Source organism: Eucalyptus grandis, chromosome 1, assembly GCF_016545825.1.
Source record: "Eucalyptus grandis isolate ANBG69807.140 chromosome 1, ASM1654582v1, whole genome shotgun sequence".
NCBI classification, from domain to species: domain Eukaryota; kingdom Viridiplantae; phylum Streptophyta; class Magnoliopsida; order Myrtales; family Myrtaceae; genus Eucalyptus; species Eucalyptus grandis.
This window is the reverse complement of record NC_052612.1, coordinates 14,310,786-14,382,874: the sequence shown is the minus strand read 5'-3', so window position 1 is coordinate 14,382,874 and position 72,089 is coordinate 14,310,786. Positions and strand designations below refer to the sequence as shown.

The following is a 72,089-nucleotide window of genomic DNA, read 5'->3' as shown; positions in this document are numbered from 1 at the left end:
CCAACAACTCCACCGAAGCCCAACGTCCAAGCCTCCTCCTTTGGGCCACCGAATTCAATAACTCAGTCAGCCCACTTTCCTCTTCAGTTCGGCCATTTGAAGCTCAACCCAATCTTGAAGCCCAGATCAAGCCCAACCCAAGAATTTCAGCAGGCCCAAGCCCAAGTCTAAGCCCAGAAATTTCTGTGGGCTTGCAAAGTTTCTTGGCCCGGCCCGAGTGTCCGTTGACGCCGCCGAAAATTCGGAATTTGGCCGCCATCGCGTCGTCATCGTAGTGTTCCGGTCTTCGCTTTGCACAAGTGAGTTTTGCTCATTAATCCCTTATTAGTAGGCCAATGATGCTTAGGGGTTGATTAGATTTAATTAAGTGCAATTAGGTGGTTAGATTATAGTAGAATAATTAAATTAGGAATTTAGCTATGCATGTTAGGAGAATGGTTAGTGTACTTAGCAAGTAAACAAGTCCTATTATTTATTGAACGAGTCTCAGTAATTTTCTGGGCTGGTCTCGGCCTCCATTTAGGCATTACGGGCCTAAATTGGATTTAATGCTATTTAATAATTAATTATTTTCCTAAAATTAGGTAGGGATAGCCGACGACAGAATTTTATGTTGATTATCGTGGTGCAGTTCGTTTATTTATTTGAGTATTAATTTGTGCTGAATTGAATTATTGATGATTTTATGATTATTTTCCTAAATTAAATAATTTTGGAAATTAATTGAAAAATAACCGGACATCGGTCAACAGTGCCAACAATATTTTGTAGACTATAGAAAATGGTGGGATTTATGGAAAGGAAATTGTTATATTTTGGTTAAGGCCGACCGTGTACCCACACACGACATTTTATCAGAAATGATAAAAATGGTAAATTGATTGTTTGCTTGGAATGGCATGTATAGCGGCTCGATGACTCTACAGATCATCTTGAGACAGGACGGTATGATATACCGACTCGGTGATTCTATAGATTATCTTGAGATAGTACGATATGATATACCGGCTCGATAATTCTATAGATTATCTTGAGACAGTACGATATGATATTGATATACCGGCTCGAGGACTTTCTTTGTCATCTTGAGACAATACGGTATGATATGACAGCTCAATGACTCTATATGTCATCTGGAGATAGGATAACATACTATCTATATATCACCTAGGGTGAGTAGTCTTAGATGTTGATCAGACTTATAGATAGTATGGAAGGGGCCGACCAAGAAATGGTCTAGATGACATGTAATCGATTAGGTTGATTGATCGATGATTCAATCTGATTGGGTATTTGGGTGATGTGATGTGATCGTGTATATGTGATATATATATATATATATATATATATATATTGACTTGCAAGAGAGAACTGAGGTCAGGTAAGTCCTCTGACTCATGTTGTGCTTAGGCAGCCTAAGGTGTATTGGCTTCCTAATTGGGTCTTAGGGGGTAGAACTTGCTGAGATGTAGTCTCATCCCGGTTGTGGGACAACATTTCATGACCCTAATGAGGAACCTGAGGAGAAGGAACCCGAAGAGGAGGAGTCCGAGGAGGATCCCAAGGATGAGCCGGAGTATGATCCGGATGAGGACTGAGACCTCACCCCGTTTTGCAAACCGTGAGTGCGAAGTGTTATGAGATAGATCAGACTCTTGTTAATAGTATTGTAATATATACTATGAGGTTTGCCTTGTATAAAAGTGTGATTGTGGTTTTTCAGTTGAAAAAAATATATCCCTACTTTTCTATCACATTATTTTATTGTCTGGGGATTTTTATCTGCTTCCGCATGCGTATTGAAATGAAAAGGTCGGCGATGCGTCTTGGGACGTCGCTATTAATCGACAAAGGTGAGGGATGGATGCGTGCCTGAGGATCGGGGTATGACAATGTTGGGCCTTAATTACCTCCCGACTGGGTTGTTGACGCTCTCCTCATTGGAGTCCTTGAAACAAACATAGGCGTTGGTCAGGAACTGCAAGAACTCGTCAGACTCGGCGCTCATCGATCCAGATAGGGTATTGCTGGACGACCTGAGGACGCTGACAATAAGATCTTCCGCAAACAAGTGCTGCCCTGTGTTATTGCCAGCTTGAGAGTGAGTGTCAAAGAGATGTCTGAGCTTCTTCGTGGGATTATGGCCATGGAGGAGATCCTAGATCGCGCACTTGCGGCTTGACGAGAGGTTCTTCGGGTAAGCAGAACGCTCCATCGATAAGAGAGGTCTTGTGCTTTGCTTTGTGATGAGGGAGGGAAAGCGAAGAGAGAGCGAGAGAGAGAGAGAAGGGACAAGAGAGCTCAGGGTCATATGTAGAAGAAGGCAAAGAATATAAGAAGGAGGTGGGGCGAAAGCTCATCGTCTTGTGGGAGCTAGCCCTCTTGACGCGCTAAGTGGGAGGTGGTGCGAAGGTTCCACATCTTGCGGGATCGCAAATGATATTATGATGCATAGTAATTTTTTTATATAAAAAATGAATATCTTGTCCCATTAGTATTATTATCATCGAGGAAAATTTTAAATAAATATCTAAAGTGAAAGTGTTTTGTCAAAAAATAGTCTGAAGTGAACCTTATCTCAAATAATAGTTTGAAGTCACAAACTTAATCTCAAATAAGACCCCAAACTTACTAATAAAATTTTAATATAGCCAAGGACATTTTCATCCAAAAGCCTTTTTCTTTATTTGATTTTTTTTTCTTTCCCTTTCTTAATTTGATGGAAACTAATGAAGGGTAACTGTGTCACGTGTGTACCAACATGGGGTTTTTGTCGACCCAAAATTAATTTCAAATTAATTTATCTTAAGTATACTAATTTGGGATTTTTCGTGATATTAACCATTAAAAATATTATTTTTTATAATTATTTGACATTAAAAGTTAATAAATATGTGATTGACGATGTATGTTTGTAAATAAATGTTCTATTTAAATTACATCATTCTCAAATTAAATCATAAATTATTTTTGAAAACACAATACTTTGATTGTACAATCTTATTAAAGTATAGTATAGCATTGTAAATTGATCTATAGTTTCAACGCTAAAACTTTCTTGTGCACACTTTCTACGAAAATCGTGAGCTCAATTAATTTTCAGATATATCTATATATGCATGGATATCGTAATAACAATTCTTCTATAAATTATTTTGTGGTTCTGAATATCTTTGGGGAAATTTGCATCATTCTTCTAAAAAGGAAGTTATTTAGTTTTGTGGTCTACCTTCTTGAGCAAATACTATTTGTTCAATGTTAAAATAGCATCTTCACTATAATATCTTGTCAATGTTATTTCCTTAATCAAAATAGTATGTTTAGCTTCTACCCATATTATTCAAAATAATGACATTTATATGTGCATCGCTTTTCACATAAATAATGTAGATTAACCCACCCGTGGGCAGTGCAGTTGGTTGAGATCTCTCCTCCAGCGAAAGAGATCAAGGGTTCGAAACCCTGCATTGTTAGCGATTAAAGCGAGGGAGCCCCGGTAGTAGGTTGCTGGGCCAGTTTCCCCCGAGGTATAGTCGCTGTTGGGCCTCCATCGCGGAGGCCTGTGAGACCCCAAATCGGTGTAAGCCGACAAGGGCAAGCTCCAACGGATCCTTGATAAAAAGAAAAAAAGAAAAAAAAAACAAAGCTTCTATCCATATTATTCAAAATAGTGGTAGTTAAATATGCATCACTTTTCACATTTCTATTGAAAAGTCAGACTCTATTGATTTTATATACATGTCCGTTACACTACTAACGATTTTCTTCTTTTTCGAATTCAAAGCAAAAAATACCCCATCAATTAGTGTCATTTACTTTGCTATTGCACGAAAAGACGTACATTCAACCAATAGTAAGCATAAAGAGACACTCCTCTCATTTTGAGTGGCGTATTTTCTAGATTAATTTTTATTTTATTTTATTTTTTTGGTCTATGACCTTCGGTATCCGGTATCCCCTATAAAATTCGGAATCAATCTGCCGTCGACCTAGGGGTCGCATCGGTCCAGGGTCAACCCTGGACCAACCCTAGACCGGCCCAACCTTACCGGTCCTGGTTCGGTTCTCAGGCAGATTGGGTCGGTCCTTGATCCTAAGATTCCTGGACTAGCACCGTGCGGGTTGGTCCTCGATTTTGGGAGTTCGAGTTGGTCCAACCTGCACCAGCCCCGACTATATATATATTATTTATAATTTTTTTATATAGAGAAAACCTTAAAATAAAAGGCGTCAACAACATTAAAAAATTATTTAGTGAGTAGTTCAAGTAATTTTACATTATTCTTTAATAACTTAGATTTTTAATATCTTTTACGACGTCAACAGTCATAATTTACAAAGGAGGAAATTTTTTTATGAGCAATCCTCACGGCATCCAAAAAGGCATAAACAACTTCTTACGCCATCCTCCCGTAGTACTCATTTTCTTTTTTTCTTATTTGTCTTCGTAGTCTTCAATTTGCCAAAATCAAGAGAAACAATTTCTCCACTCGCCTCGCTCGCTTTGGGTCACTTGTGGTGCTCGCCACTTGATGCTCACTTGACTTTCTCCCGCTCAACACTCGATACTCACTCTATTCGATGCTCACCCAACTCAACTCTCACCACTTGCCTTTCTTAGTTGACCTCGCTCGTTATCGAACCCATTGGGTCAGTCCAGTCCTCGGTTGCCCTTTCAAGGAGTACAAAAAATGAAATAAAAAATTATTAGTTGGTCCTGGGTTGATCTTGGAATCGAACCGAACCCATTGGGTCAATCCAGTCCTTAATCACTTTTTCAATGAGTATTAAAAAATTAAATAAAAATTATTAGTTGGTCCCAGTTAACCCTAGAACCGGACCGAATCCACTGGGTCGGTCCAATCCTCGGTCCCAAGCTCAATAGGGTCAGTCATCGGTCCCAAAAATTGAGGACCAGTACTGTACGGGTTGGTCCTAGAGTTAGGGAGTGGACCGGCCTAATCCAAACCATGCTCACCCTTAGTCAGACTCACAAAGGGGGTGGCTCTCCTAGCACCATTTGCTCCATACACAAGACTTGAACTTGAGACCTTGTTTAAGGGAACCCAGGCTCCTTACCACCTAGGCCAACAAACTTTGGTCTAGATGACTCTTTTTGACAATACATATATTATGTTTTCCTTTCTTTCTTCACTCTTAGTGATATCAATCAATATTATCTACTTCTACTATGTTTACTAAATAGACACTTCGTTTTGGAAAAATACATTTGAATACGCACATTTCTTCGTAATTTTTAGTGACAAAGAAGGTGTCTGTTTTCGAAATAGTATTTATGCTTTAGTCACCAATTATTACATCAACCATTTGGCTTGTGTCCAGTTCATTCCTCAAACCAATCCGCAGACAAAATGGGAAGAGTCATAGAAATATGGATCAAGAGTGACAAAGCATCAATTCATATTTCGTAGGGTTCCCAAAAAGTTGTTTAGTCTGGGAAAGTATTTTAAGTGTTAAAAATCTAAGTAAAATACATATGGCTTTATTAGTCCTGTCTATAGTAAAATATGAAACTTTTTCTTCTAATGTCTTATTTTAATCCAAAGATCTTCCCACATAACATATGTCATTTGGTTCATAATACATAAGGATCAATATTTCCACTAAGATATAGGTGGAGCATTGATAGATTGTGAGATGTTGCTACTCGTCATAAAGTGAATAAACTCGTCAAAAGGCTTCTTCTCACAATTCCAACATGACTCTTGTAGATAACATTGCTCAGACATGTACTAGTTCATAAGTTTCTTTGGATTACACATATGGTTATCCTCTGAAATTCTGAAGTTTGGCTCTATTCGCAGTTCCTACATCATGAAGAACAAGATCATTAGAAATTTAGAGAGAAGCTGGAGACATACTTGCATACTGGAAAGTCGAAACAGATCATCGCTAGAACAAAATCCTCATTGGTGTAACGAACATTAGAATTGATATGGCTAGTATAAGTACCTAGAGGGGGGGTGAATAGGTATAAAGAGTAATTTCTTACGATAATCGCACAATACTAGACAGTTGATAGAAATGAGACAATTTTTTCTCTTCAATAAACAAACAACGATCAAAGTAAGACTGAGAGTAGGGAAGAGAAAATTGAACACAAGGTTTATAGTGGTTCGGCTTATTTCAAGCCTACGTCCACTCTTCCGCACCGACAGCCCACCGGATGGATTCCACTATTAACAAAGAAATATTACAAGATCGTTTCTTCCTTGATTTCTCGGTGTAGAAGATCTACCACACTTCCTCAAGGTATCACTAAGTATAGACTCTCTTTGCGTGTACAGTTTCGCTCAATATGAATCGACTAATAATCAAGGAGCTTCAGACTCTGGAATTTCTCTATCGAGCACGCACTAGAACAATTGGAACGTCTTCCTTTTATACTCCTTTATGCCATCATACTCGTTGGCACTTACCAAAGGAATTCTTCCAATCTTCCCGTTGGACAGAATCAATTAAGAAGATCATTCGAGCTATTAAAGGAACATATCGATAGCCCATCAATCATGTTCGCCCATACAATCAGGATCTTGGTTTCTAAGAATAGAACCTTCCAAGAATATTTCGTCAATCATTGGATCTTCAAACAATCTTGATTTCGAATAAATAATCCATTATATCAAATCCAGCCAAGAGATCTTCTACAGTCGATAAGACCAAATCCTTAACCAAACACTTTAGCTCTGGATCGCCTTCGTCGCTGGATTAGAAACTGTCAATGAGAATAGTCTTGAGTCTTGAGTCTTGTGTGCTGATTCTAGTGATCCGAAAGTCTTCGGACTCTAAGTACAAGGGTCTCCGACAGCTTCCGGACTAGATCGATATAAACGTTTTGTCGTTCAAAACACTTTAGAGATTTCTCCAACAATCTCCCCTTTTTGATGGTGAGAAAACTTTCCCTGTAGATTTGAACAACTTTGACCTGCAAAAACATTACTCAAGCAATATAGATATCTCATAAAGATTAATAACTCAACTAGACTCGCATCCACGTAAAATAGGTTAGTCTTTCATGAGTAAAGCCATACAATAACACTTGATATAAATGCAACAGTCAATTTCAAATCCACACTCAAGTCAGTCAAATTCACCAAGACCACCACACCCAAGTCATACTCAAAATAAATATTCAAACTAAAATTAAAAACAAATTCAAAGTCAAAGTTCAGTTCAGTTCAATTCAGTTCAAAGCTGGCAATTCTCCCCATTTTTGTCATCATTAAAAAGGTGAGAAAGAGTCAAGTCTGCTTGGGAACGCGCACAAGCTGGAAATCTCCCATCGACTGTACGACGCCTTCCAGCCTCTTCAAGTCTTCCCATAGACGTGCCACCTCTACTCCTTTGGCATTTGCTTGAATTTGAAGAGCGAGGTCTTGCATTTGATCCGACAGGGTAACGGAAGACGCTTGTCCAGCATTCTTCAGGACTTGAAGTTCACATTCCAAAGCATATATTTGACCCTGCATTTCGAGTAAGAAGATCGAGGATACGACGAAAATCTGCGGTATTGTCCGTCTCGCATGCCGGCATTTGCTCTATCGATGGAGTAAAGGCAAACGATGGAACTTCGTGTAATCGCGCGCCGATTTGGCATTGAGGTGTCATGTCCTTCCTCGGGCATTTGAGAAGCCTGAATATCTTCCGGGATTTGCTTGCGGCGACTCACACCTTCACTATGAACAGGATATGGTGTAGTCCTTCCTTGCTCGCCATCTCCCCCGTTTCTAAGGCCTTAATTGGGGAAGAGTGATGGTCATGCTCGGCAAAGATCTTGATTGCCTTTCTCTCTAGCTTCATCTGCGTACTTTTCTTTGATTGCTTCTTCTTCTTCTTCTTCAACTTCTTTCTCCTCTTCTTCTTTTTCTTTCTCTTCTTTCTCCTCTCGCTTCTCTCTCGCTCTTGTTCCTCTGCTTCTTTTCCTTTCTCCTGTCGTTTCGTTGATTTGGATACATAACAACTGAGTCTTTTCAATGCCAAGGCAGAGATAGTGAGTTCATCCTCTTCATCTTCATCCTCTAAGTTTAGAGCTCTTTTCTTTTTGGATGGAGTATCCATGGGCTCCTTCCCTTTCCTTTTCGACGCGAAGAGACTGGATGAGATTTAAGGGAGTTTTCACTTTGAACTTCTCCATTGCCTTATCAAGCTCTTTCGTACGCATTTTTGTCAGATTTTCAAACCCACCACCATTTTGTCGCATGGTCGAACACAAAGAGTCTGTGGAGGTTCAATGTTCAAGTGTCTGAAAATCTTGGTCACAAGACCTGAGTAAGGCAACTGGCCCTTGTCTTTCACCATCGCTCTGTACATGTGGAAGAGAATGGTGTGAGAGAACTTCTTCCCTGAATTGATCGCGTACATCAATTTCGCCTCAGAGTTAGACACGTCTGTCTTGGACGTTGATTTTGGCCTGAGACAGTTGATCACGATTTTGTGCAGTAAGATATTGATGGCATGCATTCTTGTGTAGGTGATTCTCCCTTCTGTACTCCTGTCTTTGACGAGTTCCAGTGTGGTACGAGCGATTGAAACCTTGATCGGTTGATATCGTCCTCTTTCAACTCCAATTATGTCTGCCAACATGTCCACATCTACCACATAGACTTGGTCTCGAACATCGAAGGATATTCTATTCGCATCTAAAAGCTTAGATTCGAATAGAAATATGCTATCAATTGTGCATAGCCGTGGTGTTAGAGCAAAATTGCTCTAATTGAAGCAGATTGAACTTCTCCTTCAAGTTCACATTGATGGCATCCAGAAAGTCAAAATCAACGCTCCTGGGGTTTATCACCCCACGTTTCAACAATTTGAAGAACAAATCCTCCTGTTCCTTCGATTTGAACAACTCCGTTCTTTTTCCCTTCACCTTCGCAGCAACATCCATCCTGGGTTGGAATTCACTAAACAGTTTATCATCGTCATTCCCGTCGCCGGATTCAATCCCCTACACGAGGGTCACTTGAATGTTCGCAAGTGCTTCCTCAGCCTTTCCTTTGGAAGCAATTCCCAAATCCTCCATCCGTCGCAAAAAGACATACTCATTTCCATACCCTTTGTCTTTAAGGAAGTCATCTACATAGTTCAGCGGTGTACCTATGCTTTTCAAAGCACGATAGAGCTTGTAAATAAAAGAGGGTTTTTGGACTCTTACAGGGTCTGCTTCCTCGATTATTTCTTCCTGCGGTTGTTGTCCCACACCCTGTGGGGTAGATGATGGAGATTGACGTGGTTGAGAGTGAATAGGGCTCTGTCGCTGTCTCGGTAACTCTTCCTCCTCGGTGAGATCGAAATGGGTAGGACCCTCCCTCATTCTCTCGTGGTCCCCGCTCGCGATTCTTGAAGACTTTCTCGAAGAGGACATCGTTTCTTGTCGTTGAAAGATTCCTTGACTCGCTTTCCCAAGAAAAGATGACAACTTTCTCGAAGATGAACATGAAGTCAAGACAGGATTGGGAGGAGAATGCCTTTTTAGGGTTTTGGAGTTAAGCGAAGAAAACAACTGACTGTATATATATAACCCAGTTAAAAAAGGAAAAAAAAAACCAATCGACATAAAGAAAAGTAAACAGTCATCCCTTTTAAAAACAATAACTGCCTTTTTAAATAGAGGTTATCTTTTTGAAAGGACAAGATTCCTTTTTCTCGGAAATTAAAGATAAATCAAATATAACTGAACGAATGATCGTACCTTTTCGAGATTGAATATTAAAACAACTTACAATCTATAGCCGTGAATGTTTGAGTCTGAGAGTCTAAGAGTCTCTAGACTTTGATTTCCTCAAGCTTCAAAATGTTGAGTCTGGAACGGATGATATCAAATTGATTCTTCTCCAAAGGCTTTGTGAATATATCCGCTAGTTGGCTCTTTGACTCAACAAATTGAATCGAGATTTCTCCATTTTGAACATGATCTCTAATGAAGTGATGTCGAATCTCTATATGCTTTGCCCTTGAGTGAAGGATTGATTTTTAGTAAGATTGATTGCGCTGGTGTTGTCACATCTAATCTCACCGCATGAGTCTTCAATTCCAAAGTCTTGTAGCTGTTGTTTTATCCACAGAATTTGCGAACAACAACTTCCAAGAGCTACATACTCGCTTCGTTGTAGAGAGCCACAATGTTTTGTTTCCTTGAAAACCAAGACACTTTGCCCTGTTCCCAAGCAATTGGCAAGTTCCCGAGGTGCTCTTTCTATCAACTCTGCAACCGGCTAGATCTACGTCTAAATATCCAAGAAGATTAAAGTCTCCCTTCTTAGGATACCAAAGACCGATGCTTGAAGATGAAGCAACGTATTTAATAATACGTTTCGCAGACTGCAGATGAGATTCTCTAGGGTCCGATTGAAACCTAGCACAGATGCAAACACTCAACAAAATGTCAGGTCTAGAGGCAGTAAGATAAAGAAGTGAACCGATGATACTCCTGTACAGCTTTTGATCAACTTTCTTCCTTTCTTCATCTTTGTCTACCTTCAAAGAACTTGACATCGGTATGTCGGTCTTTTTGCACTTTTCCAGTCCAAACCTTTTGACAAGATCATTAGCATATTTTTCTTGATGAATAAAAGTTCATTCCTTCAATTGTTTTACTTGGAAGTCCAAGAAAGAAGGTTAACTCTCCCATCATACTCATTTCAAACTCATCCCGCATAGACTTAGAGAATTTCTTGCCGTAGACTTTCATTAGAGGATCCAAAAATAATATCATCCACATATATTTGAACAAGTAAAAAGCTTTTGTTTTCCTTTTTGATAAATAGAGTAGTATCTACTTTACCTTTGACAAAACCATTATGTATTAAAAACTTACTTAGTCTACGTCGTACCAAGCTCGAGGTGCTTGCTTTAAACCATACAAGGCCTTTTTCAAATCAAGACCGAGTCCGGCTTCTTTAGTTCTTCAAACCCCGGTGGTTGTTCCACATAAACTTCCTCATGGATAAATCCATTTAGGAAGGCACTTTTGACGTCCATTTGGAATAACCTGAAATTTTTATAACAAGCAAAAGCAAGCAATAATCGAATAGCTTCTAACCTTGCTACTGGTGCGTAAGTCTCATCATAGTCTATCCCTTCTTCTTGCGTATATCCCTTGGCCACGAGTCTTGCTTTGTTTCTTATGACTTTTCCTTTCTCATTCATCTTGTTCCCGAACACCCATTTAGCTCCAATAACAGTTTTACCTTTTGGTTTAGATGTCAATTCCCGACATCATTAATGTTGAACTGCCCGAGCTCTTCTTGCATAGCTTCAATCTAGCTTTCATCGATAAAGCTTCTTCTATGCTTTTTGGTTCAATTTCAAAGATGAGAGCCACAGCACTAGACTCTTCGCGCCTTTTGGATCTGGTGCAAATTCCTTCATTAATTTCACCGATAATGAGATCTTTGGGATGACTGGACTTATGCTTCCAGTTACTGGTTGATTTGTCTAGTTGATGATCTCTTTCTTTACTTGAATCTTCACGAACAACTTGATGCTGGTCTTCCAGAGTCTGAGATGCTTCTTGAGTTGTAAGCTTTGGAGAGTCTGGAGCAGGTTCAGACTCTTCATGTTGAGTCTGACTGGATTCATTTTGCATTGAATCTTGAAATTTGACATTCATTGATTCCTCCACTGATTGACTCTTCTTGTTATAGACTCTATAGGCTTTGCTTGATGTAGAATATCCAAGGAAGATGCCTTCATCTGATCTTTCTTCAAACTTACCAACTCGATATTTTGCATTTTTCAATATAAAGCATTTGCAACCAAACACATGAAAGTACGAAACAATAGGCTTCTTACCTTTAAATAACTCATAAGGGGTTTTCTCTAGAATAGGTCTTAAAAGACTATTTATGATATAACACGCCTGAAACAAACTTCAGCCCAAAATCGTGAAGAAATCTAGCTTTCAATTAAAAGAGTTCTAGTCATTTCTTGAAGAGATCTATTCTTTCTTTCCACAACTCCATTTTGCTGAGGAGTGTATGGAGAGGAGAACACATGCTTAAAGCCAGATTCATCACAAAATTTTGTAAAATCTTGATTTTCAAATTCACCTCCATGGTCTGTTCTTATACTTGAAATAACACATCATTTTTCATTTTGAACCTTTTTAGCAAATTTTTCCAAATACGAGAAGGTTTCGGACTTACTTGCAAGGAAATATACCCAAGTAAATCGGGAGTAATCGTCCACGATTACTAGGCAATATTTCTTACCTCCAATGCTCGGGTTCCTGGTTGGTCCGAAGAGATCCATATGCAAAGAATGTAGTACATGATTAGTAGAGACATGATTTATTGGCTTAACTGAATTTCTTACCTGCTTTCCCAATATACATGGAGTGCATAGATCAAACTTTTGGTATGATAAATTGGGTAGACCACGAACAAGCTGCTTTGATGAGATTTTGGCTAATCTTTTCATATTGATGTGACCAAGCTTTCGTGCCACGAGCTTGCTTCGTCTTGAATTGAAATTAAGCATTGCGATTCATCCGGTTTCACATCCAAGAGATAGATATTTCCATGCCTTCGACCCATGAAAGACGAGTAGAGTCTTTACCGGTTCCGTAACATATTCCTTCTTGAAAGAAGATCTTAAAACCAAAAGATCACATAGTTGGCTGATGCTGAGAAGATTGTAATTGAGTCCTTCTACTAGGGAAACATTACTTATTGTGAGATTTCCAATTTTCACAGTTCCAAATCCCACAATTCTTCCTTTGATGTTTCCTCCAAATGAGACTTTTCCACCATTTACTTGAACGAGCTTTATAAAGCAATTTGAGTCTCTTGTCATATGTCTTGAGTATCCACTGTATAGATACCACTTTACCTTTTTCTTGATGGAGACCTGCATTTAAAAGAGAGTCTCAAGCTTTCTTTGGTACCCATATTTTCTTGGGTCCATTAGTGTTAGTAAGATAAACAGTATTAGCCCATGTTTTCTTAACAGGTTTCCAAACCATAGGACACTCTTTTTCAAAGTGATCCGGGCTATTGCACTTTGAACACCTGAGGGCATTTCGACCTATAGACTTTACAAAAACCTTCTTGAAATGATTTTTGTAGGCCTCTCTTGAGGGTCTTTGCTTAATTCTTTCTTTTACTTTAGGAAAATCAATCAAGGGAATAGTTTCCGCTGTCATACCTAAACCAGACTTATTGAAATAAGGTCTTTGAGCTGAAAGAATTTTTTCAAGTTTCTCGGACCCTATTGAAAATTTCTTTGAAATATTTGATGAGTCAATTTTTAAAAGAGCATTTTCTTTCAAAAGATTTTCTTCACTTTCTTTAAGAGTAGAAACATTCATGTCTAAACATTTAACTTTTTCTTTCAAAACGTTTTCCCGTTGTTTTAGAACAGAGTTTTCCTTTTTAAGTTCGAAATCCTTTTAAGAGAAGTCTTAAGACTAAAACACAGCTCATCAATATACTTAGAAACCTTGACAGGAATTTTAAAATTACTTACCTCAAATTCACTGTTTGAGTCTGATTCAGAGTTTGAGTCTGAGTCTGATTGCGCCATCAGACACAAATTGGCATATTCATCATCACTTTCTTCACACTCTGTATCACTCCAGGTTTCGGCTTTGAGAGCCTTTCGAGACTTTTCAGCTTTTCCTTTCTTCTTCTTTAGAAGACGACAGTTGGGTCTGATGTGTCCCTTTTTCTTACATTCAAAGCAAACTACATCTTTGTTTAATTCATCATCATCAATGACTTGATGGTCTGTCTTTGAAAGCTTTGTTTCTTTGAGTTGAATCTTCTTCCTTTTCTATTCAGCTTTCTAAATCTTCTTATCATGAGAGCAAGCTCCTCATCGTCCATATCATCTTCGAGTCTGTAACATCATAATCATCATTTGATTTTAATGCAATGGATTTCTTACCTTTTGGATCTTCGTCTTCGTTAATTCGTTCCACTTCATAAGATCAAGAGTTCCAACTAGCTCGTCGACGATAGTGGCATGATTCTTTGCGTCTCTCTTATTGAAGTCTTTATGTGATTACAATCCTTGGAGAGTCCACGCAGTAGCTTGTTTACCTTCATGGGATCAGAAATTGATTGTCCTTGATTTTCAAGACCATTTACAATTTCTGTAAAATGGCTTAACATGTCAATTATAGATTCTCCAGGTCTCATTTTGAAGGCTTCATATTGACCGAGAAGGATGTTGATTCTGGTCTCTTTTACTCGATCAGTTCCTTCATAGGTGATATGTAACCTATTCCAGACTTCTTTTGCTGTAACACAAGAAGATATTCTGTTATATTCAGTAGGTGACAAGGCACAATATACAGAATATATAGCTTTTGCATCAAGAGTTTGTCTCTTGATTATCTCTTCCTGAGACATTCCGCTGGTCTCAACAGTTTCTTTCCCTCTTTCTGAGACAGATGCCACTTTAGGAGTGATTCATTTTTCTACAACGTCCCATTCCAGAGGATCCTTTGATCGAAGAAATGTTTTCATTTTGTTTTTCCAGATGTTGTAGTCCTTTCCATCAAAGTAAGGAGGTCCGGTATTGCTTTGTCCTTCCACCAGCCCTGGAGCTAGCATACTAGCCATGGATCTTTTACTCTGAAGTAAAACACTTCAAATAAAGTGAGTACACGAGCTCTGATACCAATTGATATGGCTAGTATAAGTACCTAGAGGGGGTGAATAGGTATAAAGAGTAATTTCTTACGATAATCGCACAATACTAGACAGTTGATAGAAATGAGACAATTTTTTCTCGTCAATAAACAAACAACGATCAAAGTAAGACTGAGAATAGGGAAGAGAAAATTGAACACAAGGTTTATAGTGGTTCGGCTTATTTCAAGCCTACGTCCACTCTTCGCACCGACAGCCCCACCGGCTGGATTCCACTATGAACAAAGAGATATTACAAGATCGTTCTTCCTTGATTTCTCGGTGTAGAAGATCTACCACACTTCCTCAAGGTATCACTAAGTATAGACTCTCTTTGCGTGTACGGTTTCGCTCAATATGAATCGACTAATAATCAAGGAGCTTCGGACTCGGAATTTCTCTATCGAGCACGCACTAGAACAACTGGAACGTCTTCCTTTTATACTCCTTTATGCCATCATACCCGTTGGCACTTACCAAAGGAATTCTTCCAATCTTCCCGTTGGGCGAATCAATTAAGAAGATCATTCGAGCTATTAAAGGAACATGTCGATAGCCCATCAATCCTGTTCGCCCATACAATCAGGATCTTGGTTTCCAAGAATAGAACCTTCCAAGAATATTTCATCAATCATCGGATCTTCAAACAATCTTGATTTCGAATAAATAATCCGTTATATCAAATCCAGCGAAGAGATCTTCTCCAAATGATAAGACCAAATCCTTAACCAAACACTTTAGCTCTGATCGCCTTCGTCGCTAGATTAGAAATTGTCAATGAGAATAGTCTTGAGTCTTGAGTCTTGTGTGCTGAGTCTGGTGATCTGAAAGTCTTCAGACTCTAAGTACAAGGGTCTGCACAGCTTCCAGACTAGACTGATAAAAACGTTTTCTTAGCTTCAAAACACTCTAGAGAGATTTCTCCAACAAGAATAACCGATGAGGAGAAGATAAACCGTGTGATGACAGCATAAACGGTGTGAATCTTGTTACTATCAAACTCAACACACTGATAACTCATTATTGACATCTAAATTTTGACTATTACATAGAAAATTAGCGATTGATTTTTAACTTCTAAATAAAAATAGTGAATTTATATTTTGTATAGTACATTTGCATTGGACCAACGGATGAGTTTTAGCAAGTTAGATTAACCACGCATAAAGTGAGAAGAACTGTTATAAGAGAAAAAGTGGAGAGCTTGTCCTCACTCTCCCTTTGACGTATGAATAAAAGTCAAGAAAGGAAGCCACACTACATTGAATACACGGCCACAATTGAGAGAAAAAGGAGCCGTAGCCAGAGAGAGAGAGACAGAGTCAAAGAAAGAGGAGAAGAAAAGACAATGGGAGAGGGAAAAGAAGCTCTTGGCTAAGCCTTGGCTGAGACGCCTCTCCTTCTGCACAACCGTCACCGTGCCCTCTACCGATGTGTGCCGAGCGCTGCTGTCTTGTTCCACCATGGCACCTGACGATGCCCACTCACTGTCCGTCACTGCCGTTTTGCCCGAGCCAAACCACAGCGAGGAGATGTAGCCTCCATTTGCCCCTGTGCTGCCGACTGCCGAGCCCAACGTGTGCAATGACCAGCACCACTCGTGCCACAAACCTGTCGTTGCACTGACAACTGCTACACCACATGTGCTTCAACAAAAAACTCGACGCTACTGATGTTGGCCTGCCATGACCCCCAACCATGACGACTTACTGCCCCGTCGTGTCCGGACTACCCACAAAGCTGTTGTTTTTGCTGTGACCGCCAGCCACGAGGATCGCTGCTACACTTGCCATGGCTGTCGATCGAGTCTCTACTATTCCATAAAGCGAAACCAATGACTAGCTGAGAACCTAAAGTTGTCGCCGTTGGCCGTCAAAGCGACATTCCAGGATCAATATAGCTAGAAACTTGAATATATTGGAGAATAAAACAAAAATTTGCATACCTGATTTGAAATCTATTGTTCTTCATACAGAATGACGATGATTTGATGCTCAAGTTCTTCTCATTTATGACCCTCAGATCCTAGCACAATGAGATCGCCCCTCACGGCTTCCTTACGTGAGGTGAGAGATTGTTCGTGGAAGAATAAGGGTTAGAAGAGAGATCTTAGCACTATATATAGAGTTTTTAGCTACGCCCTCTCATCCTAAGCAGCACCGACACTGACACGCGACACGTGACACGACACGACACGCCGACACATCATTTCTCAAAAAACAGAGAATTCCGACACGTTAGGACACATTATATATTAAATATATGTTTTTATATATACATAATAAATTATCATTTTTATGATTATTTCAATCAAATTAATTTGAATCAACTTCATAAATAAGTAATTAAAAAAAGCATATGATGAATATACACTAAAAACATTAATCCGCCATTGATTAATATTATTCATTGTTTCAATTTGACAAATTCAACTCTATATCAGTAATATATAAAACTTGGAGTAAAAACAAGTGATCCATATTCTAGGCTTGTATGTTAGATATGTTGGAAGAGGAGAAAAAAAACTTAAGGGGTAAATTGTGTATCATGAGAAGTGGGAGTAAAAAAAAAAAAAGATAATAATAGATTTTTCTTCTTTCACCATTTATTATTTTTATAATTGTGTTTTTTTTTTTACACAGAGAGAGAGAGAGAGAGAGAGAGAGAGAGAGATATATTGACCTCTCATTTATTGAATTTTTAAAATTGACGTCAATATTGGAATCACATATCAGAAACTCGTATATCAAAATTCCGACTCGAGTGTCGGAGAGTGTTGAATAAGTTGACCAGGTGTCGGATTTTCCGACACGTGTTGACCAAGTGTCGGAGAGTGTCCGAGAGTGTTGGACACGAGTCAAAGTGTCGAACACGACACGAAGGCTTTTGGAGAGTGTCGGTGCTTCATAGCTCTCATCACAGGGTCTGGTCCAATTCGGCCCACACAAACCAAGCCCATATTCGACTATTAAGAAACCTTATGTCTTACCTTATTAGAGTAATCCTGTAAAACGGTAAATTACAATCTCAATTAATGTAGCTCACATTAAGAAAATTCTTACATTTTCTCACTTGGGCTTACCGTACTGTATGTGAGCACATTTATATTGGTCTAAAGAAAATTCTTAATAGTCAATCATATCCCATAAAATCTCAAACACCGAATCATGACAGTAACTGCATATACTCATACAGAGCCTTCCATAGTCGCGAGTGCTTTCAACTTTACTGATATGAATTCAATATGGTTGTTTGGCAAATGGATAACACCTCATAAAAAGTAATACTTGATGTGTTATTCCCTTTGTCGGTCAGTACTCTCTTACCTTAAGTGCCATAGAAAACTAGATATGCCACTAGAGAATATCTTTATTGTTCTAATGAACTCACATATATCTTCATGTGTAATTAAGATATATGTACAAGGCTAATAAATGAATGCCCCTAACATTCATTCAAGGTTCACACAGTACCTTGAGATTTCTACTACATGCAATCTATTCAATATGGTGACAACACATTCATGGCCACTTTACTGAATGTGAAAGAGTTTATACATGTCAAAATGTTACTGAATGTAACAAAACATAAATGTAAGCTTTATTAGAGCAAAATCAAAATAGCTCCCACTAAATAACAGCATCCAATGATGCTTCTCAACCCATATTTATGACATGTCATTCAAGTACACAAGGGTAAAGGTCTTTAGATAGTAGATCTGTAACCATATTATCTGTAAAAGTATGCTCTATTGTAACGTCACTCTTCTATATCGTTTCTTTATGGTCAAAAACTTGACCGCCATATATCTTACCCCTGGAGACATTTATTGTTATTAATAAATAATACTGAAAAATTATTGTCTTGATACAATTGTATGGGTCTATTCACAAGATCAAATATAGTCAACTCCTCAATGAGGTTTTGGAGCCAAATATGTTACTGAAAAGCATGCTACAAATTTCGTTTATACGATAGAGAATGACATAGATTTTTGTTTATTATTTTTTCATAATACTGGACCTTCTACTAATATAAAGATATATTCTATTGTCAACTTCTTGTCATCCTAACAGTTAGCAAACTCTGCATTCGAATATCCTACTAGCTCCAAATCCTAAACATATTTGTCAACATACAGTTTTCTTGTCCTTCTAAGTATCTCAAAACCTTATTGGAAGCAATCCAATAATCATGTTCTAGACTTGACTGATATCTGCCTAGAAATCTTATCGCAAAAGCAATATCCAACCTAGTGCAAAATTGAGCATACATGACATTTCTAAATGCACTAGCATAAAATATATCTTACATTTGGGTTTTCTCAAAATCTGAATGAGTACAATATCATAGGCTCAATCTATTAGCCTTAACGACAGGAGCAACTTCAGCTTGTTGAATCTTTTCAAAGGACAATCAATATATGCAGTATGAGATAAATCTAACATATGACGAGAACGATTCCTATGGATCTCAATACCAAGGACAAAAGATACCTGACCAAACTCTTTCAAGTCAAAATTTCTTGACAACTTCTGCTCTATTTCATGCAGTAATCCAATGTCACTACTCGCAAGCAAAATGTCATTTACATAAAATGTGAGAAAACTAAATTTTCTCCCATTGACCTTGCAGTATATACATTGGTCTACTTTATTCTCAACAAAACTGAATGAAGTGACAACACTATGAAACCTTAAGCATCATTGTCTACAGACTTGCTTAAGGCCATCAATAAGGCTTTTAAATTTACACACAAGTTTACCTAAATCATCTATTGCGAAACCTTTGAGTTAAACCATATAAACTTATTTATCAAAGTATCCATTGAGAAACGCAATTTTAACATTCATCTAACGTAGCTCTATGTCAAAAATGAGCTATTAATATCATATTCATTCTAAAAGAATCTTTAGAAAAGATTAGGCTTCCCTCTGAGTGAAATCTTTCACTACTAGTCTAAGTTTAAACTTTAAACTTCTCAATATTCCTTTAGAATTTATTTTCATCTTGTACACACATTTGCAGCGAATGAGCTTGTGACCTTCAGCCACTTCAATAGGCTTCCAGATACTATCACATTTAATAGATTGTATATCGTCTTTCAACGCATCTAACCTCATATTTGATTGAGGACAAGAAACAGTATTCATATAAGTCACTAGATCGATCACGTAGTAGATATCTAGTCATGCTCTCACAGATAGACTATATAGTCTAGTGGTATAAAAGAACATCCTTCCCTAATAGATCTCTTAAGTGGAGCTACTGCAACCACTTCATCCTGCACCTGAAAGGCTTGACAAACTTATCAGGAATTATATCGATAACAGTATCCTAAACTTCAACAGGCTTAATCTGTTGTGTAAAAGACACCACAGTTGTCTGTCTAGGCAAAGACAAAGATACAATGATCCCCACCATACTATTATCTTAAATAGTCTAAGAGCAGCTATCCTCTACAGATACGTCAAATTCCATAAACTTCATTGTCTATGATTCCATAATTCTTGTACCTCCATTGAGATCATAAAATCGATATCCCTTCGCACGACCTAGGTAAGATACGAAATAACATGGAGTGGTTCTACAGTCCAACTTTCTTAATGTTGGATTATATAACCTCACTTCTGTAGGACACTCTAAACCTTAAGATGGTTCAAGTTAGGTTTACGTCCAGCCCACAACTCAAAACGAGTCAAAGTAACATATTTGGTAGAAATATGGTTTAATACATATTGAGCTATTTCGCCCCACACAAAACCTAACAAATTGTCCTAATAATCATACTCATTATCATGTTAATTATGGTGCAATTACACTTTCGGCCACACCAATTTATTCAAAATTTTCGAGCATAGTAAACTAAGTTACCATCCCATAATCTTCCAAGTATTTGACAAATGGCATTTTTAGCTATCCAGCATTACCATACTTGTTAAAATACTCACCACTGCGGTCATATCTAACAATCTTTAAGACTTGTCCTAACTGTTTCTTGACTTAGTCCGAAAGAACTTGAATCTATCCAAAGATTCAGACTTTTCTTCAATCAATTATAAAAGAAATAGCCATCGATGACTGTGTTGAAATGAAAATTTCTATATAACGTTATCATATAAGGTCAAATAATATTAGTGTGAATGACTTCCAATAGATCAAGACTTTAGAATACAATTTTCCTTTTTTTTAAAGGCTATGTACTACAATATCTAGACTGTAGTTTTCTATTATTTTCTAGATATATGATCAAGACGTTTATGTCACAATACATTAAAGCATTCCTTAGGTAAAGGTTTATTGGAAATAATCTTTTGAACTATAAAAACGACGTCCATATCATTAGGAGATCAGCATAATTAGTATAATCCATCTGACATATTACAATCTCCAACTTTATTTGAATTGGAAAACATAAAAATAACATTGTTCTTTACTTCAAAAGAATAACCACACACTTTCAGACATGATACGGAAACTAAGTTCCGTCCAAATAAAGGTATATAAAAGTAATTCTCAACATCAAATGCAAACCAGAATCCGGAATCCAGAATCAAAACAACATCTCCCACTAACTCGATGTTAAATGTTGTTTCACATGATGAGTTATGATTCATCCTGATTTGGCTTCCTTAGATTTATGAATCCCCTTATGATAAACAACATACTTTGTTTCACTGCTATTTAGCCACCAAGAACCGAATGAGGCTTTCAATAAGAATTGGGTTCATAAATGAGTGCCAATAAATGATTAACTACAAGCTCGCGCTTGGACAACTAAGCTTTATATTAATTATAGTGTTCCTTATGTGTCATTTCTTTCCACAAAAGTAGTAAATGACACCATTTCTCTCAAAGGGTGCTATCCTGAGACCAGATTGTTAGAATGACTTGTGGTTTCATGAGTTCCTTTATGAGTATATTTTTGGAGTTCAAATCTACTATCCTTATGACGTAATTCTTAACTTCATCGAAATCATCACACCTCATGTTGGAAAATCCTTGTATTTATCCCAATCTCGGCATTAGACAAGATATGATTTCAAATTACCAAGGTTTCCATCATCTTTTTAGCAGCGTAGTTAGTTGGTAAACCATTTTCAAGTGTTCCTAAATGAAACGCTCATAGATACTCTTTTCCCAAGCAGCCAAAAAAAGCTTTCTAGTTCTATATCATTAATAGTGAGATTGCTAGCTTATTTTTAGTAAGATCAATATGAACATCTACTTGTTTCATTCCAAATAGAAAAGTTCTATTTTCCTTACTTCAAATTTAACCAAGAATCTCAATCATAATAGAGTTGCCATTACAGAGAAGGTGATTGAATAACAAGTAATGTATGCAATTGGCATCATATGAATACTGTGTAACTTGAAAACCTTATAAGTACACATCGCGAGAGCTACACGCATTATTATATAAATATCTTTAGGCATAATACATGACATGTAATTGTACACTCTCCACAAGACAGTGACCATGAAACCTTTTGTGAGTTCACACCTTTTGATGTATAAACAACTAGAGTCAATCACTCATCAACCATATCCCTCCACAAATAAACACACAATCACCTCCTTTGGGAGTATGACCACGCATTAGAACAGGAAACATCTCATCACAATATGAGACCGATATTTCTCAAATCCAATCAAGTGTACTACTTTGACAGTCATAACCTAATTGAACCATTGAAACTCTCTCATACTAAGGATATAAACTTTATGACTCACATTTACCTTATACATTTGATTTTAAACCTAATGACAAGGACAATTTGTCGCTAAAATCACATGTCATGCCAATCACATTGCTTCATTTATTAATATATGATGAACCTTATCTATGTTATTGATGACCCAATACTCTACACAATCTTTGTGATGATATACATGTGAGCTCGCAACGTATTTTCAAAACCATAGAAAAATACATGAAAAATACCCCCAAAATCCACATATTTATGGTTCCGCATGCATTTTCATATCCTTAAAAGTATCAAACATGTAAAATAAATACATCACAGTATAGAAAATCTACATACGAGCATGATCCACATGCCCTCACGCACTGCTAGAATGCACAGCGCATGAGTTGCACGCGTGGGCATATTGAATTAGCCTGGAACGCCAGTTCAACCAGGATTGACTAGTCCGACCGATCAACAATCAAACCGAGTCAATCAACTCCGCCCGCCCTGGTCAGGTTAGCCCGGTCAGCCCGGGTCAAGTCACCCTTCGGGAATGACATCATCACCATGAATGATGTCAGCCATGACATCAGCGCGATAAAGTGGTGGGCCAAGTCGATAGGTGACATCATCAATGACGTCGCCCACCGCCTTCGGGGGTCACGTGGCCATGCCTGCAAGTGCGTGAATGCACTCACCAGCGCGTAGCACCACTCGTCGAAGCTGGCACCTCATCTGGAGGTTCGCCACCCATCAAAATGCTCGTCTCGATGAGAAGAAGCCAAATATGTAATCAAAATTCACTTTCACCGAACCAAAAATGACGAAAATGGGCAAAACCTTCCAAAGCTTGCTCAAATCCGAAATGCTCATGTGCGGCGTGTTTGGCCTCCACCAGAGGCATGCCACCCATCAAAACACTCGGTTCGACAAGACAAGTCCGAATATGTGCTCAAAATCAAATTTCAACTAACAAAATTTCTAAAAACAGGCCAAATGCAACTATTCGAGTTCTAGGCTCTTTAATACCAAATGTTAGCCATTGAAGCGATATTCCAGAATCAACATAGCTAGAAACTCAAACATATTTGAGGAGAAGACGAAGATTTGCCTACTTGATTTGAAATACATCGTTCTTTATGTGGAATAACGACGATTCGACACTCAGGTTCTTCTTATTTATGACTCTCGGATCCCTGTACGATGAGACCGTCCCTCACAGCTTCTTTATGTGAGGTGAGAAACTGTTCGTGGAAGAATGAGGGTTAGAAGAGAGAACTTAGCGCTATTTATAGAGTTTTCAACCGAGCCCTCTCATCACGAGCTGGGCCCAACTCAGCCCACATAAGCTAGATCCATATTCAACTATTAAGAAACCTTATGTTTTGTCTTATTAGATCAACCCCGTAAAACGGTAAATTACAATCTCAATTAATGTAGTTCACATCAGGAAAACTCTTACAGTCGCTGCCAGGCCTATGCTGAACGTCTACCAAGCTCCTCCACCACTTAGGAGTCTTTTTTTTCTGTTTCGCAAGTTTTCACCAATCTCCCAGTGTTGCCAAGCCGAGAAACCATCGGTGGCCCCTCCTTGACCGAGAGTCATCACCAAGACCCTCTGCGAGCTTGTCTTAATCTAACCAATCACTTGGACAAATTCTAATTGCGTGTGGCTGTGCTAGAGATCCCCGGATGTTGTTGAAAGGGGGGGTGAATAGATGTTAAAAGAAATTGTTGCAAGACTTAACGGATTAACTAAATTAACTCGTCTTTTGAGGATAATAGACTAAAGATGCAAAAGACTATAAACAATTAATTAAAGTAAAGAGTTCAGGGAAAGAGAATTGAAACACAAGGTTTATAGTGGTTCAGCTTAGACTAAGCCTACATCCACTCTCCCGCACTGACAGCCTATTGGCTGGATTCTACTATGAACCAAAAGAGATTTTACAGTCTCACGTCCTTAATTCCACAGTGTAGAAACTCCACTACACTTCCTCAAGGTCTCACAAGTATTTGATCTCTCTTTTGAGTACAACTTAACCTCAACGATAGAAATAGCAAAGAACTAGGAGCTTCAGACTTTGGAATTTTTTTTTCACGCACACACTCGAATAACTTGAGCGTCTTCCTTATATATTCATCCATGCCTTTATAACCGTTGGCACTTTCCAAAAGAGTTCTTCAAATCTACCCGTTGGACAGAATCAATCAAGGAGATCTCGAGTTATTTAAGGAATGTGATGATAGCCCACCAATCCTGCTCACCCATACAATTAGAATCTAGGTTTCCATAAGTAGAACCTTCCAAGTTTACTTCGCATTTCAAAAAATCTAATTACCTGAATTGATTCCAATAAGAATAATTGATCGCGAGGTACTATCTCCAGCCATAAGATCTTCTTCAAACCATACGAACCGAATCCTTCAAGATTAACTCACATCTGGATAAGTCTTCTCTTCACCGGTCTAAAGTCTATCAGTGAGAGTAGACTTTAAATCTTGAGTTTGGAGGTCTTCAGACTTTGACAGATGAGTCTGCAAGTCTTCAGACTAGACTAATGGAAACGTTTTGTCACCTTCAAAACAATAATGAAGTTTTCTCCAACAATCTCCCCCTTTTTTATTGTGACAAAACTTTCTTGCAGATTTGAAAACCTTTGTCCTGCAAAACAACACTTAAGCAAAACAAAATATCTCATAAAGGATAAGTAGATTAGGACATGGATAGCATTGATTTTGCAACCACAGAAAACATGTTAGTCCTGCAAAATAACTATCCTTCCATAATCATTATCACTGCCTAAGTTACAGCAGGCATCAAAGGATAAAATCAAGCAATCCAAAGTCAAAAAGTCCAGCCCACAACCAAACAAAAGATAAGTCCAAAATAAACCAAACAAACCAAAGTCAAATAAAAGATAAGTCAAATCTACATCAAACTTCTCCCCCTTTTTGTCAACAGCAAAAAGTGGAGAACAAAAAGAGTTGATTGAAAATAGTGGGGTCAGAGTCAAGGCTGTTTAGGCAGACAAATAAGCTGGAATTCTCCCATAGAATTCACTGTCTTCTCAAGCTATGCGATGGTCTCTTTCAGCGGCTATAGATCTTCACCCTTCACGTTAGTCTACACTTGAGTCTTCAAGGCGAGTAGCTGTTCTTGCAATGACACTGAAGTTGCCATGAAAGCTTTCTTGAGATCCTTCATCTCCTACTCCAAACCGTATTGCTGTCTCCTTAAATCCAACATGATGTCTAGCAGTCTCAAAAAGTCTGTTGTTTGTTCTGGTGTAACACTAGGTCCAGTCAATTCTAATCCAGGAGTTTTGATAATGGATGGATCTTTAGCAATTTGTCCACCATGACTAGGAGTGGATGCTTCTAGATAATGAGAGGCATATACATCCTTTGGATCTCGCCGCGAACGACTCACATCGATAGTAAAGATAGGTGAAGAAATACCTTGTTTTTCAACAGCTCCCCGTTTGTTTGCCTTCGAGTGGAGTAGAGAATACTTCTTCTTGTTCAGCATCAACTTCAGAGTGATGTTTTTCTTTGTCTTGCGCTTCAGCAGTTCCATCTCCTATCTTCTCAGAGTGACTCAACAAGGATACAGCCAAAGTTGGCTCAAACGAGTCATCTTGAGCCTCTTCTTCCTCTTATGCCCCTTCTCTTCGTCCTTCCTCTTCCTCTTCTTCTCTTCTTCCTTTCTCTTCCTCTGTCCTCCTCTGTTCTTCATCTTCCTTCGTTGTCTCCTCTCTTCCTTCTGGCTCTTCTCTTGTCTCTTGAAAGCTGACAAAACTCTTCAAGTTTCTTAAGGCAGAAAGAGCCATCTCATCCTCATCCTCTTCATCCTGCAAGATGAGAGTTCGCTTCCTCTTCACTGGAGCATCCATGGGCTCATTGCCTTTCTTTTTTGCTGCTACAGAGTCTTGTTTTGCCTTGACAGGAGACTTCTCCTTCATGCACTCTAACACCTTGTTCAGCTCTTTCAGACGCATCTTGGTGACCATTTTAAATCCAATCACCATAGGAGTAATGTTTGTCAAACATAAAGATGTAGGAATGTAGATTTGAAAATGTCTAAAAAGGCGCGTGATAAGAGTATAATAAGGGAGTTGTCTCTTGTTTTTCACCACTGTCCTGTACATGTGAAACAGGATGGTGTGAGGCAGAGAGAATTTGTAGCCAGCGTTGATAGCATACATCAGCTTTGCTTCGAAACAAGAGACATCGGTCTTTGATGTAGATTTTGGACGGATGCAATTGATCACAATTTTGTGCAACAAAATGTTTGAGGCATTCATCCTAGAGTAGGATATCTTGCTTTCAACATCCCTGTCTCGTACCAATTCCAGAGTGGCATGAGCAACAAAAACACTAATTGGTTGGAAACCCGCTCTTTCCACCCCAATTATGTCAGCCAAAGTGTCCACATCCACCAAAAACTCTTTATCCCTGCCTGTGAAAGAGAAACTGTTTGCATCCAAAAACGATAGGTTCGAGTAGAAGTATGCTATGAGTTCCGGATAAGCAGTAGTAGACTCTGAACAAAAACGCTCTAATTGAAGAAGAGCAAGTTTCTCTCACAGATTTACTTTTACTGAATCGAGAAAATCAAAGTCAACGCTCCTAGAGTTCATCACCCCTCTTTTCATCAAATTCGAGTAAACTTTATTGTGCTCTTTAGAGCGGAAAATGCTTGCTCCATCACCACTAGCATTAACAGCCACTCCCATCCTAGGCTGAAAATGTGCAAACATTCGTTCATCATCATCTTGTCCTTGCGGTTGATTAGCAGTACCAAAACGTGGGTCACTTGGCAAATTCACAAAGGTTGTTTCAGCCGACCCTTCTTCTGCGACTCCTAACCTTTCCATCTCCCGCAAGAATAAAGTTTCATTATTGAATCCCCTTTCTCTCAAAAATGCGTCTATCAAAGACACCGCAGTACCCCCTTCTTTCAACTTAGAATAAAGCGAGTAAGTAACATTAGGTCTCAGTGTTCTTACAGGTTCGATATCTTCCACTATTTCTTCTTCTAGTTGAGGCGGTGGAGGAGTTTGACGCTGTTGAGAATGTTGTTGCTCACTTGGTTGCTACTGATGAGAAGAATCTTCTTCCTTGGTCAAGTCGAAGTGAGTAGGACCCTCAGGCATAAGTCATGGTCCCCTACTTACGATTCTCGACGACTTTCTCGAAGACATTGTCGCTTTGAGGGAGAAATTCTCAAACTTGCTCAAAAAGGTGAAAACTTTTTGGGTTAATCGAGAGTGAAAGTAAAAGTAAGTGGGAGTTTAGTATTTTAGGGTTTGAGAATGAGGACGAAGAAGACGAATTTGCACAGGATATAAGGCAAGTGAAACAAGGTAAACGAATCAACATAAAAATGCCTTTTTGAAAATGAAAAACTGCCTTTTTGAAAAGCAAAACTGTTATAAATTCAAAAACTCGGAAAGATAATTTCAATCAATTGGCAATTAAAGAGTAAACATACATTTTCAAGTTTTTATCTAAAAATTAAATTACTAGTACCAAAATAACTTACAGTCGTAACTCTTGTTCTTCTGAGTCTGAACACCTTCAGACTTTACCTCTAAGTCCGAACACCTTCAGACTTTAAACGATAATAGATGTGATGTTCAGTCTAGTGCGAATAGACTCAAATAAGCTTTTCTCCAGCAGCTTTGTAAATATGTCTGCTGGTTGATTCTTTGAGTCAATGAATTGAATCATAACTTCTCCATTTTGAACATGATCTCTAATAAAGTGATGTCGAATCTGTATGTGATTTGCCCTTGAATGAATAATTGGATTCTTTGTGAGATTGATGGCGCTGGTGTTGTCACATTTGATCTCAGTGCATGAGTCTTCGATTCCAAAGTCTCTCAGTTGTTGCTTTATCCATAAGATTTGAGAACAACAACTTCCAAGAGCCACATATTCTCGCTTACCGCTATTGAAAGGGCTACGTATTTTGCTTTCTTGAGAACCGTGATACCGTCCCGTTTCCTGAAGAATTGACAAGTACCGGAAGTACTCTTTCTATCAACTCTGCAACCTGCTAGATCTACGTCTGAATATCCAAGGAGAGTAAAGTCTCCCTCTTTGGGATACCACAGACCTAACTTTGAAGTAGTTGCAACATATTTGATGATGCGTTTTGCAGCACTTAGATGAGATTCTCTAGTATCGGATTGAAATCTAGCACATATGCAAACACTAAACAAAATGTTAGGTCTAGAAGCAGTAAGATAAAGAAGTGAACCAATAATACTCATGTAGAGCTTCTGGTCAACTTTCTTTCCTCCTTCGTCCTTGTCCAGCTTCGAAGAACTTGACATTGGTATCTCCGTCTTTTTGCAATTCTCCAATCCGAACTTTTTAACGAGATCTTTTGCATATTTTTCTTGGTGAATGAAAATTCCTTCCTTCAATTGTTTCACTTGTAATCCAAGAAAGAAAGATAGTTCACCCATCATGCTCATCTCAAATTCATCCTGCATAGACTTTGAAAATTTCTTGCACAGGTTTTCGTTAGGTGATCCGAATATAATATCATCAACATATATTTGAACAAGTAAAAAAATTTTATCTTCTCTTTTAATAAACAAGGTAGTATCCACTTTACCTTTAACAAAACCATTTTGAATTAGAAACTTACTTAACATGTCGTACCAAGCTCGAGGTGCTTACTTTAATCCATATAGGGCCTTTTTCGACCAAGACTCGAGTCCGATCTCTTTGGGTCTTCAAATCCGGGAGGTTGTTCCACACGACTTCTTCTTGGATAAATCCATTTAAGAATGCATTGTTGACATCCATTTGGAATAACCTGAAATTTTTATAACAGCAAAAGCAAGTAATTAACCTTGCTACTGGTGCATAGTTCTCATCATAGTCTATCCCTTCTTCTTGTGTATATCTTTTGGCCACGAGTCTTACTTTGTTGCTGACCACTTTTCCTTTTTCGTCCATCTTGTTCCTGAAAACCCATTTAGCTCCAATAATGGATTTACCTTTTGGTTTAAGGGTTAATTCCCAAACATCATTGATGTTGAACTGTCGAGTTCTTCTTGTATTGTTTCAATCCAGCTTTCGTCGCCTAAAGCTTCTTCAATACTTTTGGGTTCTAATTCAAAATAAGTGCCATGGCGCTAGACTCTTTTTGCTTTTTGGATCTGGTGCGAATTCCTTCATCAATGTTGCTGATGATGAGTTCTTTTGGATGACTAGACTTGTGCTTCCAGTTGCTGGTTGGTGTGACAGTTTGCTAATCTTCTACTTCAGTTGATTCTTCAACTTCCGTTCGTTGTTGTTCTTCAGAAGTCTATGCCGCTTCAGGGGAGGAAGAATTTGTAAAGTCTAGAGCAGATTCAGATTCTTCAGGTTGAGTCTGATTCAGTTGATTCTCCATAGAGTCTTGGAATTTGACGTTCATAGATTCTTCCACAGACTGAGTCTTCTTGTTGAATACTCTGTAAGCTTTGCTTGTGGTTGAATATCCAAGGAAAATTCCTTTGTCTAACTTTTCTTCAAACTTATTAGTTCGATCATTTGTATTCTTCAAAATAAAACATTTACAACCAAACACATGAAAATAAGAGACAATTGGCTTCTTTCCTTTGAATAACTCATAGGGAGTTTTCTCCAGAATAGGCCTTAAAAATACTTTGTTAATTATATAACAAGATGTAGAAACTGCTTCAGCCCAAAAATGAGAAGATATATTACTTTCAATTAAAAGAGTTATTGCCATTTCATGCAATGATCTATTCTTTCTTTCCACAACTCCATTTTGTTCTGGAGTGTATGGAGAGGAGAAAACATGCTGAAAACGAGATTCATCACAAAATTTGACAAAGTCTTGATTTTCAAACTCATCTCCATGGTCTGTCCGTATGCTTGTAATATCATATCCTTTCTCATTCTGAACTTTCTTGGCAAACTTTGAAAAGTAAGAAAATGTTTCAGACTTACTTGCCAGAAAGTAGACCCAAGTAAACCGAGAATAATCATCCATGATTACTAGGCAGTATCTCTTTCCACCAATGCTTTGAGTTCCGATTGGTCCAAAGAGATCCATATGTAGAAGCTACAAAACACGATTAGTAGAAACCTGATTTATTGGTTTAAATGAACTTCTAACCTATTTTCCCAACACACACGGTGTGCATAAGTCAGATTTTTGATACTTCAGGTTAGGTAGTCCTCAAACAAGCTTCTTGGATGAGATTTTGGCAATTTGATTCATGTTGACATAGCCAAGCTTTCGATGCCAAAGATTTGCTTCATCTTGAATTGATATTAGACATTGAGACTTTTCTGGTTTGAAATCTAGAAGATAAATGTTCCCATGTCTTCGTCCAATAAAAGATTGTGAAAGATCTTTACTAGTTCCCGAACATATTCCTTTTTGGAAATTGATTTTGAATCTAGTGTCACACAGTTGGCTAATGCTAAGTAGATTGTAATTTAGACCTTCCACCAAGGAGACATTGTTGATTGTGAGACTTCCAATCTTTACGCCCACATCCAACAATTCTTCCTTTGTTGTTTCCACCAAAAGATACTTTTCCACCATTTATTTGCATAAGTTTTATAAAATAACTTGAATCTCCAATCATGTGTCTCAAACAACTACTGTCCAAATACCATTTAATCTTTTTCTTGATAGTGACCTGCAAATACAAAAAGAACTCAAGCTTTCTTTGGTACCCAAATTTTCTTAGGTCCAGTGACATTAGTTTTAAACACGGTCTCTCCCCAATCCTTCTTAACAGGTCTGCAAACCATAGGGCATTCTTTCTCAAAGTGTTCTGAGCTGTTGCAATTTTAACATTTGAGAGCACTTCGGCCAACAGGTTTTACAAAGACTTTTTGAAAATGATTTATATAAAAAGTTTTTGTGGGTCTTTATTTGATTCTTTCTTTTACTTTTGAAAAATTAATTAGAGAATAGTTTCTAAAGTCATTCACAAACCCGATTTGTTGAAATAAGGTCTTTGTACTGAAAGAATCTTTTCAAACTTCTCATATCCTATTGAAAACCTTTTTGAGATATTTGAAATATCCTTTTTCAAAAATGTATTTTCTTTTGAAAGAAAGTCTGCATTTTCTTTTTAAATAACAAAACTTTTGTCTAGATTTTCAAACTTTTCTTTCCAAGAAATTTCATGTTGCTTAAGTGTAGAATTCTCCCTTTTTAGCTCAGAAATCCTTTTAAGAGAGGTTTTGAGACTGAGACAAAATCCATCAATGTATTTCGAGACTTTAGTGTGAATTTTTAAATTGCTTACCTCAATCTCGCTGTCTGAGTCTGAGTCTGAATCTATCTCAGAATCTAAGTCTGATTCTGATTTTGCCATTAGACATATATTGGCATAACTTTCATCACTTTCTTCGCATTTAGTATCACTCCATGTCTCTGCTTTAAGAGCCTTTCTGTATTTCTCAGCTCTTCCCTTCTTCTTTTTCAACAAATGACAATTGGGTCTGATGTGTCCCTTTTTCTTGCATCCAAAACAGATCACATCTTTGTTGGTTTCATCATCCTCAGTTGATTTGTTTTGAAACTTTTGAGTGCTTTGCTTCCTTCAGTTGAATCTTCTGTCTTTTCTATTCAACTTTCTTAATTTCCTTATCATGAGTGCTAGTTCTTCATCATCCATTTCGTCTTCAGAATCTGTAACATCATAATCATCGTTAGATTTTAAAGTAATTGACTTCTTACATTTAGGATCTTCTTCCTCATTGATTTGCTCCACTTCATATGACTGAAGTGTGCCAACCAGTTCGTCTACAGAAAGCGGCATGATCCTTTGAGTTTCCCTTATCGAAGTCTTCACATGATTCTAGTCTTTGAAGAGTCCACGCAGCAATTTGTTAACCTTCATTGGTACTGAGATTGACTATCCCTAATACTCTAGGCCATTTATAATTTCTGTAAAACGACTGAACATGTCAGTGATAGATTCTCCTAACTTCATCTTAAAAGCTTCATACTGTCCGAGTAAGATATTGATCTTTGTTTCTTTCACTCAATCAGTTCCTTCATAAGTAATGTGCAGCCTATCCCAAACTTCTTTGGCTGTTTCACAAGAAGAAATTCTGTTATACTCAGTAGGAGATAAAACACAATATAAAGAGTAGATTGATTTAGCATCAAGAGCTTGTCTCTTGGTTATTTCTTCTTGTGCCATCTCGCTAGCGTCTACAACTTCTTTTCCTCTTTTTGAAACAGATACAACTTTAGGAATGATTCCTTTTTCTACTACATCCGATTCCAGAGGATCTTTTGATCTTAGAAATGCCTTCATCTTGTTTTTCTATACGCTGTATTTCTTCCCATCAAAGTAAGGAGGTCTGGTATTACTCTGGCCTTCAACCAAACCTGGAGCCAACATACTAGCCATAGATCTTTAACTCAGAAGTAAAAACACTTCAATAAAATGAGTGCACAAGCTCTAATACCAATTGAAATAGCTAGTAAGAACACCCAGAGGGGGGTGAATAGGTGTTAAAAGAAATTGTTGCAAAACTTAACAGATTAACTAAATTAACTCGTCTTTTGAGGATAATAGACTGAAAATGCAAAAAGACTATAAACAATTAATTAAAGTAAAGAGTTCAGGGAAAGAGAATTGAAACACAAGGTTTATAGTGGTTTGGCTTAGACCAAGCCTACGTCCACTCTCCCGCACTAACATCCTATTGGATGGATTCCACTATGAACCAAAAGAGATTTTACAATATCACGTCCTTGATTCCACAGTGTAGAAACTCCACTACACTTCATCAAGGTCTCACAAGTATTTGAAATCTCTTTTGAGTACAACTTAAGCTCAACGATAGAAATAGCAAAGAACTAGGAGCTTCAGACTTTGGAATTTTTCTTTCATGCACACACTCGAATAACTTGAGCGTCTTCCTTTTATACTCCTCCATGCCTTTAGAACCGTTGGCACTTTCCAAATGCGTTCTTCCAATCTACTCGTTGGACAAAATCAATCGAGGAGATCTCGAGTTTTATAAGGAATGTGATGATAGCCCACCAATCATGCTCGCCCATACAATCAGGATCTAGGTTTCCATAAGTAGAACCTTCCAAGTATACTTCGCATTTCAAAAGATCTAATTACCCGAATTGATTCCAATAAGAATAATTGATCACGAGGTACTATCTCCAGCCATAAGATCTTCTTCAAACCATACGAACCGAATCCTTCAAGATTAACTCACATCTGGATAAGTCTTCTCTTCGTCGGTCCAAAGTCTGTCAATGAGAGTAGACTTTAAATCTTGAGTCTGGAGGTCTTCAGACTTTGACAGATGAGTCTGCAAGTCTTCAGACTAGACTAATGGAAACGTTTTTTCAACTTCAAAACAATAAGGAAGTTTTCTCCAACAGTTGTGTCCACCGGAGGTTGTTGCTAAAATAGAAAAGGAAAGAATTATTTTTATGTGGGCAGGTGTGATTCGTGAAGTGGTGAAAAGTTCTGGAATAATGCACTTGTATCATTAATGAACAAGAAGACACGTTCAAGAAAAGGACGAGAGTAATTCTTCATAAAATTCTCTCTTTATACTCCATTAATATATTCTCATTTTCTGAGGATTCATGCAAAAAGTCATCCCATGCGCAAATGTGTTCTTTGGACGGTACATCTAACGTCATCAATCCATCCACTTTTACCCGAGAGGCAATAGATGGAGAGGCAACGACATTAGTGATCTGTGAAGCCATATCCGGTCTGCCACACTGCGAGCTGTACCACGCAACATTTTTGAGACACTGTCACGGCTAGTCTTGCCGCGAGCTCGCCGGACACTACGCCGATCGCAAATTAGGTAATAACCATTATCCGATTCCACTGAATGTCATATTGCCTGATTTGATTATTACTTCTAACCAATATGGTTGAGTGATAGGCACATCCCCAAATTAGGATATATTTCTTAGGGGTGAGTATGGTCCGGATGGACGGTTCCCAACTTAGAACCAAGAACCACCCTGTCACGCCCCGAACCTCGAGTGCGCACACATCCCTCGGTGGTCGATACGAATTGCGACATCCCAAAACGCGTCGCCAACCTATACATTTTATTACACATACGAAAGCAGACAAATACCCCTAAAAACCAAAAGCTATGGATAGAAAAGCAAGCAATCAATCACAATCAAAACAAGCCTTTTATAAATCAACGGAGTTTACAAACAGAGGTCTACAACCAAACGTCTACAAAAGACCAGCTCTTAAAAAGGAATTGTCCTACGACCTACTAGTCGGACCTATTCACCAATCCTTCGGACTTCACCTCTACAACTCTTCAAGGCCAACCAAAACGAACTGGCTGCTCCGTCCTCTAGAGACCTGAAAATTTAAGCCCACGACGGGGTGAGACTATATCTTAGCAAGTTCACCCCTAAACTCTTATTAGGAAGAAAATACGCCTAGAGGCCTAGCCACACAAATCAAAGGACTTACCTCGCCTCAGTCCTTCCTGCACGTCAGTACAATTCAAATTCAAACAACACTCACACAAGCTGAAACTACCGACACACACATCGGTCTATCAATTCAATAAATCTAATTGATATCATACAATCCACACATCTATCAATTCATACCATATATTAAATCATACCATCTATTTATCCATCAATACAATCACGACTCACACAAGCTGAAATGGATGCAATGCTCTCACAAGCTGATATATATATAAATGGTAGCTCACACAAGCTGATAAATAGATGATAGCTTGCATAAGCTGATAAATGGATCGTTGCTCTCGCAAGCTGATAAACAATCATGGCTCTCACAAGCTGACATACAAATGCTCACACAAGCTGATAATGATGCTCACATAAGCTGACAATGATGCTCACACAAGCTGACAATAATGCTTACACAAGCTGCAAATTCAAGGCTCACACAAGCTACTATGGTACTTAAAAACCACATACAGTGCCAAAACTCGACACCCGGTATTTTCGAGTTAAATACCAAAACTTCACCAACATCACTCAATTTCACAATTTAACGATCAATTTGTACAAACCGACCACACCACCGTGATCGCACGAAATTCTAACGAACGACTTTCCCAGTATAATTTCCGAAAAATATTAATTAATTAAATTCCGAAAATTATTTTAATTTAAATAATAAATAATATAATTTAAATAACATTTAATAATATTTAATTTAAATAAATAATCAAATTAATTAATTAAAGTCTAAACATGTTTAACACTAATCTAATTACATTATTAGACTAATTAATCCATCCATTAAACTAATCAATCATCTAATCTAATTACCATTTAAATAAACTAATCTAACCACCTAAACATGCTTAGACTAATCTAAACACCCTTTAAGCATAATTAACTCCCTGAGCGAAGATTAGTGAGTAAACTCACCAGTTTTGCATTTCGGTGAGTCAACGGCGAGGCGGGCGACAATCAAGCTTGTGGCGACACCAAGCGAGGCCGAGAAGGGCTCAGAAATGAGCCACAAAGACCTCATGGCTTGCTGGAACTTCAGCTTCTATTCTTGGACTGCAGAGGCTGAACCGGTGGCTGAAATAACGAAGGAAGGGGCTAATCGGAGCTCCAGCGAGAGGATGGTCGACAACCGGTGGCTCCCAGGGGTCAATAGGGACTTGCTGGTGGTTGGTATGGGTAGAGGTAGGGTCGAAATGGGGAGAAAATGGCTGAAAGTCGCGAAACAGGCAAAACAGTGCAGGCGGGTGGCTTCCAGACGGTCCGGTGACCGGTTTCTTCTTGCCAGCGTACAAGACGGCCGACGGCTCCATTCGATGCGAGGTCAGGCTCATTTGAATGGTTTGGATGTGCTGAAGACAACGGTGGGTGGCACGAAGGCTAATTCGTCCAGGAAGACCACTTTTAACTCAGATCTTTGACGAAAGGTCAGCTGGAACAGAAACCGGCATAAGAGAAAATAGAGGGGGAAAATGGGGTCTATGGGCAAGCGACGGTGGAGGGGCTGGTGTGCTCAATTTCTCTGGTTTCTTGAAGCTCTTCAAAAGGCTCAGCAATGGAGAAAGCCAAGATTCAAGGGGGAAGAAGGGCTGCTAAAGAGAGGGACCCCAAATGGCCTCTTAAGGCCTCAACACTTGTCATCTCCTCCCTTGGCTTGCCCCCACCACCCATCAGCTGTCCACAGCCACTTCTCTCTCTTCAATCTTCCTCAAAAAGCTTCCCAACTAGTCCAAAATGTTGTGTCCCCATGGCCTACGAATTTTGTGACATTTGGCCATTAACTTCATTCAATTCCTCTTCAATTCTCTTCAATTCAATTCAATTGAAGTCCCACAAATTCATCCCATGTGTCCACACTTGAATCCACATTTTTCCATGCCAATAAATCCATCTTGGATGCCAAAAGTGCGCTCGAGAACGGTCCTCCAACTTTCCCGATCCAATTCCGTCAATTCTTGATTTTTCGCCGAATTTGTAGAAAAATCTTCGAAGAATGAGTCGATATTCCTAAAATGATTTGTGACATGACAGAACTTCCAATTTCTGAATTCGGTTTCAATTTCTCGGTTAATTTCAATTCGGCGCGATTCTAGCACGTCCTAATCTACCGGGTAGTTTTTAGGAACTTTTGTGCATTTGAGACGTGCGGACCCCTCAAGTGCCATAACTTTGGCCAAAGGGACACTTAAGTGCCATAACTTACGAAAGGTACACTTAAGTGCCAAAATCGGCGTAAAATGGATCACTTGAGTGCCAATCCGACCAAAGTCCGGCCAAAATGCCGACATGGTATTTTTCTGGCGAAGTGCACCCAAAACGACGCCGTTTTGCACGTTGACGTGGCCAAATAATGCAAAAACGGCGTCGTTTTAGGTTGACGTGGTAAAAATAATACAAAATTAATTAAATTAATTTTAAAATTAAATTTAGTTAAAATATTAAAAAATAATAATTAAAAAAAAAAAAAAAAAAGGGAGCGTGGGGGAGGCGGGCGAGGATCGCCCTCGGCCGCCGCCGCCGCCGCCGAAGGGCGGGGATGGCGGGGGAGGGTCAGCCGGGTCGCTGGCTTGGCCAGGGGTCGGCGACCCCGGCCGATCGGCAGCGAGGGTTCGCGAGCCGTCGCCCGATCTAGGGCAAGGGCCACCGACCCTCACCGGATGCGGGCGAGGGCCGCGAGCCCTCGCTGCCTGGATCTCGGCGAGGGCCGCGAGCCTCGCCGCTAGATGGGGGGCTCGCGGCCTCGCCGGATCTGTGAGGGTCGGCGGCCCTCGCCCGGCCGAGCCAAGGGCCGCCGCCTGCCGGGCGACCCCGTGAGCCAAGTGCCGCCGCCGGGCGGGCGACCCCCGGCGGGCGACGACCCTTGGCCCCGGCCCGAGCGAGGGCCGCCGACCTCGCCGGATCTAGGCGAGGCTCGCCACCCTCACCGCCCGGTTGGCCGGGGTCGCGACCCCGGCCAAGGCCCGACGACCCCGGCCGACCCTCCCCCCCGCCGTCGACGGCCCTTCCGGCGGCGGCGGGGCGGCGGCGGCGACGACGAGGGCCGATCCTCGGCCCTCCCCCCATTCCCTTTTTTTTTTTTTTTAAAATTTTTAAAAAATTTTAATTATTATTTTTTAATATTTTAACTAAATTTAATTTTAAAATTATTATTTTTTAATATTATAACTAAATTTAATTTTAAATTTAATTTAATTAATTTTTTACCACGTCGGCCAAAACGTCGCCGTTTTTGCATTATTTAGCCACGTCGATGCAAAACGGCGTCGTTTTGGGCGCGCTTCGCCGGAAAAATGCCACGTCGATGTTTTGACCGGACTTTGGCCGGAGTGGCACTCAAGTGATCCATTTTTCTTCGAATGTGGCACTTAAGTGTACTTTTCGTAAATTATGGCACTTAAGTGTCCCTTTGGTCAAAGTTGTGGCACTTGAAACATTCTTTTGCCGTGCATTTGACCTGTGGTCGATCATTTTCGATCCACAATGTGCATCTTCGACTCATAGGCGACTCTCGGTTGTCGTATAAATCTCAAGATCAAAAGTACGAACACAGGGTACAAAATTGACAGAAAGTCGATCTAGTGCCGTTCAACATGAATTTTGCAATTAGGTAGTATCACCCACTCTTAGTTACATATCTCTGTCGAATCGACCTATCTCCGGTCTCTAATCGAATTTAATTGTGTCGTATTTACCCTTGTAAATTAATACGATCGAGCGGTCGTTTTCTGGTCGAATTCTCTAGTCAGTCACATTTAGATTCCTTAACGACTTCAGCTGATAGACAAGTTAACTCGTGAGTGGCCAACTTAGAGAAAAAGGCTATAGGCGCATTGATGAAAATCTCATTTCTTTTCATCGAAAACAGACTTGAAATTCATGATGTCACACACCCACTAAAAACCGGTTCCAAAAAATCGAAACCAGGATCCATCCGTTGATTCCGTGGATCCATCTAGGAAACAGACCGCCGGTCCGATCCCACTCCTACATGGATCCATGGCATCGGTCTCCCCAAATATCAACCAAAGATCTCCATTCTATTAACCATAAAGGCCATACCACAAACAACCCATCAAGCATTGAGTACGCATAATAGTAGCCCTGTCCATTTATCATTACAACATATAACAAGCCAAATCAGAAACTTTATCTATTTTATGACAAAATTAGAAAGTAAAGCAAAAAAAGTATGTGGAACCGATCTCACTATAAGCCAAAATTAGAAACCACAAGCAAACATTCTTAATAAATAATAATAATAATAATAATAATAATAATAATAAATAATAATAAAATAATACCAATACCAATACCAATACCAATACAACAAATCAAAAAGAAGCCACAATGGCCATCAAGTTAGAAAGTATCTAAGGGCCTGAGGCGAACAGGAGTAATTTTTAGATCTAGGTTTTTAAAATTTTTATTTTTATATTAAAAATTAATATATTATTATAATATACGTCCAATATGGGTGAACAGGTGAGCGGGTCCCGCCCATGGAACTAGGAGACGAACCGCTACCCACTGGTTCCAACAAATTGGAATCGAGAACAAGACCGGTTCCCTTAAGAACCACCGATTGTAGGCTGATCTGGTCCGATTCCGAACGATCCGAGCGAGTCCCGATTTTTTTGCACACCCCTAATATTTCCTAATTTGCCACATCAATAATTTTATTTATGAAGTTTTGGATGGAATTATTAATTCCGGGGGTATCTTTAAAATTAATATTTTAATCTTTAAGGCTTAAGATCAATTTATCAATTTTATTCACGAAATTTCAAGTTGATTGAATACTGTTTCATTATTTGAATTGATTGGATGATATCTTTGATGATCTCAAATGATTCAATGCTTATCTTACTTTGATTGCTTTCTTTATTTTGAAAATATAAAAAAGATTGCATTGCAAATCATGTAGATTAGAATTGATTTCCTAGATTTGCATGACAGAATAGTTTAGATACTTTAAAAATAGAATGCATATTAGATAATATCTAAGTTAGGTACCATCTTTCAATTTTATTTTATTTTTGGTCGAAACAAAATTATATTTATTACTCAAAAGGAAGTAGGCAAATCGAAACGGAGTATGAATACTAAAAACAAAGTCAAATGCAAAACACGAGGATTGATGAAACGATTGCACAAACTCATTCTACATCAACAAATCTATCAAACAAAATCGGCAGCCAATCACTGGATCTCATGTCTTCATCAGTAATGAGCACACGGCGAAAATTCCTTCTTTATTAATTATGCAGTTGCAAGTTGGTAGTAGGTGCCTAGATTTGGCTTCCTTTACACTATCGTCGTACGGAAACAACCATAATATGTTAAATAAACACAAATATAACATGTGGAGGAGCAAATCTTCATAATTCAACGAGAAGCCAAAACTCTTATGATCATCACTGAGACTAGAAGTAGAGAACTTGTACTCGAACAAAGCAGAGGGGCATGGAATCCCCCAAAGCATATTTATCAAACTCCCAAATCTAGATCAGAAGAGGAGAGCATATAAATCTAGAACAAGATCAAGAGAGTTCAAACTCTCAAATTGATAACTAGATCGGGAGAAGAGACCTCCCAAATCCAAATTAAGAGAAAAAAAAAAGTAAGAAATGAACAATAAACGTAAACAAAATCAACAAAAGAGGGGGAGGTGAGACTAGCTCAAACCCTCCCCCATGGTTGAAGTGGTTGAAGGTTGAAGAAGACGATGGGAAAAGAAAGAAAAGAGGGGGAAAAAAAGACATTTGAGCTCCCTCTAAAGTTGCCTTTGAATTGAATTGCTTGTTGACATAAGTTTCTAAGTTGAGATAAGATTTAGGTTAGTCTATTTCCTAGCTTAAAGTAGATATCTAAAAAAAAAACTTCAAGTAGATAATATATCACCTTTTAATCATGAATTTTGATGAAAAACACAAAAAATGTCATGTGCGTGTCATATAGATTGATTGCATCACATCCATGTCATTTGCCATGTCACAGAGTTTGAGTCATGTAATTAATGCATGTCCTAGGCAGGTCTCATTTAGTAATTGCATGATAGGCTTGTTAAATCAGGTCGCATGTCATGTAGAGTTAATAAAGGCGCATGTCATGTAGAGTAGTTGTTTATAAATTATTGTCCGTCATTATAATTAGGCCACTAGTTAAATTGCATGAAATGACTAGGGTCAAAGAATTTTTCTCAAAAAGTTGCTTGTTCTTCCAACGTCTTGTAATTTTCACCTTATCAACATCGAGTATAAACCAGAATGCCTAGTATTATAAGAATCAAACAGAAGATAAAAGTTTAACACGCTATGTAAACAAAACAAACACGTTAGTAGACGACCTGCGAGCAACCACAACCTTCAAATACAGAACTTGCAAAACAATTATTAATCTAAAAGTATAATTCTTGATATCATGTTGAGGATGAAGAATCACAGGATTCGACACCATCAAGCCAAGATATTAGGGCATTCTCGTATACGTAAGTTACGGAGATTGTAAACATTGTAGACCGGTGACTTCCATTAGCTCATAGCACTTCTCAAGATACAATTCAAATAAGTGCTTCAAGTTCGACAAATCCGTCACCGCTTTCAATTTTCCACAACGTGTAATAGAAAGCATTGATAGCCCAATGGGAAGCTCTAGAAGATATTCAAGCCAAGGGCAATCAGAAAGAGTGAGTTTCTTGAGAAGGGTTAGTTGGGAAAAGTTGTGGCAACGCTGGACCCTGGCAAGTGATACGTAGAGCAGTTATGCCAAAGGGCAGTTCTGACAGTCCTCGAAGCTTTTGGCAATATCGAACACTCAGGTTTTGGACAGAAGACAGCTTAGAAATGCTTTCTGGCAAGCTTGTAATGCCCGACTTCTCTAAATTAAGCTTGTTTAGCGAAACCAGTTCGCCCATATTTTTAGGTAGTCCTTCCAGATTTTTGCATCCTAAAGCTCTCAAATCTAGGAGTTTCGTCAACATTCCGATGGCACCAGGCAATTCTGTTATGTGACTTCGACAAATGTCCAAGATCCTTAAGTTCTGCAGATTCCCAATGCTTCTAGGTAATTCCGCAACTGCTGTCCTTGTTAAATGTAGTTCGGCCAATGATTCCAACTTTCCGATAGAATCGGGAATTTCTCTCAGCGAGGAGCATCCCCATAATAACAAGCACTGCAAAGATGCTAGGTGGCCTATGGAGCTGGGTATGCAGGCTAAGGATGCACAATTAGAGGCATCAAGAGTCTTGAGCTCCTTCAAAGAACAAATGGATTTAGGTAAGCCTTCAATCGGTGTCCCAGATATGTCCAACAGAGTTAACGACACAAGAGAGCCCATGGATTCTGGAAGTTGAGCTAGTCGTCTACAAGATGAGGCACTTAGGGTCCGTTCGTTTTGCGGAAAATGGACCAATTCCGGAAAATATTTTCCCGAAAGTCATTTTTCAGGAAAATGACAATATTTTCCGGTGTTCGGCTAAAACCTAAAAATGTTTTGGAAAATATTTTCCGGTGTTCGGGTAAAATCTGAAAATGTTTCGGAAAATGTTTTCCAGTGTACTTGGACTCGTCACTCCCTAGATACATAGCAGTCTTTGCCACATCTTCTTCCTGTAGACTCACCCCCATCCAAGTTAGAATACACTCGGACTCCTGCACTCTCGTCGATTTTGAAGAACTCCTTCGTCAATGGCGCTAAAATGAAATGAGGCGAGACACAGTTCACACGAATTCCATATCGCCCGAGCTCTGTGGCCACGTTCCTCATGAGCCCCATTACGGCGTGCTTGGAGCTGGTGTACGCGTGGGACGCGACCCCGCCCACGCTCGAGCTGACGCTATCGACATTGATGATGCTTTCGCTCCGCGATGGCATCATGGCTCGAGCAGCGTGCTTGGTCCCTAAGAAGACGCTCGTCAAGTTCACGCTGATCCCCAACTCTTTCTCACTAAAATTGTTAAATTGCGTGAGTAGTGGACGAATTCTTAGAAGACTTTCCGGTATGTTCAAAATGAGGTGTGCCCAGTAATCCAGAGCAAACCAAGAAAGAGAAATCTGAGTAAAAGCTCCACTGAACTCCTCTAATCAAACAAGAGGAAATAAAAAAGAGGGGAAAACCTCACATTATGTCCAATGATATGACAAAATACCATAACTTGCTCCATAATAGAAACATTTACAGTAGAACGCAATAAGTTACTTGCACCAAGTACCTTACAAAAACATCTTATACCAGATCCTGAGAGAAATGCGACAGCTACAAACTACCCATTATCCCACAAAAACAAACAAATGCAGCTGAAAATGTTCTTACATCTTGAGAAGAAATCTTGAGCCAGCTCAGAGGAGTCCTCTTGTAGGGCAGAGCAGAAGCTGAAATACCCTTACTGCCAAGTATTAAGAAAACCCACAAAGGAGGGACAACCAGAAACAAAAACAAAATTAGCAAAACTTGCTAATGGAATGCAAACACAAGAGCACGTACTGAAAATAAAGGCAAAAAGTAAGCATTCAAAAATCCTACAAACCAAATGGGACTGAAAACAAAAAGTCGAAAAGTAAGTCGAGAAAGTGACTCGGTGGATGTCTTTTCTTTTGTCAACAAGGAATGTGATCAATATCACCAGATTTCAGTCTCTTCGACAATAAAAACAGCAACCAGGCCACTCATATGGCTAATAGTCGAAAAGTTGATATTCCAAATGCTATAATCACCTTTCGTTGGTTAAAAAAGAGCTACGCTCAACTTCCAGTGGGCAGCCATAGTGAAAAGAATGATCAAACAATACTAAACAAAGGTGTAGAAGAAGTGTTTATGAGTATAGAATCATGGAGCTGTAATCTCATTAAACAGCATGTGATTCCTATAACTGGCACACGCTCCGTAACTCTTATCACTCCCTAGACACACACAGAACACCGCTGGACCACCAGCACAGCACCTATTTTTAAAGGCGAAATTTTTCGGGCCGATTGCCAAATTGCCTGAAACAAGGGCATGTAATGATAATTGCAGCACATAAAGAAGCTATTTCTTCTCAGAGAGCATCGAATCGATTTCCAGGGGAAAGGTGACTGCCCCAGAAGTAAACCTCCGGGACGTGCATCGCCACGCTTAGGTAACCGACCACGAGTCCCATCATCAAGCAGCCCAAACGGCACAAAGAGAACAAGGGAGAACTAGAACTTCAAAGCTACAAAAATCAACATGATACGACAACGAGGTCCACAATGAAGAAAGGATCATCACCAAAAAAAAAACAACGCATATTCACTGAAGCTCCAAGCGAATGACGAAAAGGTTGATGATCCTAGACAAAATTAGCGGACACCCGCGAACGAGAGGCATATGCATCCCGAAGACACAATCTCCTCCTGTCCAGACACCATCATCTCTACACCTCCCGACAACACAATCTCGAAAATCCAGAAAAAACAGAACGCATCACTGTCCAGAGATGTTCCGCGCATTTAGGAAACACCTGGGCGGGCGCGGCTCAGACCACAATCACCACCGAGATCAAAGAACAGCACAACAGCAAAATCACATCCGCAAACAATTTCTGCAACACGAGTAAATCGAGAATCCGAAACATCCGAGCAAAGGAAAGAAGTGAAAACAGAGTAGAGACACGAAATCAAACGCCGGCGATTCACGCGGCCGGCCGGGGGAAAACCATCCGGCAGTCGAAGCGAGAGGCGCGTACCTGGATCGCGGATATTCTTTGCTTCCAGCGAGGGAAAACCGTCCGAGGCGAGTGTGCGACTCAGCAGAGTCCGTTGATCGTGCGATGAGGGGATGCTCCGAAGGAGGAGGAGATGAGATCAGAGAAACCCTAGGGAAAGAAGCGCGCCAGAGTCCATGCGTAAGGGAAAATGATTTCCTCCGCGCGAGAGGCCGTGCGTAAGGGAAAATGATTTCCTCTTTTGAAAAGGGGAAATCATTTTCCACAGTGTTACGAAGGAATTTTCCGTTGACCGGAAAATGTTTTCTTTGACCGTCTATTTTCCGCCCACCCGAACACCGGAAATTCCGAAAAATATTTTCCCAGAAGTTATTTTCCGCGAAACGAACGGACCCTTAGTTTCTCCAGCTTCATCAAACAACCTCTCGAAATAGGAATCTCTTTTATATTAGTATGATCTAAGATAAGCTCACTCAATTCTTCCATTCTACCTACTCCAACCGGTAGCTCCTCCAATCTCTTACAACTCTTGACATTCAAGGAGACGAGGGTCTTGATGTCACCAATAGAAGGATGAATCTCTTGTAGATACCAACATCCTTCCAGCAAAAAAATCTCTTAAGCTTTTGAAAGCAAACAAATCAGGAGTTCTTCTCATAGATCGACAATTCAGAAGGTTGAGAACTTTGAGCTGGGCTGCCATCTGAAAAAAAAAAAAAAAAAAAAAAAGAAGAAGAAGAAGAAGAAGACAGGATACCTCAATGAGTTTGGACTGCTCTTCCAATACTCATCGTTCTTGATTGGACTTTTTAAATTTCCAAAAAAAAGTAGCAATGCACCGTACTCCTTTAATTTAGACTATTTAAAACACCATATAAATGTTTCATAGCTCAGTTCCCATGCTTTCATTGCTATAATACTCCACTGCGTCACGTTTTTTATATTGAAACATTCCTTAAGTAGTAGTGTTTGGCTACGTAACCAACATAGAAATAATTTTTGAGCATATCTATTGCAAAAAGAATGGTAGGGACATACCAGTGTTTAACTTTATTTTCTTACTGCAGTAGGCATATCTTCCAATTTGGCAAAAATAAATATCAACTAGCTAGCACTCACAAAACTAACATATAATTCGCCCTCACAAAAACCATTATGAAGCAATGCACTTATTTTCAAGCATTAGCGTTTACTTTAGTTTTTAAAATAATTGATTCTGTATATGACTATTCATATAATATTTCAGGTCAAAAACAGTAAAGGGTGTTTCTTTGAACATACCAAACTATACCAAAACGTAACTTTTCATTTTTCATGAAAGAAGATTGACATAGATACATAACAAGAATTGCTTAAAAGAGATGCATTAGGAGAGAATCACTTCGAAGCCACAAACCATTTAAATTAGAAAAACTCAAGATAGGCACATATATAGTAATTATGTTTCTAATAGAGCTTAATTAATGCAGTTAAAACAAGTTTTCTTTTTTTCAGTATGTCTAGTGTTAACCATGATTGTTTGTTTTGTAAAGCTAATACTAATTAAAGATATATAGGACAGAAGCTTATCATATATTTAGGTGCCTACAAATTCCTCTTATATTAAGAGAAAAATCTTTATTCTGAGGAAGGATATTAAACCTCTCCCCAAAAAAAAAGAAAAGAAAGGAGCAAAGGGAAACTTGATGAGATTGGATCTTCAACATGCGATTGTCCACAAGAGATATGCCTTCTACACATCTTACCTTGAGTGGACCCCAACCTCCCCAATCCTCCGAAATCCCACTCCACGACAGATCCAGCACAACTAATTTCTTCAGATGAAAGTTGGCCGCTGTGAAATTCAAGGGACAATCCTCCCATTGAAGCCATCTTAATTGAGGAAGCAAGTTCAGGAAATCTCCAACAAGATTTGCAGTGTTCACTTGAAGGAACCTCAAATGGGTCAGTTCTTTAAATAGTTCACCTGCGTAGCTTCTTCTACAACCAAATTTGTCTAGACGAAGGGCTTCAATCTTACCAGTGCCCTGCAATTAGAAAACATTGTGGATTGTAAGTTTGAAATGATGAAAAGAAACCAAATGCATTTAAGAAAAGCCGGACTAATTTCAATAAGTTGTCATACTATAACGGTGTAGCCTTCTGACTTTCAACTTCCTGAAATGCAGGTTTTGCTTGAAAAAAATTCATCTAATTTATGTGAAAACGTGAAGCTCACAAGGGTGTTTCCGAACTTCTACTTTCCAACTATGCCCTTTGCAATATGCACCTTATGAATTCCCAGAAATTGCACCTTTCAAATATACAGTAGAGGCCTCTCTTTATGCACACGCCATTTTAAATATATCTAGAAAAATTCATGCCCTTTATATGTGAAACAACACAACCTTGACTCATGTCTTTTATATGTACAACAACATCACTCTTACAGTACAAATACAACCATCAAACTTGCCATCAAAGCAAATATCAAAATGAAAAAAATCCCAATTGTAGAATTCCCCCTCTTTTTTTGTTGTACCTAGTTTGCAATTCTCAATAGCAAAATGAAAACGAGAATGTAATCCATAGATGTACATACGAGTTTTACTTTCATTTCTTATCATGTGTATTTTGAATAACTGTTTTTCATTCTTTATGGAAGAAAATTTGGTCATATATCAAATGTTATAATCAATGATTCTTACTCCTCTTGTCTACAGCCGTTTGATGCTATCTTTTCAATGTTGTGTTGATTTTCTCACAGTCAAATCTAAATTTTTTTATCAATTTGCTGATAAATTAATGAAATCTTGTTTACAGACAGACTGGACATGAAGAGTGATCAAATTGGATTTTGAAGGAAATCAAGACTTTTACACTTTCTTTTGTTGCAATAAAAATTTTAGCAACTCAAATTCATTTTTTGTTTTAGGTGGAAAATTGCTCATTGAGCAGAAATCATAAGTGACCACAAATCATAAGTCATAATATGGATTTGTTTGGTGGTTCGAATTTTTCTTCAAATGCATCTTGTAAACTTATTGTATTTTGGTCAATGACTTCATAGATACCCTTTGAAGTTGAAATGATAGCCTATATTTGAAATATGCATGTTATCAGGGGATTAATATCAAAATTGTCCATCATCACAAAAATAAAAAATAAAAAGCTAGCAAATTCATAAAAAGAAATTGATCCCCAATTATAAAAAGCCTATAGAGTGATACAATATACATTTAGAGAGTTATATTACACAGCTGCGCATATATCATAAACAAATATGAAAGCCACCAATAAATTGACATTGTTAACTAACGCTTGACGACAAAGGACTTGATTGCATAAACTGTTAAAGAGAAAGGGCTACATTGAGCTAAAAATATAAGGGGCGCAACTTGAAAAATACAGAACAATGATAGCTAATGGTCACAAATGAACAGAGATCTCATTAATTATAGAAAACAACTCAGGAGAGAAGTTAATACTCAGTAAAAGAAAAAAAAAGAAAGAAAAGACCTCACGAGAAATCAAAAGAAGAATCCAAACATCAAACACGTGCATCATACAGATACGTGGAACATGGCCCCCAACAATTTATAGATGTCAAGTTTTCTCCGAAAGTTCTCTGTCAATCACTACATTTTCATAGTTTTGTTGTGGCATTGAAGTTACCAAAAGAGTGTTCTCATCACAATACTATTATGAGGTATATATCATTAATAACCAAGAAACTGCTCCTCTGATTATGTCCCAGAATCAGGCAAGAACAGCAATTAAACGAAGGAGCTCTTTTGTTGGTAAAAGCAGCAAGTTGCAGAGATTCAGGATTGACAATAATTTTTATCTCAAACAAAAAAGAGAAGATAGACTCACATTCAATGACTAAGCCAAGTAGAGAAAACGCTTACCTTGTTGTTGTCAAGCACCTTGATGGCTTCCTCATAAATCCATAATCTACTACGGCCTTGAGGCTCCTTTTGATTTTCTAGACGAACAATTTCCCTTCCAAAATCTCTCAGTTGATTATGCATCAGCAGCTTGCCATCTTTATCAATTTTAATTAGGGACAAAAGACACAATACTTCAATCCCATTCTCAGGGCAGGCATCCCACATGTAAGTTGGACTTTGTTTAGATGATCCAATAAAAAAACATGCAATATCCAAAAATATCTGTTGCACCTGATGATCTAATGCTTCATAACTTATACTCAAAGTCTCTAGGACTTTCTTATCAGGCACTTTCTTTAATTTCTTCGATGTATCTTTCCATACTTTTTTTGGCTTTCCACATAAGAATGAACCAATCACTTCAAGAGCTAATGGATGCCCCCCGGCAGTAGATACGGCATCACGAGAGAGAATCCGATAATCACTTTGGGGAAAATCCTTCCGAAATGCATGTCTACTAAATAAAATCAATGATTGAGTTAGAGACAACTCGTTGAGTTGGTACATGTAGCCTACACCAGTCTCATCAAGAATGCTCTTGTTTCTAGTTGTGACAATCACTATACTTCCTGCTTGAAACCAACTACCATCTCTGGCCAAAGCATTCAACTAATTCTTGTCATCAATATCATCAAGAAGAATAAGGACTTTCTTACTTGTAAATCGAGATTTGATGACACCAATTCCATCGTCAACATTAGACACATCATGTGGATATCTTAGTATATCATAAATGAGATGCTTTTGTAGGCATTCAATACCCTTGTGCCGAGATGTTTCTCGAATATCCGCCACAAAGCTAAGATACTCAAAATGACCGGAGAGTTTGTTGTATAACAACTTTGCAAGAGTTGTTGTACCGATGCCGCCGAATCCATAAATTCCGATAATCCTCGTATCATAGAATTTAGCATCTATTAAGCTCATTACCTGTTCCACACGATCATAAATTCCCACCAATTGTTTGGGAATAAACTTTTTTGACAACAATTTTAACCAATTCTCCTTCATCCCTGTCAAATAACAATGAGTTTCAGTATGGATAGCAATATTAATATTCTTTTCAAGTAAGATCTAGTTATGAGAAACTAAACAAAGTTTTGGTGGAGAATAATGTACCCTTTATTAACTTTGTCTGATTCCCATCCCTTCAAGGAACTAACTTCTTCAAGCGCTTCTTCCCATTCCTTCACAACCTTTACATCCAAATTCTCTTTATGTGCATCGATAGCATCTCCCAAACTTCCTATAAGATGTCGCAATTGCGAGGGTTCCACTTTGTAAAATATGGGCAACACCATTTGCCCTATGCTTCTCTTGCACTTCAACATTTGAGCCAGCTCGCGAAGGCACCATCTGCTGGAAGCGTAGTTCTCTGAGATAATCGGGATCGAGATCTTACACTGCTTGATACTGTAGAGAAGGTCAGGACCAATCTCCTCACCACCATAAAGCACATTTTCATCTTTACATACATGAATTCCTGCATTGACAAGGCCAATATAGAGATGATCGGTGAAGCCCTTGCGAGTGTCTTCCCCCCTAAAGCTCAAGAATACTTCGTAGTCATTTCCTTTTGGCTTTTTGGTTATGCATTCATGATCACCTACATGTGGAGAGGTCGATGAGGAAGACGCCCCATACACCGGATCTTCTGGATCAGTGGGTTCTCTTCTTTTCATCTCAAGAGGATTGTACTAATACCCAGGCAGTAAAGAGATTTACGGAGCAGAGCCTCAAAAGAAGAGGAATAAGAAATCCCAGATCCAGCAACTGCAGAAATGTCTCTCAAAACTCAACTCGGAGCTACATTCGAACAAAAATAAAAACTCTCATACAACTAATCAGAAGAAAATGGAGCAATCAAAACAGGAAACGATGCAAGAGCCTTCATGCTAATCAAACAGCTGCAACACAGGCTGCACGGACGGCAATTACTGCACATGTAATTTCCGCGGCATTGGTCAGAAGATGCGCAGAACCTAACCTGCGCAGGGGTTTTGATCGAAAGCGAACACGACTTTGACTTGACTTTGCTTTTCCCATTAATAAGAAAACAGAAAAGAAAACCAACAGAGTGTCCTTCAGGAGTACTCTGGGATTTGCAGAAAGCTCGCGATAATTTCGTCTTGAGGAGCCGGAACCCCGACCCGAGGCCCGAGGTCAGTCGAGGAAGCGGAGATGCCGATGCGTGGAAGCCATATCAGATGGAACAAAATGGAGAAAAAAAAGGATTGAAGCCAGAAAACTCACCGCCCAAATGGGTACAGCGGCGGCGCTACAGCGTTGCGTGCGCCGTGATTTTTGCTGGGGAAAATCGTCGACGGATTCGCGAGATCAGCGAGGCTTGTTACCTCGGCTTCGCCGAGACGATCCACTTGCTTCAGCGCACGAACTGAGGAAAAGGCTTCTCTTGGGAATCTGATGCCTCGTCTTCGACGAGCTCGAGCGCAGATCGTGATTAAGCCAGGATGGGATGTGGACCCTCTTTACCAGGCCCAATATCAAGAAATTTCGAATAATCTACTCTTTAATACAGGCCAACTCTGACCAAAAAAAAAATACAGGTCAACTAAGGGCGCGTTTGGTTGTGTTTCTGTTTAAAAATTGTTCCGGGGAACGAACAGAAATAGAAAAAAGTATTTCTGTTCCGGGAACAATTTTTGAACAAAATACGCGTTTGGTAAACTTGTTCCGGGAATAAAAAATAAACAGAAACATGTTTGGTAAATTTTGATAATTTTTTTATTTCTTTTATTTTTCTATTTTTTTCTTTTTCTTTTTCATTTTTTTTTTCTTTTGGCTTTTGGTCGCCGGCCAAGGCCTTGGCCGGCGACCGGCCGGCGAGGGCCGAGCTCGCCCGGCGGGCGGGCGGCGCGGCTCGCCGGGCCACAACCGGGCGAGGCCGAGGCTCGCCGGCCGGCCGGGCGAGCTCGGCCTCGCCGGCTGGGCGAGCTCGAGGCCGGATCTGGGCGAGATCGAGCTCGCTGGGCGCGAGGTCGGCCTCGCCTTGATCCGGCGAGGCCGAGCTCGCCCGGCGGGCGAGGCACGGCCTCGCTTGGCCACCGCCGGGCGAGGCCGAGGCTCGCCGGCCGCCGGGCGAGGTCGGCCTCGCCGGATCTGGGGCGAGATCGAGCTCGCCCGGCCGGGCGCGAGTCGGCCTCGCCATGGGCTGGGCGAGCTCGAGCTCGCCCGGATCCGGCGAGCCGACCTCGCCCGGCGGCCGAGCCTCGGCCTCGCCGAGCCACCGCCCGTCGGCGTCGCTTGGCGGTGGCTCGGCGAGGCCGAGGCTCGCCCGGCCGGCCAGGCGAGGTCGGCCTCGCCGGATCTGGGCGAGCTCGAGCTCGCCCGGCCATGGCGAGCCGACCCTCGCCTAGCTACGGCGAGCCTCGGCCTCGCCGGGGACGGCGAGCGTCGGCCTCGCCGGGGCCGGCGAGCCTCGCCGTGGCCGGGCGAGGCCGCCGGCCCTCGTCGGCCGGTCGCCGGCCATGGCCGAGGCCGGCGACCGGCCAAAAGAAAGAAGAACAAAAATAAGATAAAAAAGAAAAAAAAAGAAAAGTGTTTCGATTTGTGTTTGAAACAAGAAACAAGTTTTTGTGTTTCTTGTTTTGTTTTTTTGTTCCTGGGAACAAAAGAACAAAAGGAACAGAAACGCACACAAACGCGTTTGTTCCTTTTTTTGTTCCCGGAACAAAAAAAACAGAAATTTCTGTTCCTGGGAGAAACAAGTTGCAACCATGCAGGCCCTAAGTAGCAGATTTAGGCCGTAAAAGCCCATCGACTATAGCAGATTTAGGCCGTAGAAGCCCATCGACTAAAGTCCCTCCCTTATAATTGGCTTTCTAACCCTCCTCAGACTACGGATTCGTTCAACATTCTATTGGCAACAACATGAGTAAGCGAGAGAACAAAATGAATCTAATGAGGACCTTGCTGAGCCCGTGAAAACACAGAAGCGAGCATAGGTACGAGCAAGCAACAAAAGTGACCTAATTTAGTACCCATGGGGTGATGAACATAACTTGGACACAAGTGTGCTAGCAAGGTAAAGTTCGAATTCCAAACAAGAGGTCGGCCTCATTGAGCGTACATGTATAGCATCAAAGGTGCACCAATCATCGCAACCGGCTTGAATGAACCGGCAGACCCGGAGTTTTAAGTTTGCAAGGCCCGGAAGGGTGAGACAAACTTGTGAACTCCGACTTCAAACTGGGGCTCCATGCTCGGTTGCTCGATAAAGGAGCCAAAATAAATTGATAAATGAACCGCAACTGCTACCTTGAATGAAGAGTGAAGGCAAATGACCTCCTCTGCTCCTGATCTCACACCCGCGATGCACTCACCTCAACTCACAGCTCTCTCTATTTTTCACTCTAATATCTCACAACGTGCTCTCTGGTTTTTCCCCCCTCTCCTTTTAACCAAGCTTACGGCACTTTTTGAGGAAGATGAAGTGCAATCCTTCGTACAATTAAATGGATAACCTTCACATTTGGATCTAATCATAAAAAAAAAAAAAAAAAAAAGTTATTTTCACCTAATATAACTATTACGAAGTGATAAAAAAAAACTATCTTTATTTATGCATTTAAGCATACTAGAAGATAAGGATGGTATTTGCTGTTATATTGTGAATATATGGTCCTAAAACTAATGCGATGATCATTTCTTTAAAAAAATATTAGAATCAACATTATTTTTTTATCCTAAATTGATGATTGAATTAAAAAATAATATGGAAACGTATTATGATAATATTACATCTATGTATGCATATGGTTGGAATCTGATTTTTTTATTACTAATTATTTAAAAAATTGTAAATGTAAGGTTATTTGATCACTAAAATCTATACTTTGATGATTCTCTAAAAAAAAAAAAAGAGTCTACATTGTTTAAATATTTTAATTCCAATTTGAGTAAATATCATATAGCAATTTTAGTTTTGATAATTATTCAACATTAAGTTAGCGGTTATGGGATTGAAGATGTATGTTTGTTAATATATGTTATATCTAAATTACATCATTCTCAAATTAGATCATAAAATCTTTTCCAAAACATATTATTTTTAGGAATAAGTACATTAAAAGTCCTAAAACTTATCAAGAAAATGCAATTAAATCCTAAAACTTTCAAAAAGTACAATCAATCCTAAAATTAATCACAAAAGTGCAATCAAGACTAAAAACTTGTTAAATTAATCCAATCAAGTCCTTTCGTTGATTGCACTTTTTGAAAGTTTTAGGACTTAATTTAACTTTTTAAAAGTTTTAGGACTCAATTGTAATTCTACGACAAGTTTTAAGACTTGCACTTATCCTTTATTTTAAATATACATTCCTATAAAAGTATGGTATAACATTGTAAATTAATATATAATTTCACCACTAAAACTTTCTTGTATACACTTTCTACAAAAACCGTGAGCTAGAATTAACTTTCAGATGTATCTATAGATATTTTTTGTGGTTTGAATATCTTTAGGAAAATTTGCATCATTCTTCTTAAAGAAAATTATTTAGTTTTATCTTTATCATTCTTGAGCAAACACTATTTTTTTTAATGTTAAAATAGGATCTTCAATATAATATCTTGTCAATGTTATTTCCTTAACCAAAATAGTATGTTTGTTTTAAATAACGTAGATAAACGGAGATTCTATCCTTATTATTCAAAATAGTGGCATTTAAATATGCATCACTTTTCACATTTTTAAATAGGCATACTTATTCTGACAAAAAAAAAACAATAATAAGCATACTTGCGATTCTTTTTTTTTTTTCTCGAGTTTTAGACAGGTATACCCCATCAATTAGTGTTATTTACTTTCTTATTGCATAAAAAGACGTATATTGAAGAAATGGTGTACTAGGACCAGACACTCCTCTTTGCATTTTGAGTGGTGTACTTTCTAGATGACTTTTTTTACAATACATATATCATATTTTCCTTTCTTTCTTCACTCTTACTGATATCAACCAATATTGTCTACTTCTTCTATGTTTACATTAATAGGCACTTCATTTGAAAGAGTAAGTTTGAGTAGACACATTTCTTTGTAATGTTTAGTGTAAGGGTGAACGTCGGTCAGTCACCCCCGGACCAGCCCAACCCTACCGATTCTGGTTCGGTTCCCAAGGAGATTGAGTCGGTACCGATTCTGGTCCGGTTCCCAAGGAGATTGAGTCGGTCCTTAGTCCTAAAATTTCTGGACCAAGACTCTGCGGATTGGTCCTTGGCCCTAAGAGTTCCGAGTCGGTCCAACTCGAACCAACCCCGATATATATTACTTATAATTTTTTATATAGAGAAAATCTTAAAATAAACGGCGTTAACAATATTAAACAGCTCTTTATAAGAGTTCAAATAATTTTACATTGTTCTTTAATAACTTAGATTTTTAATGTTTTTTACGGCGTCAATAATCATAATTTACAAATGATAAAATGTTTTTGTGAGAAGTCCTCACGGCGTCCAAAAAGGCATAAACAGCTCTTTATGGCATCATCCTCTAGTATTCGTTCTCTTCTATCTTATTTGTCATCTTAGTCTTCAATTTGCCGAAATCGAAAGAAACAACTTCTCCGCTCACCACTTCACACTCGCCTCGTTCACTTTGGGTCACTCGTGCCGCTTGCCACTCGATGCTCGCTTGACTTATTGCTTCCCACTCAACATTCGATGCTCATTTTGTTCGATGCTTACCTCACTTGACCATCACCGCTTGCCTTTCTTAGCCGACCTCGCTCATCATCAAACCCATTGGGTCGGTATGGTCCTCGGTTGCCCTTTTAAGGAGTACAAAAAATGAAATAAAAAATTATCGATTGGTCTTGGGTTGACCCTGGAACTGGACCGAACCCATTGGGTCGGTCCGGTCCTCGGTCCCAAGCTCAATAGGGTCGATCATCGATCTCAAAAATTGAGGACCGACACTATGCGGGTTGGTCCTAAGGTTAGAGGGTGAATTGGCCCAACTTGGACCATGCTCACCCCTAGTTTAGCGACATAAAAAGGTGTTTGGTTTCGAAATAGTATTTTTATTTTTACTTTATTTTATTTTGGCAATTTCTCTTCTTTCTCCAACTGAAGACATCTCATCTCATGACCACATCAAATTTCGATAGACTCAAGTTATGTGTACAATAAAATTCTACCATATATAAATTTCCTCTTTTTGGCTACCTAAGAAAAAGGAGAACTCCCTCTATTAACATGCAAGGCTCGTGTAATCTTTACCAGTAAAATTTAGAAATTTTTCTATTTTGCATCCACCTTGAACAACCTTCTCATATTTATTCTTACAATTTAATGATTTTCCGCATATGACATAATTTAACTATTTATTAATATTCTTCCGTTACTTCCATTTGTCATTTGACTTCTTTATTTTCATTCATAACACGTACTTCTTTATGCTAACTTCTTTTGCTTTCTTTTCCTTGGTGATAACTTCCTTATATAACCTCCTCTTCTCCATATTGGATGGACAGAATGTTTGGATTCCCTATTTTCAAGTCCCATCGTAATGATAGTAGAAATCTTGTCCTATGCAAATATCTCATAATTTTTAAAGATCAATTACAATGTAGATATACTTTACCAAAAAAAAAAATTACAATGTAGATATACGATTTACACAATCTAATTAGACTATCTTTGTGGAGGAGCTTTAAAAAAAAAAGAAAAAAAGAAGAAGAAAGAACGCATGGATTAGAAGAAGAATGTGAAGTGGTGAGTTGCAAGACCATGTCGTGGGGCATTTCTCTGTAGTCACCAACTACTACAACAACCAATTGACACGTGTCCAATTCATATCTCAAACCTCTCTAATTCTTATAAAATGGTCAAATTTGAGAAGGATATAGAAGATCGAGATCTTGAGATTAGTGTGCAGCGCAAAGCTAAAAGTATTTTAAGCGTTAAAAATCTAAGTAAAATACTTATGGCTTTATTAGTCCTGTCTATGTAAAATTTAAAACTTTTTCTTCTAATGTCTAGTTTTAATCCAAAGATCTTCCCACATAACATATGTCATTTGGTTCATAATACATAACGATCATCATTTCTACTAAGATATAGGTGGATTATTGATAGATTGCGAGATGTTACTACTCGTCATAAAGTGAATAAACTCGTCAAAAAGCTTCCTCTCACAATTCCTGCATGACTCTTGTAGATAACATTGCTCAAACTTGTAATGGTTCACAAAAATGTATGGTTCTCATCTGAAATTCTATAATTCGGCTCTATTCGCACTTCCAACATCATGAAGACCAAGATCATTAGAAAATTAGAGAGCAGGAGACAAATTTGCATACTGGAAAGTCAAAACAGAGCAGCACTAATACAAAATCCTCATTGGCATAGCAAATATTAGAATGATTAATGGCAGAAGATAAATCGCGTGGTGAAAGCATTAACGGTGTGAATCTTGTTAGTATCAAACTCAACAGATTGACAATTCATAAAGAATTTAAAGTGACAAAGAAACTATGAACTCACTCTTACAGACTTGCATCCTATCAAATTCACACCCTCTGAAAGTAGCTTGAAGAACCCGAGGAATTCCGGGGATTATTAAAGAGTTGTTGAACAAATTTGCCTCCACAAGCTTTAATAATTCACATGTGAATCATTAAATTACCTTGAGCAGTCATATGAGAACATAAAAAGGAGAGATATACTGTTTAAACAATCCCAGAACAATTAAAAAAATAAAAAGAAATTCATGCAATCAGGAAAAGCAAGCAAATTCAACGTCTTGTAATTTCCACCATATTAACATCTAGTATAAACCAGAATGCCTGGTCTTATAAGAATCAAACAGAAGATAAAAAGTTTAACATGCCATGTAACAAAACAAACATGTTAGTAGATGACCTGCGAGCAACCACAACCTTCAAATACAGAACTCGCAAAATGATAATCAATCTAAAAGTCTAGTTCTCGATATTATGTTCAAGATGAAGAACCACAGGATTCGACATCATCAAGCGAAGACATTTTAGGGCATCCCCATACACGTATGTTATAGAGAGATTGTAAATCTTCCATACCGGTGACTTCTGTTAACTCGTAGCACTCTTCAAGATACAATTCAGATAAATGCTTCAAGTTCGACAAATCCGTCACCGCTTTCAATTTTCCACAACGTCTAATAGAAAGCATTGATAGTCCAATGGGAAGCTTTGGAAGATATTCAAGCCCCAGGCAATCAGAAAGAGTGAGTTTCTTGAGAAGTGTTAGTTGGGAAAGATGGGGCAACGACGGACTCTGGCAAGTAATACGTAGAGCTGTTATGCTAGAGGGCAGCTCTGGTAGTTCTCGAAGCTTTTGGCAATATCGAACACTCAGGTTTTGGACAGAAGAGAGCTTAGAAATGCTTTCTGGCAAGCCTATAATGCCTGACTTGCCTAATTTAAGCTTGTTTAGTGAAACCAGTTTGCCCATATTGCTTGGTAGTCCTTCCAGATTTTTGCATCTTGAAGCACTCAACTCTCGGAGTTTTACCAACATTCCGATGGCACCAGGCAATTCTGTTATGTGAGTTCGACGAATGTCCAAGATCCTCAAATTATGCAAATTCCCAATGCTTTTAGATAACTCTGCAATTGATGTATATGCTAAATGCAGTTCAGCCAATGATTCCAACTTTCCAATCGAATTGGGAATTTCTCTCAACAAGGGGCATCCCCCTAATAACAAGCACTACAAAGATGCTAGATGGCCTATGGAGCTGGGTATGCAGGCTAAGGATGCACAATTAGAGGCATTAAGAGTCTCGAGCTTTTCCAAATAACCAATGGATTCAGGTAGTTCTTCAATCCCTGTCTCAGATACGTCCAATAGAGTTAACGACACAAGGGAGCCCATGGATTCTGGAAGTTGAGCTAGTCGTCTACAAGACGAGGCACTTAGTGTCTTCAGATTCATCAAACGACCTCTCGAAATAGGAATCTCTTGTATATCAGTATGATCTAAGATAAGCTCGCTTAATTCTTCCATTTGACCTACTCCAGCCGGTAGCTCCTCTAGTCTCTCACAACTCTTGACATTCAAGGAGACGAGGGTCTTGCTGTCACCAATAGAAGGATGAATCTCTTGCAGATTGCAACATCCTTCAAACAAAAAAATCTCCAAGCTTTTGAAAGCGGACAAGTCAGGAGTTTTTCTCATAGATCGACAATTCAAGAGGTTGAGAACTTTGAGCTCGGTTGCCACCTGAAAAAAAGTAGAGTGAGAGAGAGAGAGAGAGAGAGAGAGAGGATATTTCAATGAGATCGGACTGCTTTTCCAATACTCCTTGTTCTTTTTTGGACTTTTTAAAATTCTAAAAAAAATGCCAATGCACCATAACTCCTTTAATTTAAACTTTTTTAAAATACTATATAAATGTTTTATAGCTCAATTCCCATGCTATCATTGCTATAATACTCCACTACATCACATTTGTTTTATTTAAACATTCCTTAAGTAGTAGCACTTGGCTAAGTCACCAACAGAGAAATAATTTTTGAGTATATCTATCGCAAAAAGAATGTTAGTGACATACCAGTGTTAACTATATTCTTTTACTGCAGTAGGCATATCTTCCAATTTGGCTAAAATAAATATCAACTGGCTAGCACTCGTAAAACTAACATATAATTCACCTTCACAAAATCCATTAGGAAGTAATGCACTTATTTTCAAGTATTAGCGTTCACTTTTGTTTCTAAAACAATTGATTCTCTATATGACCATTCATATGGTATTTCAGGTCAAAAACAGTTAAAGAGTGTTTCTTTGAACATACCAAACTATACCTAAATAATTGTAACTTTTCATTTTTCGTCAAAGAAGATTGACATAGATACGTAACAAGAATTGCTAAAAAGACATACATCAGGAGAGATTCATTCAGTAGCCACAAATCATTTAGATTAAAAAAAAAACTAACGATAAGCACAAATATTTTAATTTTTATTTCTAATAGATTTTGATTAATACAGTTAACAAAAGTGTTTTTTTTTTTTTTTTTCAGTATGTCTAGCGTTAAGCATGACTGTTTGTTCAAATATTAATAATTTAAGATATTAAGGACAGAAGCTTATCGTATATTTAAATGCCTACAAATTCCTGTTATATTAAGAGAAAAATTCTTAATCTGGGGAAGGATATTATACCTCTCCGAAAAATAAGAAAGGAGAAAAGGAGAACTTGGTGAGATTGGACCTTCGACAACACGTGATTATCCACAAGAAATACACCTTCTCTACATCTTACCTTGAGTGGATCCCATCCTCCCCAGTCCTCTGAAATCTCACTCCACGACAAATCAAGCACGACTAATTTCTTCGGCTGAAAGTTGGCCACTGTGAAGTCCAAGGGACAATCCTTCCATTGAAGCCATCTTAATTGAGGAAGCAAGTTCAGGAAATCTCCAATGAGATTCACACTGTTCACTTGAAGGAACCTCAAATTGGTCAATTGTTCAAATAGTTCACCTGTGTAGCTTCTTCGACAACCACATTTGTTCAGACAAAGGCCCTCAATCTTACTAGTGCCCTGGAACTAGAAAACATTGTGGAATGTAAGTTTTGAATGATGAGATGAAACCAAATTGCATTTATGAAAAGTCGAACTAATTTCATTTTGTTGAGATACTGTAATAGTGTAGGCTTCTCACTTTCAACTTCCTCAAATGCAGGTTGTGCTTGAAAAATATGTATCTAATTTATGTAAAAAGGTGAAGCTCACAAGGATGTTTCTTCCAACGATGCCCATTGCAATTTGCACCCTTTGAATTCCCAGAAATTACATCATTTCAAGATTACAATAGAGGCCTCTCTTTATGCACACACAACATATCAAATATATCTCACAAAATTCATGCCCTTTATATGTGAAACAACACACCCCCAACTCATATCCTCTATATGTGAAACAACATCACTCTTACAGTCCGAATACAACCATCAAACTTGCCATCAAAACACGTAAAAAAATGAAAAAAAAAAATCCCAGTTGTGGAATCCCCCTTTTTTTGGTGTACCTAGTTTACAATTCTCAATAGCAAAATGAAAACAAGAACGAAATCCATAAATGTACATACGTGTTTTACATTCATTTCTTATCATGCGTATCTTGAATAAGTGTTTTTCATTCTTTATGGAAGAAAATTTAGTCATATATCAAATGTTATATCAATGACTTTTACTCCCCGTCTACAGATGTTTGATGCTATCTTTTCATTGTCGTGTTGATTTTCTCACAGTCAAATCTAAATTGTTTTTTAATCAATTTGCTGATAAATTAATGAGATCTTGTTTACAGACAAATTGGACATGAAGAGTGATCAAATTGGATTCTGAAGGAAATCAAGCCTTTTACATTTTTCTTTCATTGCAATAAAATATTTTAGGAACTCAAATTCATTTTTGTTTTAGGTGGTAAATTGTCCATTAAGCACAAATCATAAGAGTCATAATATGGATTTGATTGGTGGTTCGTATTTTTCCGTCAAATGCATCTTGTATAATTATTGCATTTTGGTCAATGACTTCATGGATACCCTTTTACAGTTGACATGATAGCCTATATTTGGCATGTAAATGTTATCAAGGGATTAATAGCAAAATTGTCCATCGTCACAAAAAAAGAAAAAAATAAAAACTTAGCAAATGCATAGAAAGAAATTTATCCCCAATTGTGAAAAGCCTATAGAATGAAATAGTATACATTTAGAGGGTTATATTACACAATTGATGTTGTTAACTAACGCTTGATGACAAAGGACTTGATTGCACTAACTGTGAAAGATAAAGGGCCACATTGAGCTAAAAATATAAGGGGCACAACTTGAAAAATACAGAACCATGGCTAACGGTTACAAATGAACAGAGATCTCATTAATCATAGAAAACAACTCACAAGAGAAGTTAATACACCGTAAAAGAAAAAAGAAAAAAAGACCTCAATGAGAAATCAAAAGAAGAATCCAAACGTCAAACATGTGCATCATACAGATACGTGGAACATGGGCCCCAACAACTTATTGATGTCATGTTTTCTCTGAAAGTGCTCCGTCAATCATTACGTTTTTGTAGTTTTGTTGTTGCATTGAAGATACCAAAAGAGTGTCCTCATCACAATATTATTATGAGGTAAAGATATATATCATTAATAACCAAGAAATTGCTCCTCTGACTATGTTCCAGAATCAGGCTACAACAGCAATTAAATGAAGGAGCTCTTTTGTTGGTTAAAGCGGCAAGTTTTGGAGTTTTGGGACTAACAATAATTTTTATCTCAAACAAGAAAGAGAATATGGACTCACATTCAATGACTAAGACAAGTAGAGAAAACGCTTACCTTGTCGCTGTCAAGCACGTTGATGGCTTCCTCATAATCCCATAATCTGCTACGGCCTTGAGGCTCATTTTGATTTTCTTGACGAACAACCTCCCTTCCAAAATCTCTCAGTTGATCATGCATCATTAGCTTGCTGTCTTTATCAAATTTAATTAGGCACATAAGACATAACACTTCAATCCCATTCTCTGGGAAAAAATCATAGGCATCCCACATGTAAGTTGGATTTTGTTTAGATGATCCAATATGTTAGGAGTAAGAAGGGTAGATTAGTCTTTACCACTTTTAGGGTTTATTTTTTATGTATATATATTAAATTTTATCGAATAATACAGAGTAACTTTTCTCTACATGGTATCAGAGCCTAGGGTTTAACCCTAAACGACGGAGCAGCCGCCCGCCCGCCGCCGTCGACTCACCGGACCGCCGTCGACTCGCCGGACCGCCTTCGACTCGCCACCACCGTTCACCGGAAGAGGGCTTCTCCCTCGCGGAGCTCACTCGCGTTGCTCGCGCAGCTCGCGGGACTCGCTCGCGCGGCTCGCTCGCTCGGCTCGCTCGGCTCGCTCGCGGGCTCGCTCGCATGGCTCTTTCACGTGGCTCGCTTGGCTCGCGCCGCTCGCGCCGCTCACGCTGCCCGCACGGCTTGCTCGCGCGACTTCCGCGCACTCGTGCTTGTGCGAGTTGCTGGCCTACCAGGGGTTTTGACGACCCTATGCTTATTGGATTGGGTGGTGTAGCTATCCCGCTTCTTGTACGTGAGGTCGGTGAAGGAGAGGGAAAACCCTAGAGAGAGAAAGAAGACAAGTTACAGTAGCGACAGAGTGCAATAGCACTCATCGGGATGATTTTGTGGGTTAGAATTTGCTTTAAAGTTGCTGATTTGGCTGATTTGGCTGATTAATGAAGCAAGTTGCTGCTTGGGTATAGTGCAGTTATTTATTTGATGATTTGAAAGTTGTGTGGTAGTTTCTGTCATTTTATTTGGTAGTGGTGATATTGGGTTATTGAATTGTTGAGGCTGAGTTGTTTGACGGAAGCTAAGGTCAGAGTTTGTTTATTCTTATTTGGAAAATGAGCGATGAGAAGAATAATACTGTGGTGAGTGAGGTGATTTCCTCTTCATCTAATCGAATTACTAATAAGAAGCTCGCAGGTATTGCTAACTTCCACCAATGGAAGAAAATTGTGAAGCTTACTTTGACAGGCAGGAATCAACATAGACACTTAACTGAGTTTAAGCCCATAGATGATGTAACTTGGGATGGTGTTGATGCACGTATTATTGGTCAAATGCTGAATTCTATGGAGAGTAATATAGTTGACATGGTAACTCATATTGATACAGTCAGAGAACTATGGGAGTATTTGAATGTGCTGTATTCTGGTCAAGATAATTTGTCACGGATTTATGAGCTATCACAGGAGTTTTATCGATTTGAAAGAAAGGGGCGCTCTATTACTCAGTGCTTTGCAGACTTGAAGAGATTGTATGAGGAGTTGAATGCTTTGTTCTACCTATTTCAGTGATGTTCAACAAATGCAACGTCAAAGGGAACAATTGGCTGTAATGGGATTCTTAGGATGTCTTGGTTACGAATGTGAAAATGTTAGGTCTCAGATTCTTGGAGGAGAGAATATAGCATCACTCACAGATACATTTGCTCGAGTTCTTCGAGTATCTCGTGAGTCCTCTCAGGATACTACATCTATGGTGGGGAGTTCAGCCCTTGTGTCCCACGGACTCGGGCGGTAGTGGTAATAGGAGTGATGGAGGAACCCGTGGCGGGTATAGTGGGCGTGGTGTCCGAGGAGGAGGCCGAGGCATTGGAATAGGGAGAGGTCAAGGTAATCAGCATCCTTATGGACAATTCCATATATCTACTGATAATTCGAGAACTACACGAGTTTGTCATTACTGTGGCAAACCTGGTCATATTCAAAAATTTTGCTACAAGCTACATGGGAGACCAGGGCAACAGCACCAGTTTGCTAATACGGCATCTAATATTGACCCTACTCCACAGTCATCTGAAGACAAGGTGGTGGTTATGTCTGGTGAGGAATATGATCGGTACACACAGTCTCAAATCTCACAGCATGTTTCTTCCACTGCTACTTTGGCTCAGACAGGTAATGCTACTGCATGTCTTTCGGCTACTTCTCATCCTTGGATCATTGATTCAGGGGCTTCTGATCACATGTCAGGTCTTTCAGGTATATTTTCCTCTTTTTCTCCATCTTCGTCCATAGTTACTCTAGCCAATAGGTCATCTACACATGTTAGGGGAATTGGCACAGTTAACCCAAGTCCTTCATTACCTTTGTCATCAGTCCTTTATCTTCCACAATTTCCATTTAACCTAATGTCTGTTAGTAAGTTAACCAAAAACTTTCAGTGTTTAGTAACTTTTTATCCTGATTCTTGTGTCTTCCAGGATCTGGCTACGAAGAAGACAATTAGTAGAGGACGTGAGGAAGGGGGGCTATATGTACTTGAAGATGCTTCTTCAGTTGCTTGCACAAGTGTTGCGTCCCTACATCAAATCCATTGTCGTCTTGGTCATCCTTCTCTACGTAGTCTTCAAAAGTTAGATTCTAGTTTTCAATCTCTTTCTAGTCTAGAGTGCGAGTCATGCCAACTTGGCAAATTACATCGTGTTAGTTATACACCTCGAGTCATTAAACGATCAGCATCTCCTTTTTATTAGTTCATTCAGATATTTGGGGTCCATGTCGTGTGGTTTCCAATTCGGGTTTCAGATATTTTGTTACTTTTGTCGATGACTATTCCAGAGTTACTTGGTTATATTTAATGAAAGATCGTTCAGAATTATTTTCTATTTTTCGTGCATTTATATCTGAAATTTATACTCAATTTGGCATGCGAGTTAAAGTTCTGCGTTCTAATAATGCTAAGGAGTATTTTTCCACATCCTTTTCTGATTTTATGATTCAACATGGTATGATCCATGAATCTTCCTGTCCTGATACTCCACAACATAATGGTATTGCTGAACGGAAGAATAGGCATTTATTGGAAGTTACTAGATCCATGTTATTTGAGATGAAGGTACCGAAAACCTTTTGGTCTAATGTTGTTCTAACTGCATGTTATCTCATTAATCGCATGCCTTCTTCTATTCTGCAAGGTGGTATTCCTTTTTCTACCTTGTTTCCTAGAGAACCACTGTTTGTCTTACCACCCCATAACTTTGGTTGTGTCTGTTTTGTTCGTGATCATCAACCCGGAGTATCAAAACTTGATCCCAAGGCACTCAAGTGTATGTTTATGGGTTACTCTGCACTCAAAAGGGATATCGCTGTTATTCTCCATTACTGAGAAAATATTTTGTAACAGCTGATGTTTCATTTTTTGAATCCACTCCTTATCATAATGTTCCAATTGATGTGTCTAAATTAGATGAAGACTTGTATGTGACCACAATTCGGTCTACTATTCACAATGTTTCCCAAGTATCTACAGAGAAACCACCTCCTCTCCAGGTTTATACACGACGTCGTCGTGATGCTACTACTGCTCCCCCTGCTCCTCATGTAACTACTACGTCGACTTCAGCTCCAGATCCGCCATTAGCTGTCCCTCCTCTTGTATATGATCTTGAACTTCCTATTGCTCATCGCAAAGGTACACGTACTTGTACTCAACATTCTATTGCAAATTTTATTTCTCACTCTTCTGTGTCTCCTACTTTTCAAGCCTTTTTAACTACTATTGAACAATATCCTATCCCCAAGTCTGTCGCTGAGGCATTACAAAGTTCTGGTTGGAGGACATCAATGGAAGAAGAATTACAGGCTCTTGAGATTAATCAAACTTGGGACTTAGTACCACTTCCTCTAGGCAAAACTGCTATTGGTTGTCGATGGGTGTATGCTGTAAAGTTAACCCCCGATGGTTCTCTTGCTCGTTTAAAAGCAAGACTTGTTGCAAAAGGGTATGCTCAGTGTATGGGGTTGACTATCTAGACACATTTTCTCCTGTTGCCAAACTTACTTACTGTTCGTATTTTGATCTCTCTTGCTGCAACGTATAATTGGCCTTTATTTCAGCTTGATGTTAAGAATGCTTTCTTGAATGGCACTCTTCATGAGGAAGTTTATATGGAGCAACCTCCGGGGTTTGTTGCTCGGGGGGGAGTCTGGACTAGTTTGCAAATTAAAAAAATCTTTATATGGTTTGAAACAATCTCCACGAGCATGGTTTGGAAGATTTCGAGGTTGTATTGTCTTTTGGGCTATCAAGATGTGGAAATGATCATTCTTTCTTTTATAAACAATCAAGGGGAGGCAAACTATTCTTGATTGTGTATGTTGATGATATTATCATCACGGGAGATGACTTGGTTGGTATAGCTAAGCTAAAAGCCTATCTTCAGCAATAGTTTCAAACTAAGGACTTAGGAAAATTGAAATATTTCCTAGGAATTGAAGTGGCACAATCACAAAAAGGTGTTGTTCTGTCACAAATAAAAATATGTCTTGGATTTGCTCACCGAGACGGGTATGTTGGGATCAAAGCCTCTTGATTCACCCATGGAACAAGGGTTAAATTAGTTGCTGATGGAGGAGAAATTCTTAATAATCTGAGAGATATAGAAGACTGGTAGGTAAGCTGAATTATCTTACGGTTACTCGACCGACATTGCTTTTCCCGTCGATGTAGTAAGCCGCTTTTTGTCTTCTCCTCGTACATCTCACTTTGGGATGCAGTTATTCGGATATTGAGGTATTTGAAGAAAGCTCCGGGAAAAGGAATTCTCTACCAAAACCATGGTCATAACGAGTTGAAGGTTTTTCGATGCTGATTGGGCTGGGTCTCCGGATGATAGAAGATCAACTACTGGATATTGTACCTTAGTCGGAGGAAATCTGGTATCATGGAAAAGTAAGAAACAAAGTGTTGTTGCCCGCTCTAGTCTTTGAGTCGAATATAGAGCCATGGCACAAGTGACGTGTGAATTAGTGTGGATTCGGCAGTTTATTGACTGAGTTAGGCTTTAAAGATTTAGTACCCATGACTCGTGGTGCGATAATAAAGCTGCTGTGCATATAGCTTCCAACCCCGTGTTTCATGAGAGAACAAAACACATTGAGGTTGATTGTCATTTTATCCGAGAGAAGTTGCAGAATGGAGTAATTCTTCCCAGTCATGTTCGAACCAGTGAACAACTTGCAAACATCTTTACTAAGTCCTTGGGTAATGGGAGGATAGAACATATTTGTAACAAGCTGGGCATGATTAATATTTATACTCCAGCTTGAGGGGGAGTGTTAGGAGTAAGAAGGGTAGATTAGTCTTTACCACTGTTAGGGTTTATTTTTTATGTAAATATATTAAAGTTTATTGAATAATACAGAGTAACTTTTCTCTACACAATAAAAAAACATGCAATGTCCAAAAATATCTGTTGCACCTCATCATCTAAAGCTTTGTAACTTATCCTCAAAGTCTTTTGGACTTTCCTATCAGGCACTTTCTTTAATTTCTTCAACGTATCCTTCCATACTTTTTTTGGCTTTCCACGTAAGAATGAACCAATAACTTCAAGAGCTAATGGATGCCCCCCGGTAGTAGATACGACATCACGAGAGAGATTCCAATAATCAATTTGGGGAGAATCCTTCCGAAATGCATATCTACTAAATAAAATCAATGATTGATTTACAGGCAACTCGTTGAGTTGGTACACATGGCGTACAACAGTCTCATCGAGAATGCTCTTGTTTCTAGTTGTAACAATGACTATACTTCCTGCTTTAAACCAACTACCCTCTCCGGCCAAAGCATTCAACTGATTCTTGTCATCAATATCATCAAGAAGAATAAGGATTTTCTTACTTGTAAATCGAGATTTGATGAAACCAATTCCCCCATCAACATTAGACACATCGTGTGGATTTCTTAGTACATCGTTAATGAGCTGCTTTTGTAGGCATTCAATACCCTTGTGCCGAGATGTTTCTCGAATATCCGCCACAAAGCTAAGATACTCAAAATGACTGGAGAGTTTGTTGTATAACACCTTTGCAAGAGTTGTCTTACCGATGCTGCCGAATCCATAAATTCCGATAATCCCTGTATCATAGAATTTAGCATCTATTAAGCTCATTACCTGTTGCACGCGATCATCAATTCCCATCAATTGTTTGGGAGTAATTAGCTCAAAATGTCTTTTTAACTCACTCATAACATATCTGACAACAGTTTTAACCAATTCTCCTTCACGACTGTCAAATAACAATGAGTTTTAGTATAGGATGGCAATATTAATATTCTTTTTCAAGTAAGATCTAGTTACGAGAAACTAAACAAAGTTTTGGTGAAGAATAATGTACCCATCATAAACTTTGTCCGATTCCCATCCTTTCAAGGAACTGACTTCTTCAAGCGCTTTCTCCCATTCATTCACAACCATTTCATCCAAATCATCTTTATGGGCATTGATAGCATCTCCAAAACTCCCTGTAAGATCTCACAATTGCGAGGGTCTCACTTTGTAAAATATGGGTAACACTAATTGCCCTATGTTTCTCTTGCAAATCAACATCTGAACCAGCTCACGAAGGCACCATTTGCTGGAAGCGTAATTCTTTGAGATAATCGGGATGGAGATCTTAGACTGCGTAATACTGCAGAGAAGCTCGGGACCAATCTCCTCACCAACATAGAGCTCATTGTCATCTCTGAACACATGAATTCCTGCATTGACAAGGCCAATATAGAGATGATCGGTGAAGCCTTTGTGAGTGTCTTCCCCTCTAAAGCTCAAGAATACTTCGTAGTCATTTCTCTTTGGCTTTTTGGTTATGCATTCATGATCACCTACATGTGGAGAGGTCGATGAGGAAGACGCCCCATACATTGGATCTTCTGGATCAGTGGGTTCTCTTCTTTTCATCTCGAGAGAATTGTACTAATACACAGGCAGTAAAAGAGATTGATGAAGCAGAGCCTCAAAAGAAGAGGAATATGAAATCCCAAATCTGGGAACTGCAGAAATGTCTTTCAAAACTCAACTCGGAGCTACATTCGAACAAAATAAAAACTCTCATACAACTCATCAGAAGAAAATGGAGCAATCAAAGCAGGAAACAGAGAAGAGGAGAAGAGAAGAGCAAGGAGTCATTGATTACCGGAGGAGTGCTCAAACAAGAAAATCGACCCAGTGCTATGATCGCCACCGATTCTCAGCCTTCGACGATGGATTACCGACACACAACACTCTCTACCGTGCGTGCTTGAACAATGCTGAGTCCTTCCCATCAACGGTACAGCCCTTCTTATGATCAAACCGCTGCGATGCATGCTGCTCGGACGGCAATTATTGCACATGTAATTTCCGGGGCATTAGTCAGAAGGTGCGTAGAACCTACTCAGGGGTTTCGATTGCAAGGGAACACGACTTTGACTTGACTTTGATTTTCCCAGTAATAATAAAACAGAAAAGAAAACCAACAGAGCATCTTTTAGGAGTACTCTGGGATTTGCAGAAAGCTCGCAATAATATCGTCTTGAGGAAACAGAGCCCCGACTCGAGGCCCGAGGTCGGTCGTGGAAGCGGAGATGGCGATGCGTGGAAGCCATATCAGATGGAATAAAAAGAAGAAGAAAGAAACCCAGGATTGAAGCCAGAAAACTCACCGTCCACATGGGTACAGTGCCGGCGCTACAGCGTCGCGTGTGCCGGTGATTTTTCCAGGGAAAATCGTCGACGGATTCGCCGGCGAACGTCCGAGGAGGCCTCGGAGACGGTCAACTTTACTTCAGCTCACGAACTGAGTGAAAGCTTCACTTTGGAATCTGATGGCTCGTCTTTTGATAAGCTCGCCCAAAGATCGTGATAAAGCCAGGACGGAATGTGGGGACCCTCTTTATCTGGCCCAATGTCAAGAAATTTCAAGTAATCCACTCTCTAATAGCGGCCACTAATTAGCAGATTAGGTCGTAAAAGCCCATCAACTCAAGGCCGTAGCAAATATTTCTTTGGAGTCCATTTGGGAAATGCTCGCACTTTCAAGTAACCTCCGAGGATTTTTAAGTCAAGGCAAATGGAAAGCAGCATTGAGAAGCAGCTTTTTCAGCATGCAAAAAGCCTTTTTATGGTAACTTATGTTTGGAAAAATTATCTAAAAAGTTCTAAATCTATTATATTTTGGACAATTGAGTCATAAGCTTTTTAATTTTTCCAATTGAGTTTTAAACCTTTTGTCGGTTGAGTTCATACGGCTAATTTTGATAGGAAATTGCGAACATGAGCGGCTAGTGTCGATATGTATATTTTTAATAATATTTAAATAATTTATTGAAATTTTAAGGTTATTTTTATTTTTTCCTTTATTTTACCCCCTTTTTTATTTTTGGAGTTAGTGCCAACAAGCCTCGCCAACCACTGGTGAGGGCTAGTCAACCCTCATTGGCTCTAGGTGAGGGTTGCGACCTCACTCAAGGCTAGTGAGGGGCACTAAGCCCTCGCTTGGCTAGATCTAACAAGGCTGTGGCGCCCCTCATCGATTCTGGTGAGAGCTCATGCACCCTTGCTTTGGCTAGCGACGATTGGCCACCCTTGTTGATCCTAACTCTAAAATTGAAAAAAAAAATCAAAATGTTATTAAAAATGTTCAAATCAACGTCGATTGTGTTACATAGAACGGTCAATATCCATGTCAACAAATTATGATCAAAGTTGGTCAGATAGACTCAATTGGAAAAAGATGAAAATGTTTAGAACTGAATTAGTGAAAGTGTAATAGGTTTAGAATTTTTTGTATATTTTCCCTATGTTTGGAGGTCCTAATTGCCTTGTGCTCAAACTATAAGTGAAAGTGGACCATTTCAGACCAAAGAGGAAGAAATACCAGCAATCAATATGGACGCTCCGAATTTACATGAGTCAAGACACTTCATTAAGATAATCAAGGAAAATTCATTACTCTCGATCCACGATTGACCCTATCTTTCAAAACATAATTTTTAGAAAATAACTCCCGAAGTAGATTTCTCTCAAAACAAATTCCTAAACTAGACTTTTCAGTGTCACACCAGCCTAAAGATTGCCTTAGTCATCCTAATCACTTTTATCTCTCTTTACATTGTTAATTTTTAACCTTTTCCATCACTTTTATTTTTTTGTCACATCTATAGATTCCCGACCAACAAGTTCTATATAATCCAATTATTTATTTGGAAATATTTTTTTTCTTCTTTTTTACCTTTTCTTTTTAATTTTTATTTGTCGCGACTTAATCTTGAGTAAACCACCTAGGATTTGGCTAATGGATTACTAAGCTTAAACTTAGCTTAGGCTCCCCAAACCCATACAAATTTACGACTTAGGTTCAAGTTCTTAACATGCAAATGATTTTTCAATCATGAGTTACCACTAATCAGTTTACAATAAATCGACTAAACACCTAAGTAAAATAACGGGAGAATTATTTTACTCCTACGAACAAAAGATTTTGAGCATAGAGACTTGATTACATTAGATTTCTCTAATGTCCTTTCGGTACCATTCTTTTCATGGAAAAAAATTTCATGAAAAAAGATGTTTATCAGATAGCTTGAGCTCATTTTATACTTCATGTGAGGTGACCTTGCGGGTGTGCAATTTACTAATTTAACACCTAAATAAAAATAATAAATAAATTTCATGACTTACCTCTTAATAACGAAAGCGTCTGCAATGTTAGTTTATAATTCACATCAGCAATCCTAGATATGATTTCTAATTAACACGCAGTCACTCAAGGAAATGCAATGTAATGATGTATAAAAATGTATGTATACTAACATGACATGCATCGTGCAACTTAATATGCAAACTATATGTCATGCGACGTTACTTACATGACCTAATCTAATGACTGACATATATTAATGCAACTATCCTAATATGTCACATGTGTAAATGATCCTAAGCATGCAATGACTAAATGATGTGTAAGGGATACCTAATTTTACGTGACACATATATGATATTTTTTTTTATGTTTTCTTCTTTAAGTGATACTCGAAATTAAAATTACTTAATAATTAAACATGCAATTTTAATTAAGGAAATCTAACATCCTAAGCAATTTGTTTGTATTTTTATTTTTAAAAAATTCAGAACAAATAAATAACCTAATCTAAACATGCAATCTAGCCTAAAACAAGCAATATTCTAGCAATAATCGAATCTAATTCAAAGATATTTTTTGGGTTTTCTTCTTTAAGAAAAGCAATCAAACA

General features: G+C 38.8%; 4 protein-coding genes across 4 annotated transcripts; all 4 read right to left on the bottom strand.

The window, feature by feature from the left end:
* Window positions 1-41,535: 41,535 nt before the first annotated feature.
* On the bottom strand, window positions 41,536-42,735 carry LOC108959590 (plant intracellular Ras-group-related LRR protein 5-like). Its single transcript, XM_039316897.1, has 2 exons — window positions 42,480-42,735; window positions 41,536-42,140 (listed from the first exon to the last, which is right to left on the bottom strand). The coding sequence occupies exons 1-2, from the start codon at window positions 42,733-42,735 to the stop codon at window positions 41,536-41,538; spliced, it is 861 nt and encodes a 286-aa protein (XP_039172831.1).
* LOC120291084 (putative disease resistance protein At4g11170) lies at window positions 41,609-48,584 on the bottom strand. Its single transcript, XM_039308009.1, has 4 exons — window positions 48,434-48,584; window positions 46,289-46,570; window positions 44,938-45,246; window positions 41,609-42,235 (listed from the first exon to the last, which is right to left on the bottom strand). The coding sequence occupies exons 1-3, from the start codon at window positions 48,554-48,556 to the stop codon at window positions 45,103-45,105; spliced, it is 549 nt and encodes a 182-aa protein (XP_039163943.1). The 5' UTR covers window positions 48,557-48,584; the 3' UTR covers window positions 41,609-42,235; window positions 44,938-45,102.
* An 8,855-nt stretch (window positions 48,585-57,439) lies between these two features.
* Window positions 57,440-61,957, bottom strand: LOC120295622 (disease resistance protein RPV1-like). Its single transcript, XM_039316893.1, has 4 exons — window positions 61,835-61,957; window positions 59,747-60,034; window positions 58,282-58,579; window positions 57,440-58,176 (listed from the first exon to the last, which is right to left on the bottom strand). The coding sequence occupies exons 1-4, from the start codon at window positions 61,955-61,957 to the stop codon at window positions 57,440-57,442; spliced, it is 1,446 nt and encodes a 481-aa protein (XP_039172827.1).
* Window positions 61,958-67,227: 5,270 nt separating this feature from the next.
* LOC120295619 (disease resistance protein RUN1-like) lies at window positions 67,228-68,757 on the bottom strand. The gene is made up of 3 exons (XM_039316889.1): window positions 68,421-68,757; window positions 68,195-68,321; window positions 67,228-68,086 (listed from the first exon to the last, which is right to left on the bottom strand). The coding sequence occupies exons 1-3, from the start codon at window positions 68,755-68,757 to the stop codon at window positions 67,228-67,230; spliced, it is 1,323 nt and encodes a 440-aa protein (XP_039172823.1).
* Between the last annotated feature and the right edge of the window lie 3,332 nt (window positions 68,758-72,089).

Bases quoted from the DNA above. Each gene is read 5' to 3' on its own strand.
- LOC120295619 (XM_039316889.1), bottom strand. From the start codon at position 68,757: ATGAAAAGAAGAGAACCCACTGATCCAGAAGATCCAATGTATGGGGCG. The intron at 68,322-68,420 runs GTGAGCTGGTTC...GAGATCTTACAG, and splicing joins TTCCAGCAAATGGTGCCTTC to GGAGTTTTGGAGATGCTATC. The intron at 68,087-68,194 runs GTACATTATTCT...GTTATTTGACAG, and splicing joins TCGGACAAAGTTTATGATGG to TCGTGAAGGAGAATTGGTTA.
- LOC120295622 (XM_039316893.1), bottom strand. From the start codon at position 61,957: ATGCATGATCAACTGAGAGATTTTGGAAGGGAGGTTGTTCGTCAAGAA. The intron at 60,035-61,834 runs GTAAGCGTTTTC...AATGTTTTCTAG, and splicing joins ACGTGCTTGACAGCGACAAG to TTCCAGGGCACTAGTAAGAT. The intron at 58,580-59,746 runs GTAAGATGTAGA...AATCTGCAAGAG, and splicing joins GAGGATGGGATCCACTCAAG to ATTCATCCTTCTATTGGTGA.
- LOC120291084 (XM_039308009.1), bottom strand. From the start codon at position 48,556: ATGCATAATCAACTGAGAGATTTTGGAAGGGAAATTGTTCGTCTAGAA. The intron at 46,571-48,433 runs GTAAGCGTTTTC...TTCTAATTGCAG, and splicing joins AGGTGCTTGACAACAACAAG to GGCACTGGTAAGATTGAAGC. The intron at 45,247-46,288 runs GTAAGATGTGTA...TTTTTTTTTCAG, and splicing joins GAGGTTGGGGTCCACTCAAG to ATGGCAGCCCAGCTCAAAGT.
- LOC108959590 (XM_039316897.1), bottom strand. From the start codon at position 42,735: ATGATGCCATCGCGGAGCGAAAGCATCATCAATGTCGATAGCGTCAGC. The intron at 42,141-42,479 runs GTGAGTCTACAG...CACCGATTGAAG, and splicing joins GTATTCTAACTTGGATGGGG to GCTTACCTAAATCCATTTGT.